The sequence below is a fragment of the Rutidosis leptorrhynchoides genome, chromosome 5, assembly GCF_046630445.1.
Source record: "Rutidosis leptorrhynchoides isolate AG116_Rl617_1_P2 chromosome 5, CSIRO_AGI_Rlap_v1, whole genome shotgun sequence".
NCBI classification, from domain to species: Eukaryota; Viridiplantae; Streptophyta; class Magnoliopsida; order Asterales; family Asteraceae; genus Rutidosis; species Rutidosis leptorrhynchoides.
In genome coordinates, this window is record NC_092337.1 from 458632301 (window position 1) to 458704389 (window position 72089).

The following is a 72089-nucleotide window of genomic DNA, read 5'->3' on the forward strand; positions in this document are numbered from 1 at the left end:
CCATTTCCATTTCGGAATTTCTAACGGTTGTAACATACCATACGGCTTTTGGTGCTCGGCCTTAACTTGCAAACACGTGACACATTGTTCAACATACTTAACAACATCACGTTTCATGCCCGGCCACCAATACTCCTTCCTCAAATCAAGATACATTTTTGTCGCGCCCGGATGAATGGAATACTTCGACTTATGTTCTTCATCAAGTAGCACTCATCGATAATCACCCCTTTTAGGCACCCACACCCTTCCTTGAAAAGATAACAAACCATGCGGACCCAAGGTAATAAACTCCGTTTGTCCCACGATTCGTTCCTCATGCTTATTGTTAACAAAAGCTTCGATTTGAGTCTCGCCAAGCTTTACAAGAAAATCGTTAGTAATAATCATACGTAACAATCCCAATCGTAACGCCAGGTGATGACTCTTTCGACTTAACGCATCTGCGACCACATTTGCCTTGCCCGGATGATAAAGTATTTCACAATCATAATCTTTTACCACATCCATCCACCTACGTTGGCGATAATTCAAATCTTGTTGGTTAAAGAGATGTTTCAAACTCTTGTGATCCGAATAAATCGTACACTTGACACCATACAAGTAGTGGGGCCAAATTTTCAACGCATGCACAACCGCCGCCAACTCAAGATCATGAGTCGGATATCTCGTTTCGTGTTTCTTTAATTGTCGAGAGGCATAAGCGATGACTTTACCCCTTTGCATTAGAACACACCTGAGCCCATTTAAAGAAGCATCACAATAAACCGACATGTCTTCCACCCCTTCCGGCAATACTAACACCGGAGCTCGACACAACTTCTCTTTTAGCAATTGAAAAGCAATTTCTTGCTCGTTCTCCCAATTAAATCTCGTGTTCTTTCTCGTCAACTTCGTCAATGGAGAAGCGATCTTAGAAAAGTCTTGGATAAACCGACGATAATAACCGGCCAATCCGAGAAAACTTCGGATTTCCGTAGGCGTAGTCGGTCGTCCCCAACTCTTCACCGTCTCTATTTTCCCCGAATCTACTTGAATACCGTCTTTGTTCACAATATGACCAAGGAATTGAACTTTCCTTAGCCAAAATTCACATTTGAAGAATTTTGCATACAACTTCTCCTTCCGCAACGTCTTCAATACACCACGCAAATGATGTTCGTGTTCCTTCATACTCTTCGAATAAACAAGTATGTCATCAATGAACACAATTACCGACTTGTCCAACATAGGTTGGCACACTCAGTTCATAGGATCCATGAATGCTGCCGGTGCATTCGTAAGACCAAAAGGCATTACTACGAATTCAAAATGCCCATAGCGCGTTCGAAAAGCCGTTTTCTCGATATCTTCCTCACGGACCCGCATTTGGTGATAGCCGGACCGTAGGTTAATTTTAGAGAAATATGTTGCACCTTGGAGTTGGTCAAACAAATCGTCAATCCTAGGCAATGGATAATGATTCTTGATCGTCACTTTGTTCAACTCCCGATAATCGATGCACATCCGCATACTACCATCCATCTTCTTCACGAATAAAACCGGAGCACCCCATGGCGAGGCACTCGGCCGAATGAAACCCTTTTCAAGCAACTCTTGGGTTTGATTTAACAACTCTTGCATTTCCGTTGGCGCTAAACGATAAGGAGTTTTAGCAATGGGGGTAGCCCCCGGAACCAACTCAATGTGAAATTCAACTTGTCTTTCCGCCGAAACACCCGGTAACTCATCCAGAAAAACGTCTTCAAATTCACTCACCACCGGAATTTCACGAATGGGTGGTGGCTCATCACGAGTATCAACAACATGGGCAAGAAAATCCATGCCACCACTAACAAGGAAACGACGTGTCCGTGCAAAAGTGCATATCGGCACAAGTATTCTTCACTTATCGCCATGAATAATTAACTCTCCCCCACTTGGGGTTTTCACACGAATAGATTTTTCATGGCATGCAATATCGGCTCTATTATGATCGAGCCAATCCATACCAACCACGATATCAAAATCACCCAAAGTCATCGGGATGAAATCAATTTTAAATTTTTCGGCACCAAACACAACATTACAATTTTTACACACATCAACCACTAGCACCGTCTTGCCATCCGCTATTTCAACTTCTACAGGACGACTTAACTTAGCTAACGGTTTATTAAGTTTCGGCACAAATTTTGGTGACACAAACGAGAAGTTAGCACCACTATCAAAAAGTATCCTTGCCGGATTAGAATTAACCATGAAAGTACCTGAGACAACTTCGTTAGATTGCTTGGCTTCATCATTGGTCATCAAATAATTGCGACCCCTAGCTGTACCCGCCGCCTTCTCTAGCCGCTTAACATTATCGTTGCGCAAATCGGGACACTCCGGCCTCTTGTGCCCTTCTTTACCACAATTAAAACAAGTAAGCTTGGTTGTAGATGATGGTTTCGGACATTCACGTGCCATATGGCCCTTTTGTCCACAATTGTAGCACGCATAAGAAAAATCTCCGGAAGCACCCTTCTTCACACTACCAACACTCTCGGAACCCTTCTTGTTCTTTTTGTTTGAAAAGTTCGAATGGCTCGAACCTTCTATCTTTCTTTTGCCAAAAGTAAAGCCACTCTTCCTCAACACGAGCGCCTCAAAACCTTTGGCCATATTGAACAACTCATCAAAACTTTTCAACACATTCACACTTATCTTCTCTTGATAACTATCATTTAAGATTCGATAGAAGTCTTCCTTCAACATTTTATCATTTCCGACATACTCCGGGCAAAATTGAGTCTTGGACTGAAACACGGATTTGAGAGTGTTCAAATCCATCGACCCTTGCCTCAAGGAACGCAACTCGTCCTTAAGCCTTGTAAGATCGGCCAAAGTTCGGTACTCATCGAAAAATTCCGCCTTGAATTAATCCCAAGTAAATTCCATGCATTGTTCTTCACCATAAACTTGGATCTTTGCGTCCCACCACAACTTAGCATCGCCCCTCAACATACTACACCCGTACCTTGTCTTCTTATCGAGGGGACATTCACAAGTACGGAAGGCCCCCTCCATATCGTAGATCTAACGGGCACTCTTGAGAGGGTCTCGTTCACCTTCAAAGGTGGGAGGTTGAGAATCCGTGAAATTCTTATAGAAAAAGTCCCGTCTTCCCACATTATCTTCGTGAAGAACGGCCTTAACTTGCTCCTTTACCACATTGACTAGTTGCTCGTCAATCGTATCTAGGAACATCTTCTTAACATCTTCGAGAAACTCCGCCTTTTGGCGTTTAAAGATGGCCTCAACTTTGGCCGTAAACTCGGAGTCCTCGCTCGTACCTCCATCATTGGTGTCGTGTCCATTTCTCATCTTCATTCTATAAAACGGAAATAGGTTAAACAACGAATGAAAAGACATGACACATATACATATTCACCTCACCGTCCCATCTTGCTCAACAATCGTCGTACATCGCTTGTTTGACACGATTTGGACCCGTAACAATGGTAGCTAATCATTGTTACGTGAGCACGTTACATTAACTCGCTAGTACAACGTCTATCTCGCTTGATGATTGCAAAAAAAAACACAACAAAAAACCATTAGCGCATAGTTAGCTCACCTAAATCTAGGCACTAACCAATTCCCGGTCCGACCCATCTCTTACAAGTCCCGCATAAAGCGCATACACAAATAAGTCTAAGTCTAGGTACCTATCTCAAGTCGCCTAAATCCCTTAGACCATGCTCTGATACCACCTGTAACAACCCAAACCAATAACCAACCGAATCCGCTAAATAAATTTTTCTTTTTTTTATACAGTATGGGTGCACCACGCGCACCACCTCAGGGTGGCCCAATTCAGTTCTGTCCGGTTTTGTCAATTTTTAAATAAAGATCTCTCATTTCCCGACATATTTAGACGAAACGCTTTTCACATCATGATATAATAGTTAAAACTCACACGATTCAATAATAAAATAAGTTTTACGAAACCGGGCCCACATATGCCGTAATACGAGTTTCGTACAAAATTATAAGTTTCAACCGAATTAATTTAATTTTCAAACGACACTAGAGCATGATGTTTGGGGGTTAAACTACCCAATTCTCGGTCAAACTTCGAAAGCTAATACATCCAAAAGCGTCCCCTAACAAACAAAGCGGGATCTCTAATCCAATCGAATGCCCTTACCCTTGTCAATGCCCGAGCCTATAAAAAGGTAAACAATGAGAGGGTAAGCAAAGCTTAGTGAATGAAATAATTATACTCATACATATATAATATACCTACTTGCATACACTTACACACATACCGCATACATGCTAGCAACACAATTAGCTTATCATCTCAACTACAAGCTATTAACCTCCAATACTACAAGCTAGCAATACAATAGCATATATACAAATCGTACAATATAATATGCTTACGCTACAACACAATAATCATGGTTAACCAAAAGCACAAGGAATGGTACTCAAATTTCCCATCGGTGTTCATAACAACCATTAGAGTACTTAACACGTCGTACACTAATCCCACGGGTGGCATCTTAACACGTCGATACTTCACCCCGAGTGGTGTCTTAACACATCGACACTTCACTCTTCATATTACTTGAGATGGCATCTTAACACGTCGATACTTCACCTCGAGTGGTGTCTTAACACATCGACACTTCACTCATTACCTTTCATGGAGTGGTGTCTTAGCACATCGACACTTCACTCGTCACGTTAACGTGGTGTCTTAGCACATCGACACTTCACATCTCACACTACACAAATAAATACATTATATACCTACGCATATAATTATTCCACTCACCTTAACTATTTGGTGACGGTTTTATACTTCCGCAAGCTTCAAAGCAAAGTACATAATATAATAAGTACTTCAATCAACACACAAACTAGTTGGACTAAATACCAACAATTCACCTAGGTGCATTTAATGACTTAAATGCATTAAATGCCCCATTATCGCCAAAACCGTCCCATTAAGGTCAAGACCATCATAAATCACTCAAAGCTAGTGATTAAGATCCAACAACACTAACTAATACACAATAAGGGTATTTCATACCCATCTTTCCCAACTAGGTCAATTATTGCCCATTTGACCATTTTAAGGTCAACACACCCATTTCGGGTCATCCACTAACCCAATCAACACTCATTTGCTTACCAACTAGGTGTGCTAGTAATTAACTAACCAATTATGACTCATAAGTCCATTTATCATTTCAAAACTTTAGGTTAGTCAACTTTGAGTCCTCATGACTCAATCTTACCCAAGAACACCCAAAGTCACCAAATATGGGTTTTATGTTCTTCATTTACCCAAACCCTAACCCTTACACAAAATCAAAGTAAGGAAATCAAAGTTAGAACATACCACTACAACCAAAACGTAGCTAGAGAGGAGATGAACAACTTTAGAACTCGAGCTAAGACCCAAAACTAGCTCCTCCTTCCTTTGCTTGAGCTTTCTCACACAAGAATCTCACTCTCTCTCTCTAAAATTGAAGTGGAAAGGATAAGGTTGTTGGAATTGGAGTGAATGCTACCCCAATATCTGATCTACTGGCCTTAAACTCGTCCACAAGTGAAATTACCAAAGAGCCCTTCAAAATATCTCAATAAATGAAACAGAATCCGGCTACAGTAAAGGGTGCGCGGCGCGCTCCCTTAGGTGTGCGCGGCGCGCACAAGGTGCTGGACAGTTTCTGCCTTCTGTTTAATTATACAACAATACCCACACTCTATGTACCATATTTACACTGCTGTACAATGATGATTAGGGTCTTACAATGGCTTGAGGGTTTGAGGGTTTTACCCTCACCCATTTGACCGATTGGTATGATTTATCAAAAAGATTAGAAATCGAAGTACCTCTATTTGATGATTGCAAGGTGTTGTTGCCGGTAACCTTATGGTGGCCGCAGGCTTACACTGCTTTCATCTTCACTTTCCTGCCATGTTTTTCTTTGTTCCGCCATTTGGGATATCCTGTGAGCTTGAAACACTGAATTATTGTGTGTTTAAACAAACCACAATATACACACCTTGGTTCTTCTTGTGTTTGATGGTGGTTTGCAACCGGTTGCCTGTAACCAGATGATGGTTGTTCGATATTGATTAAAGAACGTGGTTTTTGTTCAGATGGTTGACACAAGACATTCAGGTAAGTGTTTCTTAACTTGCTACCGTCATTATTTGACATGGCAGCTATATTTGTGAAACACTTTTCCTGTATTTCTGAGCTACCGTCGGTAATGGACATGGCAGCTTGAAATTTTCTTGGTAAATGATTTAAGCAAGATATGTAATGATCCTTGGATCTACACTTGCTCTGATACCATGTTAAACTGATACTTCGATAATGATAATTGATAATCTGATCTTGTATTAAGTAATGATTTTATTTGATACAATTGAATTAGTTTCAATGCTTACAAGATGAGGTGTTTTATACAAAATTGGTTCTAACCGCTAATTCTAAATGTGGGAAGGCTCCAATATCACTTTTGGAACCCCCATATACAAGAAGGGAAACTGCTGATTTGGTTGTCCTTTTGACCCGTTTTGTTGTCTGCTAGTAGACCCATGTGATATACCAAAGAGGGAAGTGATGAGAATAAATTCTGATCCCAATAAATCAAATAACCAAAAAATGGTTATTTGACTTTGATGTCCTTTGTTGTAATGTCTGCACTTTAACAGTTGTATGCTTGCTGTTTACGGCAAGTTTTGTTCATATGTTTGCTAGTTTTTATTGGTGTTGTATTATAATAGTCTAAGTTTCTAATAATGTATCTTTGCCTCTCTTTTTTTTTTGTTGTTGTTGTAATAAAGGTTTATTTTAAAGAATTACTGGTTTTCTGAATATCTGTCTTTTCAAAATTTTGTGAGATTTGTCGATTGCAAGATTGTGAAATTGTTTAGGTCTGTACATAAATGAATTAAGTATTTAAGTGGTACATAGGTAACATTCAGTTGCTAGATATCATTAGAATACAACAATACAAGTGTTACATACATAAATTTAAGGACTATAATTCAAAAAATTACTGTAATAAACTATATTTTCTTTATTTATTCAAAGGTCAAAATTATACGGAGTACTAAATTATACTCTACTGAATAGGCTACGTGTATTCAATAGATTAGGCTCACGTTTCACTTTCGGTATTCGAGATTATTTATTGCTTTAAATTTGAGTAAACGTTGACATGGTTTACAATTTTATATGTTGCACTTACATTAGAAATAATTGTATGTACTTAAATTTATAAACATATATACAGAGTAAACGATTAATCAGTTAATCTAATTAAAAAGCATATATAATATGGCATATGAACTTACATATACTAGTATATATGAACTTAAGTTATAAACTGAAGTTACTAGTGATAATCTTTCATAACTCAAGTTATGCGCTGACGTAGTGACGTTTGAAAAGAAATTGTACGACGTTTGTGATTGGTCTAACAGTAATTCAATCTAGTCGGTGTGATTTATTTATATCAGTATTATTGCGGATATATAGTAATACAAGTGGACATATAGTGCCAAGTAAGATTGTGAGGGGAGATGCATATAGATAAAAAAAAAAAAAAATGTAAGGTTAGATTGTAAGCCAACCTATAAAAATTTACTGGTATTATAGTGTGCGAATCATGTATTGAATTAGTCAAATAACCAATTAGTTACAAGGGTTATAGTCGTAACAATATATGGAGATGGGTGCAACTTGGATTTTGTTAGTTTGATACCATCAATTGCGGACAAAGATAGTCATTGAAGGAAACAAAACTTATAAAATATGTGCATCATCTATGTTGGGCACATGGGGTCTGTCCGTATGCATGTGTTTGACCCTTTGTTTGTGATCATTTAAATATCCAAACTTGGATGTATCTATAAAATCTTGAACTAAACCACATAATAATAAAACAACTTATATAACAAACTCTATAAGCAGTAAACATAGACACGAGCACTACATTATGCATCAGATTTTACTGTATTAATCAATAATCGATAATTCTAAATATAAAACAAGATATATACTGCGTAAATTATACTACCAGTACAATATACGTAGTATTATACATGGGAAGCTTTCATCCATATGCTTTTTACACTGATCATGACAACAATATTTCATTAACTTATACAGATCATCAGATGTCACAAGATAACTATAGAACACTACTTTACATATCGATCATAGTAGGCGTATCAGGTGCTGCACGGTAATATTTGAAACTTATCAAAGATGGAAACTTCGGTGTCTTATATTCGTGCAAAGATCCTATTCAAGCCGAACAATCTGCCCTTATTCCAAGATGTTGCACCAGATTTTTCATGTTTGCGGTCTCCTTTGGGTGATCTACTACTACTGATTGTAGCTTGAGAAGATAGATAAGATAAAGACTGTACCCAAGATACGAGCGCTGGTTTTCGAGTAACGTCATCTGAGTCAGCCACTTGAGCATATAAATCATTTAAGACCATGTTTTGACCATCTTCAGGTAGTTGCACAACCAGCTGTGCTAACAGCTTCATCAAACTTGGCAACACCTGATAATATTAGTAACGTAATACAGTGTCTTAGACTTTAGCCCAAAATACACTTTACCCTATTTGCCTAAGAAGGATCATACTATACCATTTAAATATTTAACATTCAAAAAACTATAAACAACTGTACAAATATTTTGATTGGAATTCATAACTATATTAACCCCCATAGATAAAGTACATATGAAAACTTCTTTGTTTGTATGGAACTAGAAGTGGAAAAAGTGAGGCGGGTGACGAGTAAAATGGGCTAGAGTTAAAACAGGTATGTTATCATATAGGTCAGATTAGGTTGACTCATACACATTTTTGTCCATTTACTCCAATTTTTACTACTTAATGAGTTAAGTACGTTGAAAACGTATGTTATGAAAACAATAAGCTAATACTTTAGATTAAAACAGTTTAGGAAGAGCTGTAAGCATTAAAGCTACACTTTTGGGGGACTTCTAACTTGTTTGTCACGTTCAACTTCAGCTTAATTTTTGGGTTTGACAAGCATCACTAGGGAAGTTGAAAAAGGAGTTAATTTGAAGACAGATGTCAAATTCGAAAATATAGTTATTTGTAGATAGGTACCTGTATATCGACGAGAGAGAGAAGTCGAAGTAGTAAATCCAGGAGTTTCTTACATGGCTCTAACTCGTCATGTAGATCGTGCCACGAACCGAGCTCGGTGGGGACTTCACTGCATAGGCTATTAGCTTTCTCGATGAGAGAATGAACACAATAAAATATAGATGGACTTCCGGCAGGAAGATACCGAACCAATGCAGCAACTCCTGAAGCCATAGCTTCAAACGGGGTTACGCCAGGGTATCCCTACATTTTTCATTATATTTATAATAATGAGGAAAAAAAAAAGAGAGAAAAATAACAACAGTAGTGGTATGAGGTTTTAGTGGTGCATGCATGTGCGTTAAAGATATTATATGATCTAATCAGAATCAGAATCAGAATCAGATAATCAATTGTAATTCTGTAAGGATATCATGTGGAGGTACTTCTGCTGTTTGATATTGTAGCTAATGATACGCTATTCGGTTAGCATACAGGAAACGCATTTTAAAGAATAACCGAACACCATAAACGTGATCAAAAGCATTAAAAAACAATCTAGTATAAAAACATTAGCGACCAGCGGATAGAGATGGCGGATAGCGAATAGAGATAAAATTCATATTCCAAAAAATAAAGGTTGACTGGTCAAAATTCCGAAGAATAAGGTGCTTGGAATGTTATGAAAATTATATAATCGAATGAAATATTAGAAAAATAAAGCACAACTGTAAAAACATACAGAGGTTATGTTAAATGGGAACATAACTATTTAGATTAGATTTTCTGGATAAATAGGTAATTATATTCGAAACACTACAAAGAAAATGCTCATTTTTTGACCCTTACGTGTGTATAAAAATACTTGAGATATTTTTGACACTTGTTAGTGTCAAAGAGACGTCAAACGCTTTAAACAGTCAGAAACCTTTTGTAGAACTTGACCATTAAACAGAAATATCTTTATTTGTTATACAATTTTAACTAAAAGGTACTTGATGCGATTGAAGTCATACGTTCGCAATAAGGCTCAGCCTGAGTGATCAATTGCAGAAGGGTATATTTAAGAGGAATGAAAACACTGATCGTATAAAAGAGGAAGCTCTTAGGCATTTCCAGAATAGGTTTCGAGAGTCTAATGTGAGACGTTTCAGATTCAGTGGGCCACTTGAAAAAAGATTATCAAATCAAGATGCCACGGTTCTAGAGGCACCTTTTAACCTGTCCAAAATTCATAATGCAATACGTGAATGTGGTGGAGAAAAAGCCCGGGCCCTGATGGTTTTAATATGAAATTCTTCGTAAAATACTGGGATCTCGTTAAGGATAATCTTCTCATGGCGTTCAACATGTTTTGGAAATCATGGGAAATTTCTAAAGGCTGCAACTCTTCTTTCATCGTTTTGATACCGAAAAAGACGGACCCTCAAAATTTTTGTGATTACCTACCAATTAGTCTAATCGGTTGTTTTATAAAGTCTTATCTAAAGTGAAGACAAGGAGACTTCAAATGGTGATATCCTCAGCTATAGGTATCGAGCAAAGTGCATACATTAAAAACCGTTATATTATGGATGGCATCCTGATTGCCAATGAAGAACTACATGACACTAAAGCATACAAACGCAAAGGTTTCTTGTTTAAAGTTGATTTTGAGAAAGCTTTTGACAGTATAAACTGGGATTTTCTAATGGAAATAATGGATCTAATGGGTTTTGGATCTCGTTGGAGGAAGTGGATTAGTGCATGTTTACACTCGGCCTCAGTTTCTATTTTAGTGAATGGTTCTCCCACAAAGAAATTTAATCTACAAAGGGGAGTGAGACAATGAGATCCACTGTCTCCGTATCTTTTCATTATAGCGGCTGAGGGACTGAATCACCAAACCAAAGTGGCGGTTTCAAATAACAAATTTATGGGAATTCCAATTGGTCGTGAAAATGTGCTTCTTACTCATCTCCAATATGCTGATGACACCTTATTTTTCCGGGATTAGAACAAGCGTAATGCAATAAATCTAATAAAAATCCTTAATTGTTTTGAAGCAGTCTCGGGACTTAAAATAAACTTACACAAAAGTTGTGTCTACGGGGTAGGGGTTAAGACAGAAAATACAAATGAGATGGCCCGGTGGCTCGGATGTATGGCGGGTTCATTACCAATTACATATTTAGGCTTGCCAATCGGGTCTTCCATGAGAAAATCAAATGATTGGAAGACGGTATTTGGTAAATTCGAGAAAAAGTTGGCGAATTGGAAAGCAAAAGCTCTATCTTTTAGAGGGAGGCTCACACTAATAAAATCGGTATTATCTAGTCTTTCTCTTTATTTCTTCTCACTTTTTAAAGCCCCCACTTGTGTTATTAATAAACTAGAGGCCTTGAGACGTCGTTTCTTTTGGGGTGGGTCGAGCGAAGTCTCAAAAATGGCATGGAAAATGGGAGACTTGTCTCTTGCCCAAGGTTGGAGAACTAAAATCTCGGGGAGATCTCTCTCCCCGTTTGGACATTTTAGGGGAGATCTCGGCATCTCGGAAAAATCTCGGGGAGATCTCGGACTGACTTACGTTGACTTTTTAGTGTTTTTAGTATAAATTTATATATATAAATAAATATGTATATTTATATACATTATACATTTTACAAGATTTTAAAAAAAAATCCGAGAAATGAGTGCAAAAAACTGAGAAATTACGAGATCTTAAGAGAAAATTCGAGAGATGAGCAAAAAATCCGAGAAATCGTGGCTTTGACAATATTTTTTTTTTTAATAGCCGAGGAACCCCTACTACGAACGTGGCTTTGACAAAGTTTTGCCCCGTTGACGGGGAAATTTCGGGAGATGGCCATCTCGTCTCGGTTGCCTTCCAAAAACGAGATCTCGGAGAGAAATAAGGAGATTTACAACACTGATCTTGCCATACAAGAAAGAGGGACTAAATATTGGCTCATTAGACATTAAAAATCGTACCCAACTTGGTAAATGGTGGTGGAAATTTTTAACGGAAAATAATTCCCTATGGGCTATCGTAATTAAAAACATTTATGGTACTAATGGGGGCTATTAAAAATATTTCCCCCCAAATCTTAATCTTACCGAGGCTTTTCTTGGGAAAGGACACTCGTTTTCTTCTTCCATCGTTAAACTCCTTTAGCAGGCAACCGAATGGATCGCCTGCTACTTGATTTGGAAGAATAGAAATGCGGCTATTTTCACTAAATCGAAACAAACAAGCTCCCTCGTTTTCAACGAAATATAAATTAAAAGCTTTGAATGGTGTTCGAATCGATGCAAAAAGCTAAATCTCGAATGGTCCCATTGGGTCTCTCATCCACTTTCGTACGATCGGGATATTACTACAAGGACGGGGATAGGTTAATTTCCCCTGGACAATTTCATTTCGTTTCTTTTACACCGCTGCTGCACACAGGTACATTGCAATGTTTGCTGCTCCTGTTTTTTCTCCTGCCGTGATGTCATTCTTGTGGGCGAAATGGGTCATGTTTGGGTTGCTTTGCCACTGGAATTGTCAGTACTGTGGCCTGAATTCTGACCCTACTTGCTGCTATTTGCAAGTCTGCTTCCATTTATGGTGTCTCGACTCGAGGCCTGCAACCGAGGGCTGCAACGTAGTTGCTCGTTTTATTGGTCGCTTTCTCCTTGTATTTTCACGGTTTCTTTTTTCTGTTTTTATTTCTGTTTCCTGTTAATAGATGTACTGCCGGTTGTGTTTCGATTATTTTGTAATTCACTTGTACATTTTTTATTAATAAAATCTTCACTTTCCTGCTGTTAAAAAAATAAATAAATAAAAAAATAAAAATAAAAATAGAGGAATGCTTAGATATTTGTTCGAGATATTTTGATGGTGTGGACAGTCAATTTAATCGCCCACCTAGAAACGAGGAAAATATTCTTCGTAAAGAGAAGTACTGGGTTATTCATGTAGTGGTATGATTGGTAAAGTTGAAATTATTGAGCTTGATACCAAAGTCGTTAGGCCAAGCACATTGCTATGTGTTACTAACTCATAGTAAAATGCTACCTTTTCTTGACCACGTATCTTTTTTAACCTATTTGTATATTACCTGTTATATGATGCACTATAGAGTATTTATTTCTTGTAGTCAATTTTTGAACGAAAAAATAATTTGGAATGAGTAAACAAATAGATTTAAAGATGATGGGGAACTTGCTTGTTAGGAATTTCGTTTCGTCTTAAACATCAGGTTAAAAATATATTAACTTTTAAAAGTTTTACAATTTAGAAGCATAAAGCTAACTACATTATTAAATGACGGTAGGTTCCTATATTAGAAAAAAACAATTTTGATGAAGAAGCGATATCCCTTTCTATGGGTCGAGCATTATTGTTAGACAATATAGTGAACTATTACAAAATGGTTTTAGATTTCTTACGAGCTGACGTGAAAGGTGGGTTAAAGAAGACCCAAAATTCAGGAATTTGTGTTGAAGTTTATGATATGATCGATAGCCCAACAACATGTCCTACAATATAAGCCTAAGGCCCAGTTTGACTCACGGAATTCAATGGGATTCCGGCGGAATTGGAATTGAATTTAGACACGCGTTGTGCTTCTACATCGGGGATTATGTTCTATACAATACCTCGTGCAACACAAGGAGAAATATCGAAACAAGAGTTATGTCTTATGCCTTTAAAAGTGTATTTTTAATGATAAATCATGTTTTTACTCGAATTAGCAAGTTTTTTCAGCTCGTCTGAAGCGTGAGAACTGTCCACATTGATTGTATGTTTGAGGAGAGCAACCTTTATTTTTCTGGAGCCTGGTAAATATTTATTATTTATCATCAAACTTTGAAACGACTTTATATTTGGTAAACAATTTGTATAACACCTAACTTTATGTCACCTATTTGATGCATGTCGTGGTGAATAAAGATGTGGTTAAGAGTGTTTTAATAATGTAGTTAGATTATATAGTTCTAGAACTATATATTTAGTTTTTTGGATAGCTTGTGGTTACTTTGAATCTGTTGATTGACTTTTAGTTCTTTGGATCACTTATGGTTATGTGTTTTAGATGATATTTCTCATATTTGTTGAATGCATGGAGAATCATTATGGTTGGTTTATTTTCATCAGTTTTTTCGGATGACTCGATGTTTCGTATTTACTTCAGAAGTTGAATGAAACTCATAGTTGTAGCACCATAATGGGTATTGCCATTTAACTGGAACACATATACTTCAATTTACCAAGCATTCAGTTGAAAAAACACTATTTTGACAAATGGTAGTACCATCCTTTATTCCTTTTTTTGACACGTGAATCATTGTTTTGTTGACGCTTTGTTGAAATTTCACGTTTATAGTTGACAAAAACAAATAATTTTTTTTACACCCATTAGCATCACAACTAAAATGTTTTTACAGCATTAACAGTCAAAAACTAATAGATCTTCTACAATTAGAAGCGTCACAAAATAAAAGCTTTTTAACGCTTATTAGCGTCTTGACGGCAAATTTCTTATATGGTATGGAAGCAAAAGCGGATCTATTATGTACTGAAATACGCGATACAGTGAAAAAAAATTTGGACTTTTAACTAGTGATATCACTCTAAGGTGTAACATTTTTTTAGTGACACAATTGGATAGTGTAAAATTTTTAAGCTTTTAACTAGTGACACCCGTGACTACGATTCTTAGATCCGTCACTGATGGGAAGCATAAAAAAATTATAATAAGTAACGTCTTAAAGCGTGGAAAATTTATCTAAGATGCGTCAAAAACTAACGACTTAGTTGTAGTGAAACTAACCCATATATTATAATGATCTCTAGGGATCACTGCATGCGGTAGTAATCATAAATAGAAAATCAAGCTCAAGAATAAAAAAAAAAAAATCAGTTCCAAAACGCAAATACGAAATACCTCTAACGATCTCTGCATGTAGTAGTAAACGAGTTGCTCTTTCAGTGAATTTCTTTCCTTGTCATCATCTTTCCCAGAAGAGATGAAAGCAACAAATGTCGAATGTGATGCTCGAGTCACTTTCCCATTTGGATGTCCCATGTATCTACCATATGCTAAGTAGTAGGTCAACGTATGACTATAATTTATAATTTATTTTATTAAATACAAACTACAGAACGATATATGCAACTTATCATTTAATAGAAGTTAAATGTCAAGGATACAAAAATAGGATGGGAGCCACAGTCTTCCTGAAGACTGCAGCTGGTATGCGTTCTGCACAAGTCGGAATCACCCGCAAATAAAATAAAATCCTAGAAGTCTGCATTTCGTCTTTAGACCAGGTAAACTCCATTTTGTTAGAAGAGACTGCAAAAAAATAAATAAATAAATAAATAAATAAAATAATAAAAAATTATAAATTAAGTACTTAAGAATGATACGGCAAAATTATCTTGTATTCTAAAGGGCTAATTGCACAAACAAAAAACTTTGTTCAAGTTCCTGTTTCAGGCATCAAACTTTTTAAGGTCACGATAACCATATAAGGTTCGAAAATGTTAATCAAAGGCTTCTATTTTTAGATTTTAATTTTAGAGTAATCTGAGCCGGTTATCGGGTCAAGAAACTTCAACATTGTCAACTTATTCTGAGGGTGGCACCTGAATTTGGTAATCGAAGGTAAAATAGAATAGATGTTAAACTTTGGTCAAGTTCCTGTTTCAAGGATCAAACTTTTTAAGGTCACAATAACCATAAAAGGTTCAACAATGTAATCAATGACTTCTATCTGTTAATATTTATTTTTATTTTAAAGAATCTGAGCCGGTTGGTCATAAAACTTCAACAATGTCAACTTATTCTGAGGTGGCACCTGAAAACTGGTTATCAAAAGTAAAACAGGTTAAAAAAAAAAACCGCTAAACATTGATTATTGATTAGAAAGAAATGGTTACTTGAAACAGAATTTTTGACCAAAGTTAGGTACCTCTTTGTATGTAATTTGCTATTATACATATGTAGTACCATTAACTTTTGTCAAGTCACCATATGAAGGGATGGATTGAATAAAAGAGACACAAGCTGTCTCATCTTCTTGCACACTTCCTGCAACAGCCCTAATTGTATCCATATATTCCGACAACCGCATCCGCCGAAAATACTCCAAACATGAAAACGAAACTAATATCTTTACACATGTATCCAGCTGAATATCTCTACGGATAACAGGGACTAATTTCTGTTTAGTGACAGCCAAAGCAAAGAAGACAACCATAAGAAACGCAGATTCTGTAATTTTCTCTAGATCTTGAACCAACTCTTTATCGTTCCCTTGAAGCATCAACGCCACCTGGCGATGTAAATGGTAAACATCTTGACAAAAATCCCAAATAAGATTCTCCACTTTTGTCTTACTACCTTCATTGGCTTCCGCATATTGTTTGCAAAAAACACCCGTTATCACTCCTGCCTCCTTGAAAATTACACTACGCACGTGTTCTTTTATTTCACGAATTACACCGTTACTAGAATTAAAATAAACCCCGAGAGTTATTGCATAAAAACGCCTTAAAGGAAAGATTTCAGTCAATATGGCTGAAGCAAGGCATAGAAGAAGAGAATCCCTACAAAACACAGCACCGCTTCTAGCTAAAGCTAACGATATACATTGTAAAAGAACACTATGGTTACGCTCGTTCGGATCGGAAAAGTTTCCATTTTTAGAAACAATAAAGTTGCTAGCAACAATCTCGAGCCGTTTCTCAGCAGAACTTTTTAGTTGCATAAGACCCATAGATATTGACCTGTTCGAGGCCCTCAAGGCTCCTGCTGCACCCATGACGATTGCAAACGGTGCATAATCTGACTTCGGGGCTTCTAAAATCTCTCGTGAGAAGGTAGTAATTTTCTCGAATGACTGTGTTTGGATACAGTTGTAAAGAACCCATTCAACAAGATGAAGCACCATTAAGCCATGTAATAAATTAGTTGAAGGCCCCCCTTCTTTATTCCAAATTCCAAACAGTGAAGTAAGAATCCGAATAAAATGAATATGCCCGCAAGAAGATAACGCATACCCGATCCCAGCAAGTATACTAGGAACAAGATCGTCAAACAAAGAAACCAACTTGTATTCTTCCTCCAATAAGTTACAAAACAACTCCAAGCATTGTGTTCTTGTTTCTTCAGATATGGAGGGTACGAAAGTGAAAGCACCAAGGAGAAGAATCCCTTCGGTGAAGAACAAAGCGCTCTTATTGGTCACTTGTTGAGTCGAAAACAGTTGAAAGATGACATTTTTGGAAGAATTAATAAGTACAGGAGATGGTTTAGATGATTTTCTAACCCATATATATAAAAGCCTAAGAAAAAGAGGATATGATTCAGAAGGTAAAGAAAGGTTTGGTGCTGATAAGATAGAAATTACAAGCTTAACTTGTGGATCGGCAACATAAAGAGAGATTCCAGAACTTAACAGTGTTTGTAATGACTGAAAGTGCTTTTGAGTAAACGAATTTTGGTTGAGTGATTCCCTAAGATCGGCCCATGCTTGGATGATGGCTCGAGCTGATTGAGGAGTAGAGTTTGTAGAGTTAGTATTGCTGATACCATAGCTATTGGTTTCAAGCCATTTTTCAAGGAAGAATGTTTGTGCTTGCTTTGCCATTTTAGCTGCAATTGAAAAGTTGAAAAGGCAAGTCAGTTGAAAGCTAATGGTGGATTTTTTTTAGAAACTTTATGAGCCATTTGACCAATTAAAGAGTGTGAAACAACATTCGAAACAACCCAGCTGTACAGAAATGTTGATAAACAACTGAAAATTGCAGAAGGACATATATGTATTTGAAATTCATAACCTTTATTCTTAAAAAAGTTTTTGGAGAATTTCATCGAGCACTTGGTGTGCATTACAAAGAAAACTGACATGTCGGAATAGTAATTGAGAAATAGTTGAAATGAAATGAGACACGAAAATTACAAAACTTACCAGCTAAGAAATCGTTGAAATCGAACCCAATTCTGTTGAAGTCATGGTCCAATTAACATGGAAGCAGATGGAGATAGATGGTTACACAAAGAAATGAGTTTTCCACAAGATGTATGCAGCTCTAAATGCAGAAACAACAAGATTAATGACTCAACTATTAACAAATTACAACCCAGATCCAAAAATCGACACCCTAAACAACTCTCTAAAGATTAAACTGAAACTCTCAAACCCTAATTTTTCATCTGATAACGAACGAACACACTCTTTTTGTGATAAAAATATACTCTACTGAATAATACGGAGTATGAATGACTGTAACTAACGACTCCGAATATTAGATCCAAGCCCTTGAGCATATAAGAATAACAATTTTGGAACAAACCTTGATGGATTTTTTATTCTATTTTCCACCAAAGTTTCTTACTTCACAAAACTGCCCTACCAAAGTTTAACGAATTGCTTATTCTACTCTCCACCAAAGTTTCCTCGGATAACGAAACGCTCTTTTTTGTTTAGAAAAAAAAAAAAAAAAAACACTGAATATATAAATGATTCTGTAATAACTCCATAAATTACATCCAAGCTCCTACACTTATAAAAATAACAATTTTGGAACACACCTTAATGGATTTCTTATTCTACTCTCCACCAAAGTATCATACTTCACAAAACTGCCACAATTATTTTATTGGCGTAACTTCTATGATCTGCAAAACAAAGCCGTATAGAATGTTGTACAAAGAAAATAAGTAATGATAGTTCCATTAGAATTTGACCTTCTTAACAAAAACAATGATATAGGTTATAATATCCAAAAGTCCCAAAGGTACAATGATAAGAGAAATGATACTACAAAAATACAAACCATAAACAATCGAACATGTTTGCTTCAGTGGTACCCGTCGTTTATGATCCCAGGGCCCACAGGAGGGCCTTATTGAATACAGATAGGTGCAGGTTCGATTCTCGGCCTGCAACTTCCTGTTGGGTATTGTGGGGGAGGTGCTTTACACGGCTTACTTAGCCCTAGCAGGGTGGGCGGTATGGGTGACATAGTCACACGGAGTCAGGGTTTCTCCGCCAGAATAAACCTTTTGAATGTTTCACAGGAAATTAGAGTACCTTTTTAGTACATTTTTTATTTTTTATTTATAATATATTTATTTGGATTTTGTAGGGCTGTCGTTATTACACTTTGATTTATTGTAAATGGAACTTACTAGTCTCTTTTTTAATGTCATTTATCAAAATGTTGTTAGCAAAATTCTTTTTATTTTCATATAGCCAGTTCTATTATTAACATCCTTGCATTAATTGTACATAGAGGTTAGTTATTAATTTTATAGTTACATTTACTTGCTTGTACAATTATACTAGTGGACAATGCCCGTGCGTTGCACGGCTTGCTCCAAATTTTAATATTTTAAAATTTATATATATATATATATATATATATATATATATATATATATATATATATATATATATATATATATATATATATATAGAGATATTTATAGGCTAAAAAAATAACTTATGTTACTTAGAAAATGAAAGGTTTATATATTTATTGATTATTAATTACTTAAAATTTATTTATGACATTTATATTTAATATGATTTTTATTTTTATTTTTACTTTTTTACAATAATAATTTTAACCTTTTTTACTAGTCTATTAAATTACGTGGGTAAATTTTATTGAATTAAACGTATTTAATACACCATACTTATGATTCTAAGACTATATATATATATATATATATATATATATATATATATATATATATATATATATATATATATATATATATATATATATATATACCCGTTAATGACAGGCGATACCGTATCATGAGCTTTACCGGACTACCCAACAAATTATGTAGTTCGAATTGAAACGACTAATTTTTATTATAAGCAAAGATTGTTTTGGGTGGTGATCTATCTATATCTATACTATACATTAAAAGAAAAGACTAATTGAGATATATTAAAATATTAACTTCTAATCTAGACCATTGAATCCAATAAAAGACAACCATTACCCATACTTGATCACCATTAGATCTAATTATAAGCGTATAACTATTTTCAGCACTCACTTTTCCCTAAATACCCTTCAACAAACGCGGGCAAGAATTGTTTTTGCAACACCCATTCAGACACACACAAACTCAAAATTAGGGTTAAACTCTAACAAGTTTTCCCCTAATCAAGGTTTCGCCTATGTTAATTCATCAATTTCGCCTATGTTAATTCTCTATCAAAATTGCGGGTTGATTTTCAATGAACAAGATATTGTTAATTCATCAATTACTAAATCAGAATCGTAATCTGAGATTTTACGATGTTTTTCTTTTCTGAGATTTTGTCCAATGAACAAGGTATCGTTTTTTCTGAGATTCATCTAGGGTTCAGTTTAATTGTCTATATCTAAACTTTAAACTCTGAAACTTTACCATCGTTTTTTTTTTTTTTTTTGATTGTTTATGGTATATCTATCTATAGATGTTTGATGTCAATATCTATCTATCAAAAAATTGAATTTTGTTTCTGGTTGTCTATATCTATCCATCGTAATACCGATTTCATGGTTGTTTATGGTATATCTATCTATAGATGTTGTTAGTAAAGATTGGATATCATTCTTATACATTAACAAATAAGTTAAACGATTGGGTTTACTTGATACGGGTGTAATGGGTTGAAAGTGGTCAAACTGGATTAAGCTAAATGATATGGGTGTAAGATGTTGACAAACTGATATTGTTTGCAAATTTGGGCACAAGAACTTTACTTTGTGCTATGTCACCAAATCAATAACGTAACCCTGCATTTATTTAAAAATAGATCATTACGAGCTACGTAGTATATATTATTTATCATATCAAAGGTAAGCTGTAACGACTGTTTGGCGTGTTACAGTAATAAATAATTAAAGATCTATGGTTTTATCATAGCCTTTTCAATTTGCAACTGGAATAGATAACATTTCAAGACACAATACCTTTCCCACAAGCACCCAGGTTATCCGAATTTTAATATCCATAACACCATGGTCAGACTAGCACCCATATATTGAAATACTTCACTCATATTTACTTTTATTTCTTAATTTGTTTAGAACTTCCCCATGTTAAATGTAGACATAGATAAGAGATTTTTGTTACAATTTCTTTTACGAGTGATAAATATAGATGTACACAAGTCAATGCCATTCGGTCAAATGGTAAGAACTACATGTATCACACCGTAATAGATAGGTCACTTACATGGATCTCTATTATTGCGTCTAATTTTAATCACATGCATCATCAGTTGTGTGAAAGTACAATTATATCGAATTAGCATACTTCAACTTTTATCCTTAACATCCAGAAGCAAGAAAGAGAAATGGAGGCAGACCGGGTTAATTATGCACGAAAAATCTGTTAAAATGGGTCATTTTTGTAGTAGTCATAATTGGACGGGCTGTGTCAGGATGACCTACAAATGCTTATTATCCATGATTTAAATTTTAAAAGCAACATATCACAATATAGATTTTTAGATAAAAACGTATTTAAGCGGTGTATGGTATCAATGGAGATGGCTTTCACTTTTCAATCCATATAACATGTTCGACCCATCAGATTATACTCTAGATAAATCAGAACCCAAATAGACCCATTTATGATAAACATGTCATTAGTGTTACGTCTAGATTTAATGAATGAGATTGTTATTTTTTGTTTATTAGTTTGGCTATTTTCTCTTGTAGTGGATGGCGTTCGAGGAATACAAAGCTTAATCTTTCGTGCAAAAGCAAGATCTTCTCAACCAAGGTCTGCACGATCTTCTAAACAAAAGGGTGTGTGGCTAAGATTTTTAGGAGCTTGATAGCTTATTGCATTACCTTCAACTACATGTATACACAAAAGGTGGCTATTTGAAATCATTATTTTGTATATATAATTGCTTCTTTATCTATTCATGCTCTGAAAAAATCATTCAGCTTATTGCAATGAGACCGCAACAAGTACTTGCTGCTCTTCTTTGTAGTATAGTGGTAAGCATCGCTAAGCCTCTACTTTCATTATTCCTTCAATTTTTAAATATTACACTTTTAAACATATGCTGTTTCTAAATTCATACCTATGATGATAGTACTTGTGTGGTCGATTGATAGGGTAAATATCGATTTAGTGAAGATCGCTTTTGTGATCACATCAGCATTTGTTCTTGTATATAGCAACCCTTTAGAGAAGATCGATTTCAGCCGTCATTGAAGAAGACATCACATTTTTAACACCAATACGGATGGATTCTTAAATGTAAAGGTATGTCAATGTGTCTACAGCAGCTGATGTTCTTGCAGATTTGTTCGTGTTAGCAAAGGTTTATTTTACCCATCATTCGAGAAGACAACACGTTTCAGAGAACATTAACATTATATGGATGGATTTTTTGTTGCAAATGTATGTACACATATACCAACTACTCACATATATATGATGTAAAACATATGTTAGTATTACACAATCTATACATATATATGATGTAAAACATATGTTAGTATTACACAATCTATACTTAAATACATCCATACGGGTCAGATTAATTCATTTAAACTTTAGCATCACAATCAAAAACATGATTCTGTAGACAGTTGGCGAAGTCACTTTTTTTTAGCCCATTATATTTGTTATAGGTTGATGTAATTATTGGCAACCCTGGAAAGACTATAAAAATTTGTAGACTCTATAAGGAGTACACATTCAGGTAGTATGTGAGATGCTTTAGTGGGTACTTTAACTGTCCCAGGTGGCCAGGTTTTATTAGATGCAGTTATATAGCACAAGCAAAAACTGAATTAAATCCAAATCAAAAGTGGCAGGTAAATGGACTATGGAGCTCTTAGGTCGACAACTCAACTGAATAAAACGCGAATCTGCATGAATAAGAACGGTGATTTTTTCATCACTTCGTTGTCATCACTTCAACGATTTGAGCAAAAGAAAATGATTATTGGAAGAAGGTTTCAACAGAGGTATATAATAATATTGCATTTATTATATTGTCTAACATGGAAATTGTATAACTTCAAAAATTTGGTAAAGAAAATATCTTCATCTCACATCGATTACATTAATCGGCCGAAGTGTTTAACTTTTTAACTTATTTTGTTCCGAAATTGCAGATGGGTCCTTTCTTTATTGACCGAATAGACTACAACACTCCTCATCTGTTTCAAAACGAGGTAGATCTCTATCTTTATAACACATATTTACGTTAGGCTATAGTTGACTTATAGGTTCAGTCGGTGCTCAATTTAGGACATGAAGGTGAATAAAGACGTGGAAATTTTAAAAGCAATTTTGGTATGAAGCCCATCGTTGTTGTGACTGAAAAGGTTTTATATACAAAAAAAGCTTCTTTGTGGTAATAATCTACAAATCCTGAGAGATTGTGATTCAAATGGCTTTGTTTTTTTACGTAATCTTGAATAAGTTTATATGTTCACGGATTCTCTTTGTATATGTTCATTTGACAGCTTGGAAACCCATTTTTGTATGAGTGTTAGTTCTTTGCATACAACCTCAATTGTGCATTCTTTATGATCAAACTTTTATTGATGTTGACATTGCAAGTTGGGTGGGTTTTCACTGATTCATGTTGAAACGGGTCACAAAAAAATTAACGATTACAAAATATCAGAACATGTTACAAAACTGTATGAATAAGTGATACTTGATTCTATACTTGATCCAACTTTTTAGCCATATATTTACATCTTATTTTTAAAACAATTATTTGAAATGCAATTACACCTTTTATTTATATGCATTTTTTTTTTTACTAAAGGCATTCACATCTTATCTTCATGAAAGGTGAAAGGTCTGTTACATTCAGCTCTTGCAAAAAAGTTTTTAGTGAAACAATGAGGAAAACGTTCAGATATCATGGCTTAATAATACAGGACAATATTATTGTATTTATTTGCTAAGATAAGGTGACAAATTTATAATGGTTCACATAAAATAGAGAACGTGAACATTGAGGTTCAAAAACAAAAGCTATGTAGTTGTTTAATTTCATTTAAACTTTTCGTTAAACATGGTAGAGGTTGTCCTACGAAGGACTATGTAACTCGATCCTTCCTTTCTTCCATCTCGATGATCACAAGTTGTCGTTCTCTGTATCATTTTCATTTTTTCACTGAGGCGATACATTATATAGGTACTGTCATGGACGAAAAGGTGTTCATTAGGCATAAATGAAGATGATTGTTTGCGGGCAATTAGTAAGTATTGTGTTTGTGATTTATACAAATTATTGTTATAGTGGAATTAATAAGTGTTTTACATGTGAATGTATAGGTAGAATTTATCTTTTTACATCTAAATGGGTTAATTAATATGATCTGAAGTGAGATTGGTCGATTTTATTAGTTCAGAGTCATTAAAGGTCGCTTAAAGAAGTTAAAGCGTACCTTCAGTTTTAGAGGTGTCTTGCATTGGATATCGCTATAGGGATGTGGCAATTGTTTTTTTCAGAAAAGCAGTGGTCATAAGTCGATCACTTAGTACGGATTTTTACAAGTAGCATGATCATATTATTCATTATTTTCAATATAACTTCTATCAATTATTTATCATTCATTATTTTCTATATAACTTATCACGTTATTCTATCAACTATCTTTTCTTAGTAATAATTTTAACATTACTTTTATTCAGTATGTTTTTAATACTTTATTTATCACTACTATTTGGTTCTATTTCTCGATTTGCATACATTTGTATCTATAAATTTTTTCTGTAGAATAAATTTATGCAGTCATACATAATATATCACATTAGTAATTTTATTGCTGAAACCCGTAAATTTTACGGGTCTTAAGCTAGTAAAGTTGATAAACGGTATGTCAATTCCATGATAAAGGGTATATTTAAAGTATATGACTCAACGATTATGACTATTAGAGTGCAATAACAATAGCTTTAACTTACAAGCGTCACCGCTTTAAGATTTTATTTTGTCCTTGATAATCATGAGATTTCTATCTTATGTGCAACCAAATTAGTTGAGAATAAATGAAATTACGTAGGTAGTTGCTCCTAAAAAATGAATACGGACTATAATTTAATTTAACTTAACTATAAATAAGTTGATTCGGGTTACGTGATCATGTCAAATCAAAAAACGATAGCAAACGTGTACTCTAATTTGAATTTGTAGCATGAGACACATGACTCAATTTTAGTGATCACGAAGTTGCAAGTATATATTAGAAAAATAAGAACATATCATTGTTGTTTATCAATAAATAGGAAAATTACAAATTGAAAGAAATGAAAACTTTTGTGTTGATCGTACATTACATTACAAACTTTTGTATTAAATAAGAACCATCTAAAAGCTACCAATGATTAATGCAGTTATAAAACCGAAAGTTTTTGAGATCACCAAATTGGTTGATCCTGAAGTCGTGGAGGATGGGCTAGGGGCCGGAGACATGGACTCAACATTGATCACGAGCTTCATGTTTCTTAACTCACAATGCTTTCCAACACCACATATGTACCATTTCCTCCCGGGGGTTGCAAGGGTAATTACGTCATTTCCACTTGTCAAAACGACATTAGGGGACGACAAGATGCATTGTTGGAAATCTGTTCCGTTAACTTTCAACACATTGTGTTGTCCAACAGGGTAGTTAAACACTGCAATAAGATGATTGTGTTACAATTTATATATCGAGTCCATTTGTTGATTATTAAATCTTTTGTTTCTTAGTTTATCAACACTGGCTAGTAACCAAATACACAAATTTTAAAGTGTGTGCTATTTTATGAAATATTTGTAGCATAGCAAAATTTACTTAAGTGATTCAACATAACGTGTATTTAAACAAAATCACATATAAAATATATTAAAAATTTTCATACCGAGTTTATCTCCGACAAAGAACTGTTTACCATGAACCCAAGCTTGGTAATCGAAGTCGAGAGTCCAACCACTTCCATCCCCAACAATGTATTCGGTAGCGGATATTGAGGTTGCAAGAACAAGGACGGTTGCAATGAAGAGAATGCTTGTACGAGAAATGACCATTGTCAAAACTTTTTGTAGAACTTAACTTTTTAGACAATTTATAAATTTTGCTTCTTAAAATGGCTTTTGATTTTGTCGTGATGAAAACTTGAAACGAATGTTGATTATTTATACGATCTTTAAGCGAGCCTTGCAAATTTGCAAGATTGATAGCCGGCTATCGACGGCAACAACACTGCTGATTAAGTCCAATTTGTTAACAATTGACATGAAGTCTACCTCTCTATAGAAGATACAAAATATTGATTATTTAATCAAGGATCATAAGGCAAAAAAGTTATATATTTTGGATGTATTATAAGAACTTGTTGCCGTTTAAACCATACCAATTGGAAACCTTTGGGCTTTAGCCTAGCAAATGACACTAAGGGTGAGTTTGATAAAACTGAATGATTTAACGCTGAATAGTTCAGAATCTGAATAATTCAAAGCATCTGAATAAATTTTGTTCTGAATGAAAATAAGCTCTTTGATAATCATTTACGATGAACTATATAAATTAAGTAAAATTACCTTATCAAAGTTTAACATGAATAAAATATTCAATAGACTCGTTAGTTAAGTGTTCATGATAGAATTTGAGGAGAAAATTACAGAAAATTTAGGCTCTTGATGGTTAAGAGAGTGTTTCATCTCTGAATGGTTCAACACTGAATTCTGAACCATTTAGCCCCATATGTCATTCAGAGGTCAGAAACAAACGCACTGAATGCTGAATGGTTCAGCATTCAGCACTGAACCATTCCATTAAGAGGCAAACAAACGCACCCTAAATATTACTCTATTCCTCTGAATTATATTGTCCCCAACAAAAAAATTTAAATAAATAACAAAAAATACACCGTTTGTAAAAAACAATTGTAACAGTCTATTCTTATATTTTTTTTAATTTTACCCGTTACATTTACCTATTTATTATATTTTACATGCGTAATGTTATGAAAATAACTTTACCTGAATATAATCATAAGAATGGTAAAACAATCTCCATTTAGTTGAGCGGTTACCGCCTTTCTGGATGTCCGAGAGGTCTTGAGTTTGATTCTTACTTCTTTGAGAATTTTATAATACAATTTATTTTACAATCGGTTATGGAGTTCTTAAAGTTTCATCCTAACAAGTGTAGAAAATGAGCATGACCCGATATGATCGAGTGGGTAGGTAATGCCCCGTATCCAATTTAATTTTTCTTTAATCACAAAACGTGTAAATAACACATAATTATTAACACCTATTTTATTCATAATGACATTCTCTTTTTAACGCAAATATTACATAATAACGAACTCTCTATTAACAAATTGGAAGAGAAATACAAAAGGCTCAAGTGCCATAAGTTCCAACTAGAAGCATACTTACCTTCATATCTAGGACAAATAAATGGATTAAATCTAATAGAATAAAAAACACTACATTTCTTCAAAGATCTGTCGCTAAACAATGAACAATTTATGTAAAACAAAAGCATCAAAATAATCGTTACAATGATAGCAAAAATACGAGACTTCGAACCCATTGATCTGTTTCCTTCCTCGACCAACTCAACATTTCTGCCCATGACAAAAACACTGGGAGCCGCATATCCATCCATGTAAATGTGATATGCTCCTCATACATACGATAAGATTATCTGAGTTTTATGCATGTTTATTACGAAGTAATTAGATTGATGTTTTGTTATATGTTCAGTCACTCATACATACAATATGGTTACAACAATCACACAAAACACAAATCGTTCTAAGTACAAAGAAAATTGTCAAAGGAAGTAATCGCCATTGATGGATCAGAGAAAATTATTGCAAGAAAGTGAGTAGTTGACAACCGACACCAAATGAATCTCATACTGTACAAAGAAAACAAGCCAAGGCTTGTTAATAACATACGAGTGAACAGTGTTTCCGTAGCAAAATCATCCAATACGAAGCAATGAATGAGTCCCGAAGCTAGTCTCGTGCCACCTCTTATTACTGATATATATATACCGACAATTTAAGAAAATGAAAGAAATAAAACATTAAGAAACTCTCACAATGTGACTTGCTAGGCATTTTTTGGGGCGTGCGGGATGAAAATACAGGACAAATCCAATGTGTGTTTGATTATTTTATAGTTATTTTCTACGTATTACGACCAATTTTTATTGAATAGTGAAACTCGTGGGTATCCTTTATTATTGATTCAGTATTTATAGTGATTACAAGAACATTCTAGAAACCCTAACACAAATCTAATGGACCGAGCCCGTCTATACAATTGAGTCGGACCATATTTACATTCTAATACTCCCCCGCAGTTTGAGCGGGAGGAAATTACAAACGCTTAAACTGGTAAATACATAATATAACATAAAAATAATGCACATAATTAATTAATCTAAAAATATAGCTTATGGTCTTCATGCTCGAGCTTGTAGTCTTGATAATGGAGCTTGCTTCTCGGTTGAAAGTCTTCTACTCTTTTTTTTTTTTTTTTTTTTTTGTCTATTTAAGGAAAAGATTTTGAGAAATTAAAACAAATAAGGAGATCGAGCTAGTATATGGAAATAAGAATTTTTTTTTTAAATAACTGAATAAGAAGCATGAAAGAAAGAGATGATTTTCATTAATGGGAAAGATTTGAAGGAAGAGAGGTGATTTTCATTAATGGGAAAGATTTGAAGAAATCAAGAGGAAAAGAATTTAATAAGGAATAGATAGTAATTTGAAAAGGAAAGAGTAAGTGAAAAAAGAAAGAATAAAAGATCATCTTCTTATTTCTTTTAGGAAGAATATGATTTTTTTTTTTTTTTTTTGATAAAAGATATTATAAAATAAGAGGATAGATGAAGAATTGCAAACGGATTATGCAAAATAATATTGATGAAAATCACGGCTAACTTGTTTTCTTGTTTTTTTTAGAAGTTCAGAACATGAAAAAAATTCAATACAATTACCAAAAACTTAACGGTTGAGAAAAGAACGAAGAAAATTAACTGGTAGACTTGAAGATATTGAACGGAGGAGTTTATACTAACAGAAGATATGTGTGTATTAGTGTATATCTACTTTTGAAGTGAAGGAGATTAGCTTTCTTTGTGAATAAATGGAATAAATAGGATCAAGGTTAATACAAAGAATTTCATCCACTAGCCACAAGTTAGTGGCGTGAACTCATGAAAAGAGAATAATCAAATAATGAAGCCAATTTGGGTCATTCAATTATCAAAAGAAATTATTAAAATTAATATGAGACCGAAAGTAATCGAAGAGAAGATAGAAAATCGTAGACGGGTAACGAGTCTACGTATTGAGAATTAAGAAGAGAAATAAAAAAACTTATTTGAATCAGAAATTATAAGATTTGAAGATAAATGATTCGCGGACGGGGAGCGCGAAAAGAAAGTAAGAAAAACAACGGCAAACCAGTACTCGATGGCAACGGAAGACAAATTTTTGATGGCGGTACACCGGTTTTCGGTGACTGGAAGAGAACGGTTGAAAACCTAAGCATCTGATACCATGTTATAGAATGAAACCCGTGGGTATCCTTTATTATTGATTCAGTATTTATAGTGATTACAAGAACATTCTAGAAACCCTAACACAAATCTAATGGACCGAGCCCGTCTATACAATTGAGTCGGACCATATTTACATTCTAATAATTTTCAATCGTAAGTCGACACTCTTTACAACGCCCTTCCAAGCACATTCCTCATTAGATCATTTCATTCAAAAACCTTTTATCACGTCATCGTCACTCAAAAAAACCTCCAAACATCTTGCCACGTCACCATTTTCATTACAAATATTCTTATAATTACATCGTGTTTTATGTACAACTAAATAGGAAGATAAATGACAAAATTACTCCCGTCGTCCTTGAACTTATATCAAAATTGCTGACGTCGTCCTTAAACTTTTTTTTTTGCTCGCGTCGTCACTGAACTTGTAAAAAATAACGTTCGTCGTCCTTCTGTTAAGTTGCCGTCTCTTTTCTCTGTTAACTAAAAGCATGTGCTAGTCATGTGAGGGTAAAATGGTCTTTTCATTATTTGTTCCTTTTAAATACCTTTAAATAAAAAGCAAATTCATTAATTATTAATTTTATATTAATTAATTAACTATATCAAAATTAAATTAAAATCAAAAAACTATTTGTACTTGTTTGCTTGTCACCGATCGTATAAATACAAACAAACAAGAAATTCTATTCCAACTATCATTTTCATTTTCATACACAGCAATATTTTCAAACACACTCATTGATTTTTACATACATATACATCGATCAGTTGCAGAATACGGAATATTTTTTTGAACACCATCGTCTTCACCATGGTTCTGATTGCACCATCGTTTATTTCTCAGATCCACACCTTCGATTGCACCTTCGATTGCACCTTCGATTCACACAAACCCGATCTTTGAGCACCTTCGATTGCACCATCATTCATCCTTCAACCTTTCGATTAAAGAAGTGGGTTTAACCGGAGTTCATGGGTCAAATTTGAATCAGATCTGGGACAGATTTGGGTCTGATTTGGATCAAATCTAAGAAATGTGTTAATGGTGAAGTCTTTGATGGTGAAGCTGTTGATGATGATGATGATGTTGTTGATGACAATGATGTTGTTGATGAGCATGATGTTGCCAATCTATATGTCGATTTATAGTTTTGTATATATTATTGCTATATGCAATTTTGAGTGTTTGAAATGGAAGTAGAACATGGTTTCTGTTTAAGAAAGTGAGTTTTGTTCCCCTTAATCTTCTTCTTTTTGTTAAAATTTTGATAATCCTTCTTTAGCTACTGTTGTTGGGTTTAAGTTGATATATTTGCTAAAATAGTTGTTGTATTGAAATTTAGATTAATTTTATTGTTTAATTGAGATTTATTTTTAATTTTTAAAGTTTGGATTTGGATTTAGATGTGTTAATATACTACGAGTAGCATTTATAATTTTGTAATGGAAAAAATAGAAGGTTAGGTGAAGAAAAAACTAGGGTTTGTGCAATATTGGGGATGAAGATGAAAATGATGGAAGAAAGTAAGAAAGATAAAATTACGTTGGTAGTCCTTGAAATGTAAAAGAGATAAAATAACCGAATTGCCCTCACATGTTTGGCACATGCTTTAGGTTAACAGAGGAAAGAGACGGCAATTAAACAGAAGGACGACGAGCGTTATTTTTTACAAGTTCAGTGACGACGTGAGCAAAAAAAAAAGTTTAAGGACGACGTCAGTAATTTTGATATATGTTTAAGGACGACGAGAGTAATTTTGTCAAGATAAATATATTAAAAAAAAATTGAAAAAGATACAGAAGAAGAAAGTACGTGTTGATGGGCACTTGTAAGTTGTATCACGAGATACCCTTTCAAAAAGCCCAATCTTTCCATTAAAACAAATTCAAACACTAACCACAAGAATAAGCAAATCTCGTGACACCCCCCAACAACATATAACAGCCAAACGTACAAAATTAATGCATGTGAAAGCACACGAAAATGATATCTACGCATTCCACATTTGTACGTTACATATGATACGACTTGTGTTAATTGATACATTGTATGGTATAAGTTACAGTATAAAACAAGTAAATAGCCTAAAGAACAAATACTGCTTGATTAATTTCTAAGAGAAAGAAAACCCGCATTCCTATTAAAGCGGTCTTAATTTGAACAAAATAAATTTTTAGCATCAAGAAATGGTGAAAGAACGAAATTCACAAAATCCGACAAATAATATCCATTTTGTCGATATCCATGAAGCGGTTCCTGAAGAAGAGGAAGAAGAAGACGACGAAGAAAAACAAACTAATACTAAGATGGCTGAAAAACCACATGAAAAACGGTTACACCGGCCACATGTAATGAAGTTTCGAGATGTCAAAAGAAGCAACAACAATCATAACAATAACACTCACAGAAGTTTTAGCAGGCAAGTTTCGTTAGAAACAGGCGTGTCGAAACTTAACAAAGCTCAAAATAATGAGATAAAAGTGTTACCGCGAAGTGGAAAGAGTTTCAGTGGGTTTGGTTCGTCTCATGGAGTAGCTGAGACGAATTACAAGAAAGGTGATTATAACATGTTTAGAACGAAATCAACTTTAGGAAAGCAGAATTCTTTCATGTTACCATTGAGAAAAGAAAGTGGGGTTGATCAGTTACACAAAAATGGTGATGAAGGTGTTGGACTTCTTGATGAATCTCTTAATAAAAGTGTTCCTGCTGGTAGATACTTTGCTGCTCTTACTGGACCTGAACTTGATCAAGTCAAGGTATTAACTATGATTTTGCTCTAATTTAATCATGTTTTCTTATAGGGGGATGATTCTAACACACCTTTTTTTGATTCTCACACACATATTTTAACCTTTTACTCTTCTAATAATACTCCATTTCTTTAAATTGGTGTGTGAGGATCAAAAATGTGTGTGTGAGAATCATCCCCCTTTCTTATATTCACCGGTCATAGTATTACACACCCATTTAGGCATGTGTATCAAGTTTCATCCAAGCCATCACGAGATAGCCTGGTGGTTTGGCCTTGACATCTTTGCAAGGGGTGTCAGGTTCGAATTTTGGATTTTTTTTTTAAAATAGTAATTTTTTTTAAGTCATTTTAAAAAATGGAAATTTATCAAAAATCGTTGCAAAAATGGTAAAACCGAAGTTTGAAACTTCGGTTTTGCCAAATCCGAAGTTTCAAACTTCGGGTTTTTTATTTTTTTTACAAAAAAATAATAATAATAATAATAAAAGCAAAACCGAAGTTTGAAACTTCGGTTTTGTTTTTTTTTTTTTTTTTTTTTTTTTTTTGCATTGCAGTTGATACAAGTGCATATAACCCAAGCCCCACAGCAGCTTTTATTGCTAAATAAAAAAAAAATGCAGTCGTCTAGTTTCGAACGCGTGACCACTCGGATAAACACCCACCTCCTTAACCACTCCTCCATTTCTTCTATTCTGTTTAAGTTACTAACTTGTATCCTCTTATGAATCCTCTTATTTATTGAAATGACATTTTTAGTCCTTAACAATTTTATATGCACTTGTAACAACTGCAATGCAAAAAAAAATAATAATAAAAAAGCAAAACCGAAGTTTCAAACTTCGGTTTTGCTTTTTTTATTATTATTTTTTTTTCTGTAAAAAAAAATGAAAAAAATAAAAAATCCGAAGTTTGAAACTTCGGATTTGGCAAAACCGAAGTTTCAAACTTCAGTTTTACCATTTTTGCAACAATTTTTGATAAATTTTCATTTTTTAAAATGACTTAAAAAAATTACTATTTAAAAAAAAAAATCTCGAATTTTGTGGTGGCTGGTGATGGGTTGGAAAATGCCACATAATAATCCGGCTGGGCCGCGCACATTAGAGTACATGGTCAGAATACTCGTCCTTCCGGATAACCTGAACAGGGAAAAACCTTATAATGTCACTTTTTTATCATGTTTCAACCTAATAACTTTGAGTTTGCAGGATACCGAGGACATTCTTTTGCCGAAAGACAAACAATGGCCATTTCTACTTCGATTCCCGATTGGGTGTTTTGGTATGTGCTTAGGTTTAAGCAGCCAAGCAATACTATGGCATAATCTCGCAATAAGTCCATCAACCAAGTTTCTACACATTTCACCATACATCAATCTTGTTCTTTGGATCATAGCGTTAACCGTGCTTGTATGTGTCACCACTACGTACCTATTCAAGTGTATATTCTACTTTGAAGCCATACGAAGAGAATACTTTCACCCTGTTCGTATAAACTTCTTTTTCGCACCATGGGTCGTGTGCATGTTCTTAGCCATCGGTGCTCCACCCATGATAGCTCACAAGCAACTTCACCCAGCCTTATGGTGTGCATTCATGATCCCTTATTTTCTACTCGAGCTCAAAATTTACGGTCAGTGGCTTTCGGGAGGTAAAAGAAGGCTTTGCAAAGTGGCTAACCCTTCTTCTCATTTATCGGTTGTGGGAAACTTTGTTGGCGCGGTTTTGGCTGCAAAAGTTGGGTGGAATGAAGCCGGAAAGTTTCTTTGGGCTGTTGGGTTTGCACATTATCTTGTACTATTTGTGACGTTGTATCAACGATTGCCGACTAGTGTTGCGTTACCTATAGAGCTGCATCCTGTTTATTCTATGTTTATTGCAGCCCCATCAGCGGCTAGTATTGCTTGGGAAGCTATTTACGGTGAATTTGATGGATCCGCACGGACTTGTTACTTCATTGCACTCTTTCTTTATATTTCTCTCGTTGTACGCCTCAATTTCTTCACAGGATTCAGGTAAAAAAAATCCTATATTGGACCTTTTTCTGAAAGACAAACTCACACACACCACTATCACGAATTAATCCACGAAATATATACAAGAGCGTCCATAGCAGGACTGCAGGACTCGAACCCTCAACTTCCTGGTTTTAAGGGCCACCTCTATACTGGCCAAATGGCCTTTGGTAATCTTATATTGGACTTAAGAATTCTAATTTGGTATGAATTGAGTTGGAACAATTGATTTATGCAGGTTTTCGGTAGCATGGTGGTCTTACACGTTCCCAATGACAACGATTTCGATTGCAGCGATTAAATACTCAGAATATATGCCGAGTTTCCAAAGCAAGGGGATTGCGCTGACTCTGTCGTTTCTGTCATCGACTATGGTGTTTGTTTTGTTTGTTTCTACGCTTCTACACGCATTTGTTTGGCAGACGTTGTTCCCTAATGATCTCGCTATTGCAATCACTAAGACAAAACACATGAAAGAGAAGAAACCGATGAATCTCAAGCGTTGGGCAAAACAGTCATTTATCAAAAAGAATGGTTCAGCTGATAAACAAACACTCGAGGACCATTAGAAAACTAAATCAATATAAACTATAAGATTTTTAAATGATGTAATGAACAATTCCCCTTTATCATCAAATGCAGATATATTCCTATTGTGATGGTGTACTAGGTAGTAACTTTCTGTTTTGTGAATCGATTATTGATACAACAGTTTTTATAAACTATAATATGATACAACCGCAACTATTAGATTGATACGACTGTTTATATTGGATTTTGCTTAGACTTAAGATCTAAAAGTATCAAAATTAGCAAGAAATTTATAGTTTCATTCTACATCAAGAATATGACCTTTATATAGTTACTTCATTTATATACAGTGTCTTCAAAGTATGTTCATGTCAAACGCAGTTCTTGGATTCTTACTATAATTTATTTTTTAACAGATATATTAACAAAAAAAAAAGAATAAAAATGTAATCTTAGCTACTGCATATTGTGTTTCCATTTCACAAGCATAATTTTCGTTGTATATATGTTCATGATGGGATGAATAATTACTTACTGCACCAATGGTTGTTTGTCCCTCTGCAACTCACTCGTCCATTTTTATGCATAAACTGACTCCTATAGTTGTTGTCACCGTTAAAAGAACCCAACCACCATGCATACGACCTGTAGTGCAATAGTTACAAAGACTACTGAAAATATAGGTGAAAAGGCTACTACTTTTGAAAATATAGCGGACCACCTAAGGAGTAAAATCTTTGACAGCGTTAAAAATCTATTCCGAGACCAATGTCCAAATGAAAACAAATTGCAATCTATCGCGGAAAATTTGCATGATGATGAGAACAACACTGATTTTCTAATAGCAGTATCACTACCAAAGACAACAATTCCTACATTCTCATTCTCAAGATTTAAGGCTATTCCTTTCACACCGCTGGCAAATTCAACCATTTCCCCAGCTTGAATCTCGTTCAACCCATAAACACGTGCAATCCCATCTCCAACTGAGACCACTCGACCAATCTCATCCACTTGAAAATTCGTGTAAAAGTTGCTAATTCTACTTTCTAGTAGAGTCGTTAGTTCAGCAGCTCTCGGAGAGAATTCCATGATTCTACTTAGCGTCCACAAATGTTTTTATCATCTGAAAATCAACGCAATTCAAACCACATAATAAGTTCATGCACACACTCCTCAAAACATTAATCACAAGGGTACAATTTCGAAAACATAAGACGATATATGGAAATTGTGAAAGCCTTGACAAAACTACAGGGTTTTACTAGGGTTTTACTGATTAAACCAATTCCCGCTGCCTGCTAAACTCAAAATTGAAGCTTTCTTTCGAAATCCTTCTAACCACTCCTCAGTTATTGAAACACTGTAAAAACATTTCAGCCTATTGTCATCCATAAAAAATAAACGTTAAAATTTCACCTCAATTTTGTGGTGAAATAAGGAACCAATGGAATAACCGAGTAAGTAAGAGATGTGCTGATAATTACATAACCAACGACAAATAAAAATCCAAAACCATAGCCAAAAGTCATTCCTGCTACCTTCATAGAAGGTGCAGATGGTAAAAGGATACTCGGTTAATTACATACATAAACAAATAAGAGTCGAAGATATATAAATAATAAATCGACGTAATGTCATTAATAACTAATACGAGTAAGTATATAATTAAATGCTATGTCCCAAATTTTTCAGTGACTTAACGGGTGTGGGTTTGGCACTTTCTAACACGTTTACATGTTTACCCAAAAAAGGTCTTTAGAGTTATTGACAGTAGCGGAAATTGGGGTGGGGTGGGGGGCAGACAGTCAATTTTAAATTTCTAGGCTATTTCAGGTTTGAAATTTCGAATTTTTTGATTTTGACTTTAGTGGATTTGAAATTTTCATGCTTATAATTTGATTTTGCCCCCAAAATCCTTCATATCTTCCCCAAGAGCTCCCAGATTTTGCCCCCAACCTAAAAGCCCATGATCTATAAAATTTTTTGCTCCCGGTGAAAATAATTTATGTTTTTACCACTTGTTACTGATACAAACTTAACCAACGAAACTTTCCAAGAACATGAACCATAACACCGAAAAGTATGTAATTGTAATGCTATAATAAATAAATGGAAAATGCTAACGAGAGTCGTTAAGACTGTCATTAAGGTACATAAAAAGCTTGTAGAATTAAATAACCGCCACATTAAATTCAAATATAACCATCGTGTACAAGTTTTTTTCATCTTAACGACAACCTTAAGGTTTTCGTTAGCAAATTCCTAAATAAATACTCCGTAAATAAATAAAAATGTAAACTACCTTATTCTTGGTGTTCTCCCAATACTTCATAATCACGGTGGGATTACAATTTATAACTCCAATCTTGAACCGGGATAAGTCCATCGATATATTTCCTATTATTACTATCACGATTAAAGATCGAATAAGGAAAATAACCCTGGTAGGAAACATATATATCCGTTCAGGTGCAATTAAGGGATTTTGATGAAAATGCATGATTAATACAGTAATTAAATAGCTAACAATTTAGTAACAGGGGAATAGATTGAAATCAGACTCACGATTTATAGGCAACGGTATATATGATCCATTAATGACACAACGAATCTCGTACGGATATGTAGAATGAACGTTTAAGATTGGTTTCGTTTGCAAAACAACAAAAATACAAACTAACAAATATGGAGAAAATAAAAGTCTATTGCTTTCTCTCTTTAATTACATACAAATAATTAAAGGCATAAAACCCCTTTCGTTTCTCTAGTTCACATATATATGAGAATATGAACTAGTCACGTCTTTTGTTTTCTCTCTACCTTACAATTATATAAAATGTAAAAATAGAGGTTTTCCTTCTTCCTAATTAAAATCTATATAATGAAAGTAAAAAGGAGCCAATTCTCTCTTTAATTTACATATAACTTGAGATAGTAAATTAAAGGCTATTTTCTCTCTAGTAAGTATCCGTAGATTACCAATCTAGAGGCTACCGTTGATCTCTTTCATCTAATTGTATTTATAGTAATACAATACTTGTGAAAGGCTTGATTCTTTTTTTTCTCTCCATGACCCCACGTAAAATGTGAGAACATGGGTCATGACTTAATTGGTTTAATAACCACTCTTTCATGTATAACATGAAGTAGGTTTGGTTACATGGTGTTGACCACTTGCTAACAACCCACGTAATAGTGTTGTTAAGTATATCATAGGAAGATTATTTACGACTGAATCTTCACCATGTGCACCTCACATTTTATTGTTTCTCGGATTCGGGCCGGGTAATATCCACCTGGATCAATATAAGAGCAGGTGTTGGTGCATAATCCCGAGTTCTATAATTGTAATATGTTCTATTCGTATTGTCGTTAATGTTTCAGTCGTGTATGAATATTGTCATTGATACTTTGTGGTGGAATTGATTATGAAATGACATTGAATAGGTTAGAGCTGATTGGTTGGCAGCTCAGACCATCGACCGATGGTAGGGACCATCGGTCGAGGGATAAACACCACCGGCCGAAGGTCAGAGACCACCGGCCGATGGTCACTGTAATCATATATATATATATGGATGTCGGGTGTCATTGTTAGGTTACACACCTATGCCCTATTTGCCGTCATTTTTGCTATTGCAGTCGTCCTAGACCATACTCCAACCGAATACACTCTCTAAGGAGTCAATTATATCAACATATTGTTGGTTAGATTGATCCTAAGGTGATATAGTATTCGATTCATCCTAGATTAGTGTTTTCCGCCTCTAATCTAGTCATAACGTTTGATCTAAGGTCCTATATTCGTCTACAAAGTGGTATCAGAGCCATTAGCTTGTTGATTTAAACGTTTTTGAGTCGAATTCATAGTTTTTGATATTAGGGTTTTGGTCAAAACGGGTCTTTAATTCAAAGTTGTAATCTTTATGTGTTAATCTTGCGTTTTTGTGGTTATTAGTGTTTCTGGGTGAGTTTTCTAAGTTTCTATCAATTCAGTTTGGGTTTTGAACGTCAAAATTCTATCAAAATCGAAGTTTTTGGTGAAAACCCTAGCTTTTTCTGCCCTGTTTTCGTAAGAACTACCCTCGGCCGATAGTCACTGACCATCGACCGTTCGTCTCGACCCACGACCGTTAGTCAATCTTGGTACAACCTATCGTCTCATATAGAATCGGAGGACAGTTTGTCGTATCTTAGAGCCGTTTGTCTTTACCATCGGCCGTTAGTCATTAGACAATCGACCGATCGTCTCTTAGCATCGACCGATAGTAACTTCCTTCGACCGAAGGACTTAATACTTACAATCTGCTACTTAAGCTTACAATCTGTAACATCCCGCGTTTTTCCGTTAAATTTATTTTAACACCGTTTTTTTTAGATAATGTCTTTCGTTATCTAAATTCGTATCTTTTGTTAACTAACGTTCTTAATATTTCCGTGATTCGATTATAACATCTCCCGTTTATTCTCGCATATTTAAAATAATTCGTTTGATAATTCACGCACCCGCTTTCAAACTCGAGGGACCAAAGTTGCCAAGGGGCCAAACTAGTGACTAGGTCAACTAGTCAAACTCCATCTCATCTCTACTCATTCACCTCTACCTCCCCACCACATCTTTTCTCTCTAGTTACAAGAACACTCATCTCACCCAATTCATTAAATCATCATCTATTTCAATTCAAGCAAGCAAACATCAAAACAAATTACATATTCGTGATCCTCTCTTCATCCTCTTCAATTTGGTACCAATTTCATAGCTCGGGGTAAGCTTTTCAAAATCACTAATTTTTCATAAATTAGACCTTTATACTTGAAATGGTGTTAGTTAGTGTCTATGGCTCGAGTCTAGCATGAATATGTGATTTATTTGCTCGATCTTGTTGTTTTTCATAAACTAGCATGAACACTTGAAATGGGTTGGTTAAATCTTTGATTTTAGTTGATTAAATGTTGTTAGATGTTAAACCTTGCGTGTTAAAGGTGTTACTAGCATCATTAGCTTCGTTTTGGTATGTTGGATGACATGAAAACTTTACATTAACTTGATTATTGATTTTGTGATTCTTGGTTAGGGTTTGATAGATCTTAAAATGAACATTTGATGCATTAAATGCTTTGCAATGTTATTTGTAAGTGTTTAGTTGTATTGTATGCGTAATTAGCTACAAAACGGCATATTGTATGTGTAAATTGAGCTCCCGAATCATGAAATGCGTTTTACGAACTTGAAACTTGAATGATGAACTTTTAACGATCATTCGATGAGGTTTTTGTTGTTGTAGATGATTAAATTGATTGATGATATGTGTTTAGTTGTATTTCTTGTCAAAATACCTTTCCAACGATGTATGTCATGCGTTTTGAATGTTTTCGGTTCATGTATTGTGTTTAATTGAAGTTTGGTCCGAGACTTAACAAAATTAAGCAAACAGCACTTTTCATGTAGTAATGCGCGCCGCGCATCCTTGCGCGCGCCGTGCAAATGTGAGGGTGCAAATGCTTATCCCCTTTAGACAATACCTGACCTGGTTCCACGCTATAATGCGCGCGGCGCATATCTGCGCGCACCGCGCATATCCCCAGGCTAAATTTCTTTGTTGTTTTATTTTTCACAAACTTTTTCCCGCTTAACCGCAACTCCGATTAACATGAATTTTGGCTAACATGCTCATATATAAGTTCTCATCATGGGAAAATTGTCGGATACCCGACCCCGTTGACTTAGACTTTGACTTTGACCAAGTTTGACTTTTAGTCAATGTAACGACCCGGATTTTTCCGATCGTTTTACACTTATAAGATTAATATTTACATAAATTAAACCTTACCAACATGATAAGCAATCTAAATTATTGAGACTTATGTTTTTGAAAAGAGTTTTACACAACGTTTGACCGTCCAATTTGACCGATGATATCACGAACTATATAACATACGATAATTATACATTTGTGTATATATATGTATTTTTATATATTTAACATGATCTAAGAATGTTTTAACATCTCATTGTGTACTAATAACAATGAGTTATAAGTATATTTTGAGACTACTAACTTAAGTTTTCAAAACGATAACTATATGTGACGTTCTTCGACTTAAATACTTAAAACTTATAATGCTTATACATGTATCGTATAGATATGTATTTTATCACTTTTAAAGGATTTATATACATAAAAAAATATAAGTATATTTACAAAAGATAGCTATATTTGAATCCTCGTTCCGTTTTCTCAATATTTTTATACGTATATCTAGGGTATATGTACCTGTATCATACACAGCTTCTATACTGTGACGACCCGAAAATTTCCGACCAAATTTAAACTTAACCTTTATATGTTTCCGACACGATAAGCAGAATTTGTAATGTTGAATCTCAAAAAGTTTGGAACTACATTCATGTAATCAATTACCCTTTGACCGTGTTCGACGATTCACGAACAATTATGAGTATATAGATATGTATATATAATATATAATATTAACTGAAAACATTAACAAAGTATTAGATATATGATACTTTACATGAACGTATTTGTTTCGATATATTTATCGAGAGAATTAAGAGATAATATCAAATGATTGAATTATCAGATACATTATGATATGATTACGGGCCTATGTTATGAGGTCCACTGTGATTTAAGAAATCTATTCTTTTTGATAACATTCGGAAAATGGTAAAGTGATTTATAAATAAGAACAAATGTGTCAATTAACGGGAACTAGACAAGGGTTAGTGGAAATTCCTGTTTAATTTCCAAGGCATGTTTTATAATATTTTCCTCGTGACCTTGATAAGATAACTATGTTAACTTTCATTTTATTTAATATGAAAATAAGAACGTGGAGTGTAAATAACTTAGATGTTGGATATCGACAAGTTAAGTAACTCGACATTTTTCATTAAGATGATTTCATACGTTTATTTAACCTTTGGACTTTATCCCATGCTTCACCATCAGACTGTAATTTAAAAACTTGAAACCTATTATGAATATATATAATTCTACTTTTCTAAAATGTTTTGTGGTATAACGATTTCCATTATTTTAATCTTTTAACAAAATGAATCTTAAATATATTTAGTTTTGGAAAACAAAATTATCATATTTATTTGATTTAGTTTCAAAAGTACAAAAAACGTTTTCAGTTTAAAAAGAACTTTATTATTAAAACGTATATATCTTTTATAAATATCTAGAACCACTTTTGACAACTCATTACTTAACCAGTATGATAAAGATAACGATATTTATATTTTATTTTATTAAATATATATAACGATTTAAATTAATATTATATATATTTATACGCGTATTATACGTATATAGTTTTATACTTTTACTATACTTTAACTTTACCTTTACTTTATTTTTATTTTACTTTGACTTTAATAATTCATACTTTAATAATTCATTTTAATAATTCATACTTTAATAATTCACTTTAATAATTCATACTTTAATAATTCACTTTAATAATTCATACTTTAATAATTCACTTTAATAATTCACTTTAATAATTCATACTTTAATAATTCACTTTAATAATTCACTTTAATAATTCATACTTTAATAATTCACTTTAATAATTCATACTTTAATAATTCACTTTAATAATTCATACTTTAATAATTCACTTTAATAATTCAAAAATCTATTATAAATAGAATTCAATAGGTTTCATTATTTCATAGAAACTTGAAAATATATTTCTCTAAACTCTCTCAATCGAATTATATATATATATATATATATATATATATATATATATATATATATATATATATATATATATTGTATTATTTCAAGATATTATTAGTATACATAAAATACTACGACGAAGTTATACTCTGACAATTTCAAAATAAGTTTTCAAATGGGATAGAGCTAAGGAAATTATGGGTTATAGCTATGGAGGTTATGGGTATTGATCGAGGGTATTGCTCGTGAGGTCAACCTAACGTTTATCATTTTCAGTGCCTTCATATACATAATTGCTACGAAATACAGTATTGTGAGTTTCATTTGCTCCCTTTTTAATTGCTTTTGCAATATATATTTTTGGGCTGAGAATACATGCGCTGTTTTATAAATGTTTTACGAAGTAGGCACAAGTACTAAAACTAATTCTATGTGGGTTTAAACCAGAAATATACCCTTAGCTTGGTAACATTAAACTACTTGTCTATGTACGGTAGGCGCGAATCCTAAAGATAGATCTATTGGGCCTGACAAACCCCATCCTGACTATGGGATGCTTTAGTACTTAGAGGTTATTTTAAACACACCTGATCTGGTGTACTTCAGAGGGTAAAACATGAACGTTAAGGCTTGTTACCGGGTGCCTACAACTTATAGAATACTTTTAAACACTTGCGAGTGTACGGATATTTATGGAAACTGAAATCTTGTGGTCTATTACTATTACGGAAATGATTGATTATGATAAACTAATGAACTCACCAACCTTTTGGTTGACACTTTAAAGCATGTTTATTCTCAGGTATTAAAGAAATCTTCCGCTGTGCATTAGCTCATTTTAAGGATATTACCTGGAGTCATTCATGACATACTTTGAAAGACGTTGCATTCGAGTCGTTGAGTTCATCAAGATTAATATTAAGTCAATTATAGTTGGATGTAATATGAAATGGTATGCATGCCGTCAATTTTTGATGTAAAGAAAGTTTGTCTTTTAAAAACGAATGCAATGTTTGTAAAACGTATCATATAGAGGTCAAATAACTCGCGATGTAATCAACTATTGTGAATCGTTTATAATGTATATGAACGGTTCCTTTCAGTTGGTATCAGAGCGGTGGTCTTAGCGAACCAGGTCTTGCATTAGTGTGTCTAACTGATAGTTGTTAAGATGCATTAGTGAGTCTGGACTTCGACCGTGTCTGCATGTCAAAAGTCTTGTTTATCATTTTTAGTCGGAAATCATCTACTTGCCATCCTTAGGAATTTACCTGCTTATCATTCTTAGTCTAGACACGTCTTGCTGCATTGATTGCATGAATAGTGTATAGACAAAATTCATATCTTAGCGTATCTGCTAAATCATATCTTATCGTATCTATTACCATAAACTTTGCCTGACATATTCCGTAAATTCCTCCGTAATCTATGAAATCTTTTGATCTATATATATAGATATTCTATGTAGTTAGAATACCACCCGATAGCCGGAAAATCATTTCGTATCGAAAAATCCTTTATCAAATCGTCCGAAATGGAATTCGTCATCAGTTCAAGTTCCTCAGATTCCGAAATGGAATCCCACTCAAGCTCCGAAAGCAGTGTGACTGGAATGGATCAACCAATCAGCCATCATCTATTCTGGATGAATTGGGGATGGGTTCGTAGCCTCCTTAATCATTGGAGACAAGAAGAAGGCGATCCTTTCCATCCACCACATTACCCTCTTGGCAATGAACCTGAAGCACTTACCGGTGAACCTGTTCGAAACACCATTTTCTCTCTCATTTCCAGAGTATCTCGTCATGATTATATACTACACCAAATTCTAGATCTTATTTATCCGCTCGTCCGAACCGACAATCACCCCAGTGTAATAGAAGAAGTCAACGAGCTTCGCGATCGGGTAGTGGCTTTGGAGAATATGGTGCAAAGGTTACAAACACCAGCAGCAGCACCAGCAGCATAACCAGTACCACCATCAACAACATCAACAATACCATTACCACCACCAACAACAACCGCATCGCAAACCTCAACTTCACAATCTGTCCCATGAGCATCGACGTCATACGCCCTGTAGATACTAAGGAATACCACAACGATGAAGTATTGATTCATAACTTCATTGGGAAAACATTCTACGACGATTATGTAATTTCTAAAGTTTATAAATTATCTATCCTAGCCTTAACCATAAATCAAATGAGTTTAATTTAATATTAACTCATTAAATCTATATTACATCTGAAGAAATATACACATATATATTTCCATAAAGACTGTAATAAAATTTTTTTGTACAAAATATTAATTGTGAATTTTTTTTTAACGGGTAGGTAATACCCGAGAGATATATAAATTCACAATTAATATGTTACAATCTTCGAATCTGATTCAGCAAGTCATCCATTATACTCCCTACTTTCACAACAATATACATTCTTTTATAGAAATCAAAACAACCATACTCATTCAAAAATCTAATTACATATTCTGATTTTGAAATCGCCGAATTCAATTCAAGTTATAACCGGTATCATCACTCTTAGATTCTTACATCTTTCAAAACTATACTTTGACTTCAAAACTGTCCTAGAACCTCATTTCTATTCATGGAACTCACAAAAATATTTGTATCATTCAAAATCTTAGAACATCATATGTATATTAACAATTACAATATGTGTTCAAACACTTTGAAATTCCTAAAGACATGCGAGATGATTATCCAACCACACATTACCCACTGTCATGCACCTGAAAAGCTCTCGAAACCAAAGTTATAGTTTAACATGTATCCATGTCAGATCCTTTGATATTTATTACCAAATATAATTTTTCAATCTCTTTCCAAAATAGACAGTTTTGTCACAGCTCCAGCAAATCACCTTCATTTGTTTATATGAATAAACCCTTCATCATGGTTACCGGGGAACCTTTCATATCTCGTCACATTAGCAGTAAACTTATTAACAACTTCATTAACCTTCGACTTAAGCCTCTCCGAAAATCTACTATACTTATTCATTAAAACCCCATCATGTACTCATCTACATCCTGTAACAATAATTGTCACACCAACTACTGGGAATTAGCAATCAGTATTTTGAATTTCGCGACAATTTTACGTTAAAAGTTATATGTATACATATAACGTCTATCTCCTAGACTTACATACTTCGAATGTGAATTTTCTGAAAAACATCCCAAACTATGAACTAGTTCTCCGAAATTGGAAAAATGCTGATGAAGCAGCAAAAACTGTAAACGACTTTAACAGTCAAAAGTTTGATGATAAAGAATAGTATGGTGGTAAAGCTGAGAAAAAGAGAAGGTTTGAAACTGGAAAATGGATTGAGCAGACCATGAAGGAGGCTGTGGACAAATCACAAAGACTAAACCTGCCTTCAAAGGATCCAAATGTTTCAGTGTCTACTGAAATCGTTAGCAAACACCTTACTTGTTATTCTAAACCTTCACAGACAAATCTTCTTCATCATCCATCTATGTTAAGAATTCTAAGATATTATCGTATCTTTTATTATAAATATCTTCGATATTCCTGAAGATATTTTCACAACTATTCTTATCTGAAATCTTTTATCTCTTCGCAATATCTGCGTTACAACATAAAAAGAAACTGTGTTAGTTTCTAAATTCTGAAGAAAAAAAAATTTGAATTTAAAATAGGAATGTTTTTAAAACAGTGTTGGGAACTGAAACATGAGTTAGTATAATATAATGACACTTGATCAACGTGATTATATTACAGTAAGTCATGCTGAGTTTCTAATGGAACGTGATGATTCATAGAACATACCGTCATCATGTACTATTTACACGACTCTTACATTCTACCCAATTTCCAAACATATTAAGAACATATCATCTTGATAGCTCTATATTTTCAGATATTCTGGTAAGTTGCCAAATTAAGATCGTGCCATTACGATTTTCTTCTTGGAACATTAACTATGTTCATCCAAAAATTCATATCTACGAATTCTGGACCATTATCCGCTTGACTTAAGGCTGGGAAGAGAAAATGAAAGCATGAAGCTCCGAAATATAATGGAGAATATAAAGCCCGATAACAACCTCGAAATTACAAACCGTGTATATCAATGCGTATAGCAATATAAAGACACGGGAGAATGAAAAACACAATAACCCCAAGGTAATGGTAGAAGAAAATAACTTCCTCCGGTGGTAGATGAAAAAGAAGAATGACAGATATGAAAGTTAAGAGTATATCAAGAATCAATACTGGATGAAGCATATTAACGAATGCTTTAAAGTATGAATTGGGGAGAAAGACTAGAAGGTGTGAGCTGTGGAAATAAAGAAACGAAGGGGGTGGATTTATAGTAAAATATCAGACAGAGAAATCGAGACATATTATCGCATTTAATCAAAGAAGGTCATGATTTTCTTAATCGCCGAAGAACCAAATCTTATTGCAAAGATTTTCTTTAAATCCAATGAATTCTGGAAATCAATCATAACTACGTCATCGGTAAAAATAAATATACGGTTACTCATTTCACTCTCTTGCGATAGCTTCACTTATACTCTTCGCGTAATCAAATTGTTTTATCTATATTACTCAATGATGATAAAAATCTATTTATCAACTCATATTCGTCATGAAAACATTTTTATAGTTAGCCATGACGACCTCGATCAAATTTCGGGACGAAATTTCTTTAACGGGTAGGTACTGTGACGACCCGAAAATTTCCGACCAAATTTAAACTTAACCTTTATATGTTTCCGACACGATAAGCAGAATTTGTAATGTTGAATCTCAAAAAGTTTGGAACTACATTCATGTAATCAATTACCCTTTGACCGTGTTCGACGATTCACGAACAATTATGAGTATATAGATATGTATATATAATATATAATATTAACTGAAAACATTAACAAAGTATTAGATATATGATACTTTACATGAACGTATTTGTTTCGATATATTTATCGAGAGAATTAAGAGATAATATCAAATGATTGAATTATCAGATACATTATGATATGATTACGGGCCTATGTTATGAGGTCCACTGTGATTTAAGAAATCTATTCTTTTTGACAACATTCGGAAAATGGTAAAGTGATTTATAAATAAGAACAAATGTGTCAATTAACGGGAACTAGACAAGGGTTAGTGGAAATTCCTGTTTAATTTCCAAGGCATGTTTTATAATATTTTCCTCGTGACCTTGATAAGATAACTATGTTAACTTTCATTTTATTTAATATGAAAATAAGAACGTAGAGTGTAAATAACTTAGATGTTGGATATCGACAAGTTAAGTAACTCGACATTTTTCATTAAGATGATTTCATACGTTTATTTAACCTTTGGACTTTATCCCATGCTTCACCATCAGAATGTAATTTAAAAACTTGAAACCTATTATGAATATATATAATTCTACTTTTCTAAAATGTTTTGCGGTATAACGATTTCCATTATTTTAATCTTTTAACAAAATGATTCTTAAATATATTTAGTTTTGGAAAACAAAATTATCATATTTATTTGATTTAGTTTCAAAAGTACAAAAAACGTTTTCAGTTTAAAAAGAACTTTATTATTAAAACGTATATATCTTTTATAAATATCTAGAACCACTTTTGACAACTCATTACTTAACCAGTATGATAAAGATAACGATATTTATATTTTATTTTATTAAATATATATAATGATTTAAATTAATATTATATATATTTATACGCGTATTATACGTATATAGTTTTATACTTTTACTATACTTTAACTTTACCTTTACTTTATTTTTATTTTACTTTGACTTTAATAATTCATACTTTAATAATTCACTTTAATAATTCATACTTTAATAATTCACTTTAATAATTCATACTTTAATAATTCACTTTAATAATTCACTTTAATAATTCATACTTTAATAATTCACTTTAATAATTCACTTTAATAATTCATACTTTAATAATTCACTTTAATAATTCATACTTTAATAATTCACTTTAATAATTCATACTTTAATAATTCACTTTAATAATTCAAAAATCTATTATAAATAGAATTCAATAGGTTTCATTATTTCATAGAAACTTGAAAATATATTTCTCTAAACTCTCTCAATCGAATTACATATATATATATATATATATATATATATATATATATATATATATATATATATATATATATATATTTTGTATTATTTCAAGATATTATTAGTATACATAAAATACTATGACGGAGTTATACTCGGACAATTTCAAAATAAGTTTTCAAATGGGATAGAGCTAAGGAAATTATGGGTTATAGCTATGGAGGTTATGGGTATTGATCGAGGGTATTGCTCGTGAGGTCAACCTAACGTTTATCATTTTCAGTGCCTTCATATACATAATTGCTACGAAATACAGTATTGTGAGTTTCATTTGCTCCCTTTTTAATTGCTTTTGCAATATATATTTTTGGGCTGAGAATACATGCGCTATTTTATAAATGTTTTACGAAGTAGGCACAAGTACTAAAACTAATTCTATGTGGGTTTAAACCAGAAATATACCCTTAGCTTGGTAACATTAAACTACTTGTCTATGTACGGTAGGCGCGAATCCTAAAGATAGATCTATTGGGCCTGACAAACCCCATCCTGACTATGGGATGCTTTAGTACTTCGAGGTTATTTTAAACACACCTGATCTGGTGTACTTCAGAGGGTAAAACATGAACGTTAAGGCTTGTTACCGGGTGCCTACAACTTATAGAATACTTTTAAACACTTGCGAGTGTACGGATATTTATGGAAACTGAAATCTTGTGGTCTATTACTATTACGGAAATGATTGATTATGATAAACTAATGAACTCACCAACCTTTTGGTTGACACTTTAAAGCATGTTTATTCTCAGGTATTAAAGAAATCTTCCGCTGTGCATTAGCTCATTTTAAGGATATTACCTGGAGTCATTCATGACATACTTTGAAAGACGTTGCATTCGAGTCGTTGAGTTCATCAAGATTAATATTAAGTCAATTATAGTTGGATGTAATATGAAATGGTATGCATGCCGTCAATTTTTGATGTAAAGAAAGTTTGTCTTTTAAAAACGAATGCAATGTTTGTAAAACGTATCATATAGAGGTCAAATAACTCGCGATGTAATCAACTATTGTGAATCGTTTATAATGTATATGAACGGGTCCTTTCATATACGTATTACAATTTGGCATATTACAAGACTTTTGCACAATATTACAAATTTATATATCTTTTCACCACCATTTATACTCCATTCCATTTTCATTTTTACTACACATTTTCTCTAACTAAAAACACACTCTTAGGAACCTTAAGTGTTCTTCACAATCTCAGCAAATAACCATGAAGATCTAGCTTCAAAAATAACCCTTAATCATCATAAGAAAATCCAATCAAGAACACTTCAAAAATCCTTTCAAGTAAACAAGTTTACTTCCAACCTTTCAATCCAACTCTACCACTCTTTTGATTCTAGGATTTTTCTCATCTCTTACAGTAACTTTGTCCAAGTAACTTGAGGTAGTAACCTTATTCATAATCTTATTCAATTCATATTCATATAGCTATCTTATTTTGTGGTATAAAATTTTAACAACAAGAACATAGTTTGAATGATTTCAAACTTGTTCGCAAACTAAATAGATCCTTCTAACTTGATTTTTAAAACACTTCAAGACCTGTAATATATCATAATGATATGCTAACTTAACAAGATATAACTTGGTTTTACAAAGAACACCTTAAAAACTGAATCTACGTCGTCGGAGTGCAACCGGGGGCTGTTTTGGGTTGGATAAATAAAAACTATCTTGAACTTTGAATTGGAAGTTTATGTTCTGGAAAAATGATATTTCTTATGAATATGTTAACACATAAAAATTTCATGGTTTAACTCAAAGTGTAAGTATTTTTAGAAAAATGATCATTAAATGTTGTTTTTATGATGGAAAATGATCACTTTTATAAGTTTCACCAAAGTTTGACCTATAACCTATGATTTCGAATACAAACTTAGGTATTATCAGTTCATATTCTTAAAATTTGACTCGATCCAAGGAAGTGGCAAGTTGAACCAACAAAAACGGAGTTGTAATGAAGAAACTACGACTAAAACAAGATCGGGTATCCGAAGCTAGTTTAGCTACGAAAATATTTGGAGAAAAATTAAATTAATCATATATTTCTAATTAATATGATATTTCATATATATTTACTTATGATTTGATTTTATATATTTCAGGACCACCCGTAAACAACACGAGAAGATTAATCATAAGACCTCATGATTGTACGCAACACGTCATTTGACAACATGGTACTTTATGTACGCAACACGTCATTTGACAACATGGTACCATGGGTCAAGATTAATTCTGATCAATACGAATACGATGCGGTCTTTATTTATTTTATTGAGCAACTAAATGTGGACCACTAACATCGGACTGCTAACTACGGACTAAGAAAATATTAAAAGTATATATATAAATATAAATATATATATATATATATATATATATATATATATATATATATATATATATATATATATATATATATATATATATATATATATATATATATATATGTAACGATTACTTAAAAAGAAAATATGTTGATATATTATATATATGGTTAGGTTCGTGATATCTATCGGAGACCAAGTCGTGATAAATACCTTCAAGGCAAAAGTGAGTATATAGTCCCACTTTTAAACTCTAAATATTTCGGGATGAGAATACATGCATTTTATGATTTACGTTATGGACACAAGTGATTAAAAATATATATTCTACGTTGAGTTGTACCACTGGCATACTTCCCTGTAACTTGGTAACTACTATTTACATGAGGTATTGTAAACGCGAATCCTGTTGATAGATCTATCGGGCCTGACAACCCCAACCGGACTGGACGACCAGTATTCAACGGTTGCACAGTACTTCGTTTCGGTGACTACACTTGGTACGGTGTAGTAAGATTTCATAATAAAGGGAATATGCGACGTTGATTAAATGTTAAGTATGGTTATCAAGTGCTCAACAACTTAGAATATCTTTATTAAAACGTTTATATATGAAATCTTGTGGTCTATATTTATAACACTGCCGGCATTAAACCTATATCTCACCAACTTTATGTTGACGTTTTAAGCATGTTTATTCTCAGGTGATAACTAAAAGCTTCCGCTGCAACATGTTGAATTTAAGCAAGATCTTGAGTATGCATATTTGTGTCAAAAATAAAACTGCATATCGGAGGATTTGTAATGTAAAATATGTTAGAGGTCGTATTGTTATTATCACATGTAAAGTTTGTAAGTCTAAGATTATCGCTAAACGATAATCATTATTAAGTTGTTTAAACCTTGTATTTGTAATAAAAGCTATGGTTTGTATTGTAAAAATGAATGCAGTTTTTGAAAAATGTCGCATATAGAGGTCAATACCTCGCGATGAAATCATATGTTATTGTATTCATCCTTATGGTTAAGGTCGGGTTATGACATGTGGTATCAGAGCGTTGGTCTTAGAGAACCAGAAAATTTGCATTAGTGTGTCTTATCGAGTTTGTTAGGATGCATTAGTGAGTCTGGACTTTGACCGTGTTTGATTTCGAAAACTATTGCTTATCCTTGTTGGTTAAAAAAAATTAATTAATATGTAAATATTATGTGGTACTAACGTGCTAGTTGTTATGTGATAGATGTCTGGCTTAGAACTTGTTATCACATTCAGCGACTCCGAACCAGAATCTTCAGATGGTGTTCCAGTCATTAACCTGTCCGATGATAAAAACGATACCTTTGGGGAAGACTCAAAATTTTCGGATGAATCAATTGAAGAGGAACCGGAAAGTGATCCTGAGGAGGAAGAAATACAGGAAATTACGAAAGACAAGTTTGAAAGAGGAAAGAAACGAAAGGCTACTGAATTGGAAAATCCAAATCCCAAGTTTAGTGAGGATGTTGTGGCACCAACTCCAACAGACACTTCCACCCCTATTCCCGCTATTCCTATTAGTTCTATCCCGGCATCCAGTTCTTCAGCCCCTCCGCCAAAACGCAGGGAGACAGTCAAGATAACCTATAAGTGATTTCTTTGAACACAAACGTTCTGGGTTAAATGATGCGCTGTTGTTTTAAACCATGGGATCATATAACGTTTTGTATAATATTACTAGTGTGGTTTGCTTAATGTTTGATGTAAGATAAGCATATGTAAAATAGTGAAGTGTGAAATGCAATAATTTTCCATGGTTGAGTATTATTTGGGTGATAGTAATTGATTTCTGTACTAAGCTATTAAGTATGAACTTTAACGGGTAGGTACTACCCTAGATATAATTATAAAACGCTAATAAGAAGAAAAGGCTTTTATAATATTAACTGGTTCATATTATTAATAAGCTACGATGTACTGTAAATACATACTACATCTATAATATTCCATGTGAATAATTATTTTTTTTCATTCTTATTGAAGATTATGGCGCGATTGAACCGAATGACGGAACAAGAAATCGAGGAACTCATCAATCAGCGAGTGGACGACAGAATGTTATGGGTCGAGGCTGTGAGAGGTACTGCAGTTAACCCAAATCCTCGTGTGAGATGTACTTACAAAACTTTTCAAGGTTGCAAGCCCTCATCATTTAGTGGAATAGAAGGACCAGTCGGTTTAACCCGGTGGATCGAAAAGATTGAGTCTGTGTTTAAAATCAGTGGTTGTATTGAGAAGGACATGACCAAGTATGCATCGTGCACCTTACAAGATAGTGCACTCACATGGTGGAAAAACTATGTGAAGGCCGTAGGAGGAGATGTAGCTTATGATACTCCCTGGGAAGAATTCAAAACAATGCTAATCAACGAGTATTGTCCAAGGAACGAGGTTAGGAAGTTGGAAGCTGAATTACGAAGCCTGAAAGTTGTTGGTACTGAACTCACCAACTACAATCAGCGATTCATGGAATTAGCTTTGCTATGTCCCGAATTGGTACCAACCGAAGAACGGAAGATAGAACTGTACAAAGATGGTTTGCCTAAAAATGTCAAAGCAAATGTTACAGCATCGAAACCCAAGACTATTCACGAAGCCATCACCATGGTGAACGAGTTGATGGACCAGATTATTCTGGATAAGAACACCGATGTCAAGACATCGGGAAACAAAAGAAAGTGGGAAGGTAATCATCAACAATCCAACAAGAAACAAGAAACCACGCAAGGTGCGGGTAGCGGTTCGAACTCAGGTTACAAAGGACGAAATCCTTTATGTAACAGATGCCACAAACATCACTCTGGTTATTTTAATGTGGTGTGCGAAAATTGTAATCGAAGGGGTCATCTTGCTGAAGATTGTCGGATTCCTGTTACAAATACAAATGGCACCAAGACTCCTGCCACTAATGCAAATAGAACTACCTTGGCCACTGTTACCTGTTATGGGTGTGGAAAACAGGGTCATTATAAGAGCCAGTGTCCGAATCCAGAGAAGAATAATGGATCTGCACGTGGAAGAGCATTTGTTATTAATGCTAGAGAGGCGTGTGAAGACCCGGAGCTTGTTACGGGTACGTTTACCATTAATAACTTATCCGCATCTATTATATTTGATACTGGTGCCGATAGAAGTTACGTGTGTAGAGACTTTTACGCTAAATTGAATTGTTCATCATTACCTCTAGATGCTAAGTACATGATTGAGTTAGCCAATGGTAAACTAATTAAAGCCGATAAAATTTGCCGTGATTGTAAAATAAATTTAGCCGGAGAAACATTTAAGATTGATTTGATACCCGTAGAATTAGGAAATTTTGATGTAATAGTCAGCATGGACTGGATGTCCAAAATAGGAGCTGAAGTTGTGTGCGCCAAGAAGGCAATTCGCATTCCTCGTAAGGATAAAACGCCAGTAATGATTTATGGAGAGAAGGGTAACTCAAAGCTAAAACTCATTAGTTATTTGAAAGCTCAAAAGTTCTTGAAGAAAGGGTGCTATTCTATCTTAGCACATGTTAATAAAGTCGAAACGAAGGAAAAAGTGAGGAGCATCAACGACGTGCCTGTGGCAAGAGATTTTCCCGATGTTTTTCCGGAAGAATTACCGGGATTACCTCCATTTAGATCTGTAGAATTTCAAATAGATCTAGTACCAGGAGCTGCACCAGTGGCTCGTGCTCCATATAGACTTGCACCGTCCGAGTTAAAAGAACTTCAGAGTCAGTTAAAAGAATTACTGGACCGTGGATTCATACGACCAAGTACTTCACCGTGGGGAGCTCCAATTTTATTTGTTAAGAAGAAAGATGGATCTTTTAGGATGTGTATAGATTATCGTGAATTAAATAAGTTAACTATTAAGAATTGGTATCCACTACCGAGAATTGACGACTTATTTGATCAACTGCAAGGATCATGTGTGTACTCAAAAATTGACTTAAGATCGGGCTATCATCAATTACGTGTCAAAGAAGAAGATATTCCAAAAACTGCTTTTCAGACACGTTATGGTCATTACGAATTTTTGGTTATGCCGTTTGGGTTGACTAATGCGCCAGCTGTATTCATGGACCTCATGAATCGAGTTTGTAGTCCGTATTTAGATAAGTTTGTTATCGTTTTCATTGACGATATTGTTATCTATTCCAAGAGTGAGCAAGAGCATGAGCAGCATTTAAGGTTGGTATTAGAATTGTTAAGAAAAGAACAGTTATACGCCAAATTTTCTAAGTGTGCATTTTGGTTGAAAGAAGTGCAATTTCTTGGCCATGTTGTTAGTAGCAAAGGAATTCAGGTTGATCCAGCTAAAATTGAGGCCATTGAAAAATGGGAGACTCCTAAGACACCAACGCAGATACGCCAATTTTTGGGTTTAGCCGGTTATTATAGAAGGTTTATTCAAGATTTTTCCCGAATAGCTAAACCATTAACAGCGTTAACGCAAAAAGGGAAGAAGTACGAATGGACCTCTGAGCAGGAGAGTGCATTTCAATTACTGAAGAAGAAGTTGACTACGGTGCCTATTTTATCGTTACCTAAAGGGAACGATGATTTTGAGATATATTGTGACGCTTCGCGACAAGGTTTTGGTTGCGTCCTTATGCAACGAAAGAAAGTTATTGCATACGCATCTCGACAATTGAAGATTCACGAGCGAAATTATACGGCGCATGATCTAGAACTGGGAGCAGTAGTGTTTGCATTGAAGATATGGAGACACTACTTATATGGGGTTAAATGCACTGTGTTTACCGATCATAAAAGCCTTCAACATATTTTTGATCAGAAACAGTTGAACATGAGGCAACGTAGGTGGGTCGAGCTGATAAACGACTATGATTGTGAGATTCGCTATCATCCCGGGAAAGCGAATGTAGTGGCCGACGCTCTAAGCAGAAAGGAACGGGAACCAATTCGAGTACGAGCGATGAACATAAAAATTCGCATGAATCTCAACTCACAAATCAAAGAGGCTCAACGAGAAGCTCTTACTAAAGAAAACATAGGAAATGAAATAATGAAGAAGTATGAGAAACAACTCGTTATACGGGAAGACGGAATTCGATATTTTGCAAACCGTATTTGGGCACCAAAGTTGGGTGGATTAAGGAAGTTGATATTAAACGAGGCACATAAGACAAGATACTCGATACATCCTGGAGTTGGAAAGATGTATCAAGATCTTAAGATGCATTATTGGTGGCCTAATTTAAAGACAGATGTTGCAACATATGTTGGGGAATGTTTAACTTGTTCCAAAGTCAAAGCAGAACACCAGAAGCCGTCAGGGTTACTTCAACAACCAGAAATCCCAGAATGGAAATGGGATGGTATTACCATGGATTTCATCACAAAGTTACCTAAGACTGCCTGGGGTTATGACACCATTTGGGTAATAGTTGATCGTCTCACCAAATCTGCACATTTCTTGCTTATAAAGGAAACAGATAGAATGGAGAAACTATTACGGTTATACATAAAGGAAATTGTTTCAAGGCATGGAATACCTATTTCCATTATATCCGATCATGATAGTAGATTTACATCAAAGTTTTGGCAATCACTACAGGAGGCCCTGGGAACTCTTTTGGATATGAGCACCGCATATCATCCACAAACTGACGGGCAGAGTGAAAGAAAAATTCAGACTCTTGAAGACATGCTCAGGGCATGTGTGATTGATTTTGGAAACGGATGGGATAAATATCTACCATTAGCAGAATTCTCGTATAATAACAGTTATCATGCGAGCATTAAAGCTGCACCATTCGAAGCATTGTATGGAAGGAAGTGTAGATCCCCTATCTGTTGGAATGAAGTAGGAGATCGACAATTAACTGGTCCCGAGATCATACACGAAACGACTGAGAAGATAGTACAAATCAAGGAGAGATTGAAAACAGCCCGTAATCGCCAAAAGAGCTACGCCGATGTCCGAAGGAAACCATTAGAGTTTCAGATCGGTGACATGGTTATGTTAAAGGTGTCACCTTGGAAAGGTGTAATACATTTCGGTAAAAGGGGTAAACTGAACCCAAGGTATGTAGGCCCGTTCAAGATCATCAAACGCATTGGACCGGTAGCTTATCGACTCGAGTTACCGCAACAACTCGCTGGAGTTCATAATTCATTTCACGTCTCAAACCTCAAGAAATGTCTTGCAAAGGAAGATCTCACCATTCCTCTTGAAGAAATCCAAGTCGATGAGAAACTACAATTCATAGAAGAACCAGTCGAAATCATGGACCGTGAAGTTAAACGGCTCAAGCAGAGCAACATACCAATTGTTAAGGTTCGTTGGAATACTCGAAGAGGTCCCGAGTTTACTTGGGAACGAGAGGATCAGATGAAACAAAAGTACCCACATTTGTTTCCCGAGAACGCAAAATAGGTACAACTTTAAAATTTCGGGACGAAATTTATTTAACGGGTAGGTACTGTAACGACCCGAATTTTTCCGATCGTTTTACACTTATAAGATTAATATTTACATAAATTAAACCTTACCAATATGATAAGCAATCTAAATTGTTGAGACTTATGTTTTTGAAAAGAGTTTTACACAACGTTTGACCGTCCAATTTGACCGATGATATCACGAACTATATAACATACGATAATTATACGTTTGTGTATATATATGTATTTTTATATATTTAACATGATCTAAGAATGTTTTAACATCTCATTGTGTACTAATAACAATGAGTTATAAGTATATTTTGAGACTACTAACTTAAGTTTTCAAAACGATAACTATATGTGACGTTCTTCGACTTAAATACTTAAAACTTATAATGCTTATACATGTATCGTATAGATATGTATTTTATCACTTTTAAAGGATTTATATACATAAAACAATATAAGTATATTTACAAAAGATAGCTATATTTGAATCCTCGTTCTGTTTTCTCAAGATTTTTATACGTATATCTAGGGTATATGTACCTGTATCATACCCAGCTTCTATACGTATTTACTATTGGTATATACACATCACAATCACTTTATTAGCAGCCATGAGTCAGCCAATTTTGGATCTTAGCATGCATGATTAATCAATTTGGCATATTACAAGACTTTTGCACAATATTACAAATTTATACATCTTTTCACCACCATTTATACTCCATTCCATTTTCATTTTTACTACACATTTTCTCTAACTAAAAACACACTCTTAGGAACCTTAAGTGTTCTTCACAATCTCAGCAAATAACCATGAAGATCTAGCTTCAAAAACAACCCTTAATCATCATAAGAAAATCCAATCAAGAACACTTCAAAAATCCTTTCAAGTAAACAAGTTTACTTCCAACCTTTCAATCCAACTCTACCACTCTTTTGATTCTAGGATTTTTCTCATCTCTTACAGTAACTTTGTCCAAGTAACTTGAGGTAGTAACCTTATTCATAATCTTATTCAATTCATATTCATATAGCTATCTTATTTTGTGGTATAAAATTTTAACAACAAGAACATAGTTTGAATGATTTCAAACTTGTTCGCAAACTAAATAGATCCTTCTAACTTGACTTTTAAAACACTTCAAGACCTGTAATATATCGTAATGATATGCTAACTTAATAAGATATAACTTGGTTTTACAAAGAACACCTTAAAAATTGAATCTACGTCGTCGGAGTGCAACCGGGGGCTGTTTTGGGTTGGATAAATAAAAACTATCTTGAACTTTGAATTGGAAGTTTATGTTCTGGAAAAATGATATTTCTTATGAATATGTTAACACATAAAAATTTCATGGTTTAACTCAAAGTGTAAGTATTTTTAGAAAAATGATCATTAAATGTTGTTTTTATGATGGAAAATGATCACTTTCATAAGTTTCACCAAAGTTTGACCTATAACCTATGATTTCGAATACAAACTAAGGTATTATCAGTTCATATTCTTAAAATTTGACTCGATCCAAGGAAGTGGCAAGTTGAACCAATAAAAACGGAGTTGTAATGAAGAAACTACGACTAAAACAAGATCGGGTATCCGAAGCTAGTTTAGCTACGAAAATATTTGGAGAAAAATTAAATTAATCATATATTTCTAATTAATATGATATTTCATATATATTTACTTATGATTTGATTTTATATATTTCAGGACCACCCGTAAACAACACGAGAAGATTAATCATAAGACCTCATGATTGTACGCAACACGTCATTTGACAACACGGTACTTTATGTACGCAACACGTCATTTGACAACATGGTACCATGGGTCAAGATTAATTCTGATCAATACGAATACGATGGGGTCTTTATTTATTTTATTGAGCAACTAATTGTGGACCACTAACATCGGACTGCTAACTACGGACTAAGAAAATATTAAAAGTATATATATATATATATATATATATATATATATAACGATTACTTAAAAAGAAAATATGTTGATATATTATATATATGGTTAGGTTCGTGATATCTATCGGAGACCAAGTCGTGATAAATACCTTCAAGGCAAAAGTGAGTATATAGTCCCACTTTTAAACTCTAAATATTTCGGGATGAGAATACATGCATTTTATGATTTACGTTATGGACACAAGTGATTAAAAATATATATTCTACGTTGAGTTGTACCACTGGCATACTTCCCTGTAACTTGGTAACTACTATTTACATGAGGTATTGTAAACGCGAATCCTGTTGATAGATCTATCGGGCCTGACAACCCCAACCGGACTGGACGACCAGTATTCAACGGTTGCACAGTACTTCGTTTCGGTGACTACACTTGGTACGGTGTAGTAATATTTCATAATAAAGGGAATATGCGACGTTGATTAAATGTTAAGTATGGTTATCAAGTGCTCAACAACTTAGAATATCTTTATTAAAACGTTTATATATGAAATCTTGTGGTCTATATTTATAACGCTGCCGGCATTAAACCTATATCTCACCAACTTTATGTTGACATTTTAAGCATGTTTATTCTCAGGTGATAACTAAAAGCTTCCGCTGCAACATGTTGAATTTAAGCAAGATCTTGAGTATGCATATTTGTGTCAAAAATAAAACTGCATATCGGAGGATTTGTAATGTAAAATATGTTGGAGGTCGTATTGTTATTATCACATGTAAAGTTTGTAAGTCTAAGATTATCGCTAAATGATAATCATTATTAAGTTGTTTAAACCTTGTATTTGTAATAAAAGCTATGGTTTGTATTGTAAAAACGAATGCAGTTTTTGAAAAATGTCGCATATAGAGGTCAATACCTCGCGATGAAATCATATGTTATTGTATTCGTCCTTATGGTTAAGGTCGGGTTATGACATGTGGTATCAGAGCGTTGGTCTTAGAGAACCAGAAAATTTGCATTAGTGTGTCTTATCGAGTTTGTTAGGATGCATTAGTGAGTCTGGACTTTGACCGTGTTTGATTTCGAAAACTATTGCTTATCCTTGTTGGTTAAAAAAAATTAATTAATATGTAAATATTATGTGGTACTAACGTGCTAGTTGTTATGTGATAGATGTCTGGCTTAGAACTTGTTATCACATTCAGCGACTCCGAACCAGAATCTTCAGATGGTGTTCCAGTCATTAACCTGTCCGATGATAAAAACGATACCTTTGGGGAAGACTCAAAATTTTCGGATGAATCAATTGAAGAGGAACCGGAAAGTGATCCCGAGGAGGAAGAAATACAGGAAATTACGAAAGACAAGTTTGAAAGAGGCAAGAAACGAAAGGCTACTGAATTGGAAAATCCAAATCCCAAGTTTAGTGAGGATGTTGTGGCACCAACTCCACCAGACACTTCCACCCCTATTCCCGCTATTCCTATTAGTTCTATCCCGGAATCCAGTTCTTCAGCCCCTCCGCCAAAACGCAGGGAGACAGCCAAGATAACCTATAAACGATTTCTTTGAACACAAACGTTCTGGGTTAAATGATGCGCTGTTGTTTTAAACCATGGGATCATATAACGTTTTGTATAATATTACTAGTGTGGTTTGCTTAATGTTTGATGTAAGATAAGCATATGTAAAATAGTGAAGTGTGAAATGCAATAATTTTCCATGGTTGAGTATTATTTGGGTGATAGTAATTGATTTCTGTACTAAGCTATTAAGTATGAACTTTAACGGGTAGGTACTACCCTAGATATAATTATAAAATGCTAATAAGAAGAAAAGGCTTTTATAATAATAACTGGTTCATATTATTAATAAGCTACGATGTACTGTAAATACATACTACATCTATAATATTCCATGTGAATAATTATTTTTTTTCATTCTTATTGAAGATTATGGCGCGATTGAACCGAATGACGGAACAAGAAATCGAGGAACTCATCAATCAGCGAGTGGACGACAGAATGTTATGGGTCGAGGCTGTGAGAGGTGCTGCAGTTAACCCAAATCCTCGTGTGGGATGTACTTACAAAACTTTTCAAGGTTGCAAGCCCTCATCATTCAGTGGAACAGAAGGACGAGTCGGTTTAACCCGGTGGATCGAAAAGATTGAGTCTGTGTTTAAAATCAGTGGTTGTATTGAGAAGGACATGACCAAGTATGCATCGTGCACCTTACAAGATAGTGCACTCACATGGTGGAAAACCTATGTGAAGGCCGTAGGAGGAGATGTAGCTTATGATACTCTCTGGGAAGAATTCAAAACAATGCTAATCAACGAGTATTGTCCAAGGAACGAGGTTAGAAAGTTGGAAGCTGAATTACGAAGCCTGTAAGTTGTTGGTACTGAACTCACCAACTACAATCAGCGATTCATGGAATTAGCTTTGCTATTGTAATGACCCGGACTTTTTCGATCGATCTATACTTATAAGATTAATATTTACATAAATTAAACCTTACTAACATGATAAGCAACCCAAATTGTTGAGACTTATGTTTTTGAAAAGAGATTTACACAACGTTTGACCGTCTAGTTTGACCGATGATATCACGAACTATATAACATATGATAATTATACGTTTGTGTATATATATGTATATATACATATTTAACATGATCTAAGGATGTTTTAATATCTCATTTTGTATTAATAACAATAAGTTATAAGTATATTTTGAAACTAATAACTTAAGTTTTCAAAACGATAACTTTAAGTAACGTTTTTTGATATAAATACTTATAACCTATAATGTTTATACATATATCGTATATGTAATGTATTTAATCACTTTTTAAGGACTTAAATACATAAAACAATATAAGTATATTCACAAAAGATAACTATATTTGAATCCTCGTTCCGTTTTCACAAGATTTCTATACGTATATCTAGAGTATATGTACTCGTATCATACCTAACTTCTATACGTATTTACTATTGGTATATACACATCAAATCACCACCTAACTAGCCCTTGTTACTGCCCTAAGGTAGAGGTAATTACTTTTGTAAGATAGTATGACTAATTACACAAGATTACAAGCTTGGAAATTTGTCCATGTCCCCCCCATTCACGTTTTTAATGGGGGTATTCTCACCTCATTTTGGTTCAACTTCTATCATCATTTATCTAGCTAAACACACACACTTACTAGCCTCATGTCTCTCTAAGAACTCCAGCAAAAATCCTCTCAAGAATCACCTTAAACACCACCATAACAAGATCAAACAAAAACACTACAAAAATACAACTTTCATTTCAAGTTTATGTCTTAAGTTGCTTCCAATCTTTCATCCAACACCATCACTCTTTTGGTTCTAGGTTTTTACTCCTCTTTTACAGCAACCTTGTCCAAGTAACTTGAGGTAGTAACTTTGTTCATAACCTTATTCGATTCATATATATATAGTTATCTTATTTTATGGTATACAATTTTAACAACAAGAACATAGTTTGAATGATTTCAAACTTGTTTGCAAACTAAATAGATCCTTCTAACTTAACTTTTAAAATACTTCAATACCTGTAATATATCATAAATATATTCTAATTTAACAAGGTATAACTTGGTTTTTCAAAGAACACCTTAAAAACTGTTTTTACGACGTCGGAGTGCAACCGGGGGCGGTTTTGGGTTGGATAATTAAAAACCATCTTAAACTTTGAATTGGAGGTTTATTTTCTGGAAAAATGATTTTTACTATAAATATGATAACACATAAAAATTTCATGATTTAACTCAAAGTATAAGTATTTTTAGAAAAATAATCATTTAAGGTTGTTTACATGATGGAAAATGATTAACTTCATAAGTTTCACTAAAGTTTGACCTATGACCTGTGATTTCGAATACAAACTAAGGTATTTACAGTTCATAGTCTTAAAGAGGGACTCGATCCAAGGAAGTGGCAAGTTGAATCAACGAAAACGGAGTTGTAACGAAGAAACTATGACCAAAACGAGATCGGATATCTAAGACTAGTTTAGCTACGAAAATAATTGGAGAAAATTAAATAAATCACATCTTTTTAAAATAACATGATATTTTATATATATGTACTCATAATTTAATTTTATATGGTTCAGGATCACCCGTAAACAATACGAGAAGATTAATCATAAGATCCCATGATTGTACGCAACACGTCATTTGACAACACCGGTACTTTATGTACGCAACACGTCATTTGACAACACCGGTACCGTGGGTCAAGATTAATCTCGACCAATACATATACGATGGGGGTTTTTATTTATTTCATTGGGGGTTTATTAAACACCTAAAAATGAACCATTAAAATTGAATTACTAACATCGGACTGCTAACTACGGACTAAGGAATTATTAAAAGTATTAAAAGTATTATAAGTATATATATGTGACGTTTGTTTAAAAAGAAAAGGTATTGATATATTATATATGGATAGGTTCGTGATATCAATCGGAGACCAAGTCAAAATTACATATCTTCAAGACGAAAGTGAGTATATAGTCCCACTTTTAAACTCTAAATATTTCGGGATGAGAATACATGTATTTTATGTTTTACGACATGGACACAAGTAACTGAAAAATATATTCTACGTTGAGTTGTACCACTGGCATACTTCCCTGTAGCTTGGTAACTATTATTTACAGCGGTATTGTAAACGCGAATCCTGTTGATAGATCTATCGGGCCTGACAACCCCAACCGGACTGGACGACCAGTATTCAACGGTTGCACAGTACTTCGTTTCGTGACTATACTTGGTACGGTGTAGTAAGATTTCATAATAAAGGGAATATGCGACGTGATTAAATGTTAAGTATGGTTACCAAGTGCTCAACCACTTAGAATATTTTTATTAAAATGTTTATATATGAAATCTTGTGGTCTATATATATATATTGCTGCCGGCATTAAACCTATATCTCACCAACTTTATGTTGACGTTTTAAGCATTTTTATTCTCAGGTGATAACTAAAAGCTTCCGCTGCAACATGTTGAATTTAAACAAGATCTTGAGTATGCATATTTGTGTCAAAAATAAAACTGCATATCCGAGGAATTGTAATGTAAAATATGCTAGAAATCGTATTGTTATCATCACATGTAAAGTTTGTAAGTCTAAGATTATCGCTAAACGATAATCATCTTTATATTGTCTAAAGCTTGTATTAAAATAAGAGTTATGGTTTGTAATGTAAAATAAATGCAGTTGTTCTTTTAAAAATGTCGCATATAGAGGTCAATACCTCGCAATGAAATCATACGTTATCTAACTCGTTCTTATGGTTAAGGACGGGTTATGACATGTGGTATCAGAGCGGTGGTCTTAGCGAACCAGGTTTGCATTAGTGTGTCTAACTGATAAGTCGTTAGGATACATTAGTAAGTCTGGACTTTGACCGGATCTGATTTAACAAACATTGCTTATCATTGTTGGTTAAAATTTATATGTAAATATTATGTAGTACTAATGGGTTAGTTGTTGTGTGATAGATGTCGGGCTCAAAACTTATTATCACATTCAGCGACTCCGAATCAGAATCTTCAGATGGTGTTTCAGTCATTAACCTATCCGATGACAAAAATAATATCTTTGGGGAAGACTCACAAATTCCGGATGAACCAACAATAAAGAACCCGGAAAGTGAACCCGAGGAGGAAAGTGAACCCGAGGAGGAAAGTGAACCCGAGGAAGAAAGTGAACCCGAGGAAGAAATACAAGAAATTACGAAAGACAAGTTCGAACTAGGAAGGAAACGAAAGGCTAATGAATTAGAAAATTCAAATCCCGAGTTTAGTGAGAATGATGTGGCACCAACTCCACTAGACACTACCACCCCTATTCCCGCTATTCCTATTCGTTCTATTCCGACATCCAGTTCTTCAGCCCCACAGCCAAAATATAGGCAGACAGCTAGGATAAGCGTTAGGCCATTCCTTGAACCTAAACGTCCTAGAAAATAGACCAAACGATGCGCTGCCGTATTAAACCATGGGATCATATAATGTTTTGTATAATATTATTAGTGTGGTTTGCTTAATGTTCGATGTAAGATAAGCATATGTAAAATAGTGAAGTATGAAATGCAATAATTTTCCATGGTTAAGTATTATTTAGATTGTAGTAATTGGTTCTGTACTAAGCTATTAAGTATGAACATTAACGGGTAGGTACTACCCTAGATATAATTATAAAATGCTAATAAGAAGAAAAGGCTTTTATAATAATACCTGGTTCATGTTATTAACAAGCTATAATGTACTATAAATACACACTACATCTATAATATTCCATGTGAATAATTATTTTCTTTCATTAGGAAATGGCGCGATTGAATCGAATGACGGAACAAGAAGTCGAGGAATTCATCAACCAGCGAGTGAACGACAGAATGTTATGGGTCGAAGCTGCAAGAGCTGCTGCAGTTAACCCAAATCCTTGTGTAGGATGTACCTACAAGACTTTTCAAGCTTGCAAGCCCTCATCATTCAGTGGAACAGAAGGACCGATTGGTTTAACCCGGTGGATAGAAAAGATGGAGACTGTGTTTAAAATCAGTGGTTGTGTTGAAAAGGACATGACCAAGTATGCATCGTGCACTTTACAAGATAGTGCACTCACGTGGTGGAAAAATTTTGTGAAGGCTGTAGGAGGAGATGTAGCTTATGATACTCCATGGGAAGAATTCAAAACAATGTTAATCAACGAGTATTGTCCAAGGAACGAGGTTAGGAAGTTGGAAGATGAATTACGAAGCCTGAAGGTTGTTGGTACTGAAATCACCAACTACAATCAGCGATTTATGGAATTAGTTTTGCTATGTCCTGAATTGGTTCCAACCGAAGAACGGAAGATTGAAATGTACAAAGATGGTTTGCCCAAAAAGGTTAAGGCAAATGTTACAGCATCGAAACCTAAGATAATTCATGAAGCTATAACCATGGCAAACGAGCTAATGGATCAGGTCATCATGGATAAGAAAGTATCCAATACTGATGTGAAGGTATCAGGTAACAAAAGAAAGTGGAATGGAAGTTATGATCGAGGTAATCAACAACAATCTTTTAAGAAACAAGAAACCACACAAGGTGCGGGTAGTGGTTCAGGCTTTGGTTACAAAGGACAAAGTCCTTTATGCAACCGATGCCACAAACATCACTTTGGTTACTGTAGTGTGGTATGCAACAAATGTAATCGAAAGGGTCATCTTGCTGAAGATTGTAGGGCTCTCGTTACAAATACAAATGGTACCAAGACTCCTGCCACCAATGCAAATAGAACTGCTTTGGCTACCATTACTTGTTATGGGTGTGGAAAACAAGGTCACTATAAGAGCCAGTGTCCGAATCCAGAGAAGAATAATGGATCTGCACGTGGAAGAGCGTTTGTTATTAATGCTAGAGAGGCGTGTGAAGACCCGGAGCTTGTTACGGGTACGTTTACCATTAATAACTTATCCGCATCTATTATATTTGATACTGGTGCCGATAGAAGTTACGTGAGTAGAGGCTTTTACGCTAAATTGAATTGTTCATCATTACCTCTAGATGCTAAGTACATGATTGAGTTAGCTAATGGTAAACTAATTAAAGCCGATAAAATTTGTCGTGATTGTAAAATAAATTTAGCCGGAGAAACGTTTAAAATTGACTTAATACCCGTAGAATTAGGAAGTTTTGATGTAATAGTTGGCATAGACTGGATGTCCAAAGTAGGAGCTGAAGTTGTGTGTGCCAAGACGGCAATTCGCATTCCTGGTAAGGATAAAATGCCGGTGATGATTTATGGAGAGAAGGGTAATTCAAAGCTAAAACTTATTAGCTGTTTGAAAGCCAAGAAGTGTTTAGAAAAGGGATGTTATGCTATTCTAGCACATGTTAATAAAGTCGAAAAGAAAGAAAAAGAGAAGTGCATCAACGACGTGCCTGTGGCAAGAGATTTTCCTGAAGTTTTTCCGGAAGAGTTGCCGGGATTACCTCCATTTAGATCTGTAGAATTTCAAATAGATTTAGTACCAGGAGTTGCACCAGTTGCCCGTGCTCCATATAGACTTGCACCGTCCGAGTTAAAAGAACTTCAGAGTCAGTTAAAAGAATTACTGGATCGTGGATTCATACGACCAAGTACTTCACCATGGGGAGCTCCGATTCTATTTGTTAAAAAGAAAGATGGATCTTTTAGGATGTGTATAGATTATCGTGAATTAAATAAGTTAACTATCAAAAATCGGTATCCACTACCGAGAATTGACGACTTATTTGATCAACTCCAAGGATCATGTGTGTACTCAAAAATTGACCTAAGGTTGGGCTATCATCAATTACGTGTCAAAGAAGAGGACATTCCGAAAACTGCTTTTCGGACACGTTATGGTCATTACGAATTTTTGGTCATGTCGTTTGGATTGACGAATGCGCCAGCTGTATTCATGGACCTCATGAATCGAGTTTGTAGTCCATATTTAGATAAGTTTGTTATCGTTTTCATTGATGATATTCTTATCTATTCCAAGAGTGAGCAAGAGCATGAGCAGCATTTAAGGTTGATATTAGAGTTGTTGAGAAAAGAACAGCTATATGCTAAATTTTCTAAATGTGCTTTCTGGTTGAAAGAAGTGCAATTTCTTGGTCACGTTGTTAGTAGCAAAGGAATTCAGGTTGATCCAGCTAAAATTGAGGCCATTGAAAAATGGGAGACTCCTAAAACACCAATGCAGATACGCCAATTTTTGGGTTTAGCCGGTTATTATAGAAGGTTTATTCAAGATTTTTCCCGAATAGCTAAGCCGTTGACAGCATTAACGCAAAAAGGGAAGAAATACGAATGGACCTCGGAACAGGAGAACGCAATTCAATTACTGAAGAAGAAGTTAACTACGGCGCCTATTTTATCGTTACCTGAAGGGAACGATGATTTTGAAATATATTGTGACGCTTCGCGACAAGGTTTTGGTTGTGTTCTTATGCAACGAAAGAAAGTTATTGCATACGCATCCCGACAATTGAAGATTCACGAGCGGAATTATACGACGCATGATCTAGAACTGGGAGCAGTCGTGTTTGCGTTGAAGATATGGAGACACTACTTATATGGGGTTAGATGCACTGTGTTTACTGATCATAAAAGTCTTCAACATATTTTCGATCAGAAACAGCTGAACATGAGGCAACGTAGGTGGGTCGAGCTGATAAACGACTACGATTGTGAGATTCGCTATCATCCCGGGAAAGCGAATGTAGTGGCCGACGCTTTAAGCAGAAAGGAACGAGAACCAATTCGAGTACGAGCAATGAACATAAAAATTCGCATGAATCTCAACTCACAAATCAAAGAGGCTCAACGAGAAGCTCTTACTAAAGAAAACATAATAAATGAAATAATGAAGAAGTATGGGAAACAACTCATTATGCGGGAAGATGGAATTCGATATTTTGCAAACCGTATTTGGGTACCAAAGTTGGGTGGATTAAGGAAGTTAATATTGAATGAGGCACATAAGACAAGATACTCGATACATCCTGGAGTTGGAAAGATGTACCAAGATCTTAAGATACGTTATTGGTGGCCTAATTTAAAGACAGACGTTGCAACATATGTTGGGGAGTGTTTAACTTGTTCTAAGGTCAAAGCAGAACACCAGAAGCCGTCAGGGTTACTTCAACAACCAGAAATCCCAGAATGGAAATGGGATGGTATTACCATGGATTTCATCACGAAGTTACCAAAGACTGCCTGGGGATACGACACCATTTGGGTGATTGTTGATCGTCTCACCAAGTCTGCACATTTCTTGCCTATAAAGGAAACGGATAGAATGGAGAAACTATTACGATTGTATATAAAGGAAATTGTTTCAAGGCATGGAATACCTATTTCCATTATATCCGATCGTGATAGTAGATTTACATCAAAGTTCTGGCAATCACTACAGGAGGCACTAGGAACTCGTTTGGATATGAGTACCGCATATCATCCGCAAACTGACGGGCAGAGTGAAAGAACAATTCAGACTCTTGAAGACATGCTTAGGGCATGTGTGATCGATTTTGGAAACGGATGGGATAAATATTTACCATTAGCAGAATTCTCGTATAATAATAGTTATCATGCGAGCATTAAAGCTGCACCATTCGAAGCACTGTATGGAAGGAAGTGTAGATCCCCTATCTGTTGGAATGAAGTAGGAGATCGACAATTAACTGGACCCGAGATCATCCATGAAACTACTGAGAAGATAGTGCAAATCAAGGAGAAATTGAAAACAGCCCGTAGTCGCCAAAAGAGCTACGCCGATGTCCGAAGGAAACCATTAGAGTTTCAGATCGGTGACATGGTTATGTTAAAGGTGTCACCTTGGAAAGGTGTAATACGTTTTGGAAAAAGGGGTAAACTAAACCCAAGGTATGTAGGCCCGTTCAAAATTATCGAACGCATTGGACCGGTAGCTTATCGACTCGAGTTACCGCAACAACTCGCCGGAGTACATAATACATTTCACGTCTCGAACCTTAAAAAGTGTCTTGCAAAGGAAGACCTCACCATTCCTCTTGAAGAAATTCAAGTTGACGAGAAACTACAATTCATAGAAGAACCAATCGAGATCATGGACCGTGAAGTTAAACGGCTCAAGCAGAGCAACATACCGATCGTTAAAGTTCGTTGGAATGCACGAAGAGGTCCCGAGTTTACTTGGGAGTGAGAGGATCAAATGAAACAAAAATACCCGCATTTGTTTCCCGATGACGCAAAATAGGTACGATTTTAAAATTTCGGGACGAAATTTATTTAACGGGTAGGTACTGTAATGACCCGGACTTTTTCGATCGATCTATACTTATAAGATTAATATTTACATAAATTAAACCTTACCAACATGATAATCAACCCAAATTGTTGAGACTTATGTTTTTGAAAAGAGATTTACACAACGTTTGACCGTCTAGTTTGACCGATGATATCACGAACTATATAACATATGATAATTATACGTTTGTGTATATATATGTATATATACATATTTAACATGATCTAAGGATGTTTTAATATCTCATTTTGTATTAATAACAATAAGTTATAAGTATATTTTGAAACTAATAACTTAAGTTTTCAAAACGATAACTTTAAGTAACGTTTTTTGATATAAATACTTATAACCTATAATGTTTATACATATATCGTATATGTAATGTATTTAATCACTTTTTAAGGACTTAAATACATAAAACAATATAAGTATATTCACAAAAGATAACTATATTTGAATCCTCGTTCCGTTTTCATAAGATTTCTATACGTATATCTAGAGTATATGTACTCGTATCATACCTAACTTCTATACGTATTTACTATTGGTATATACACATCAAATCACCACCTAACTAGCCCTTGTTACTGCCCTAAGGTAGAGGTAATTACTTTTGTAAGATAGTATGACTAATTACACAAGATTACAAGCTTGGAAATTTGTCCATGTCCCCCCCATTCACGTTTTTAATGGGGGTATTCTCACCTCATTTTGGTTCAACTTCTATCATCATTTCTCTAGCTAAACACACACACTTACTAGCCTCATGTCTCTCTAAGAACTCCAGCAAAAATCCTCTCAAGAATCACCTTAAACACCACCATAACAAGATCAAACAAAAACACTACAAAAATACAACTTTCATTTCAAGTTTATGTCTTAAGTTGCTTCCAATCTTTCATCCAACTCCATCAATCTTTTGGTTCTAGGTTTTTACTCCTCTTTTACAGCAACCTTGTCCAAGTAACTTGAGGTAGTAACTTTGTTCATAACCTTATTCGATTCATATATATATAGTTATCTTATTTTATGGTATACAATTTTAACAACAAGAACATAGTTTGAATGATTTCAAACTTGTTTGAAAACTAAATAGATCCTTCTAACTTAACTTTTAAAATACTTCAATACTTGTAATATATCATAAATATATTCTAATTTAATAAGGTATAACTTGGTTTTTCAAAGAACACCTTAAAAACTGTTTTTACGACGTCGGAGTGCAACCGGGGGCGGTTTTGGGTTGGATAATTAAAAACCATCTTAAACTTTGAATTGGAGGTTTATTTTCTGGAAAAATGATTTTTACTATGAATATGATAACACATAAAAATTTCATGATTTAACTCAAAGTATAAGTATTTTTAGAAAAATAATCATTTAAGGTTGTTTACATGATGGAAAATGATTAACTTCATAAGTTTCACTAAAGTTTGACCTATGACCTGTGATTTTGAATACAAACTAAGGTATTTACAGTTCATAGTCTTAAAGAGGGACTCGATCCAAGGAAGTGGCAAGTTGAATCAACGAAAACGGAGTTGTAACGAAGAAACTATGACCAAAACGAGATCGGATATCTAAGACTAGTTTAGCTACGAAAATAATTGGAGAAAATTAAAT

At 34.3% G+C, this 72089-nt stretch overlaps 2 protein-coding genes and 1 pseudogene across 3 annotated transcripts; 1 reads left to right on the plus strand and 2 right to left on the minus strand.

The window, feature by feature from the left end:
• Positions 1-8030: 8030 nt before the first annotated feature.
• On the minus strand, positions 8031-18358 carry LOC139846938 (uncharacterized). 2 transcript variants are annotated; one of them, XM_071836515.1, is made up of 6 exons: positions 18082-18358; positions 16119-17765; positions 15317-15461; positions 15051-15195; positions 9154-9396; positions 8032-8574 (listed from the first exon to the last, which is right to left on the minus strand). In XM_071836515.1, the coding sequence occupies exons 2-6, from the start codon at positions 17758-17760 to the stop codon at positions 8287-8289; spliced, it is 2463 nt and encodes an 820-aa protein (XP_071692616.1). In that variant the 5' UTR covers positions 17761-17765; positions 18082-18358; the 3' UTR covers positions 8032-8286. The 2 variants fall into 2 exon arrangements, with proteins under 2 accessions (XP_071692617.1, XP_071692616.1); XM_071836516.1 differs by lacking the exon at positions 9154-9396 and having other exon boundaries at positions 8031-8574.
• A 7109-nt stretch (positions 18359-25467) lies between these two features.
• Positions 25468-26184, minus strand: LOC139850207 (blue copper protein 1b-like; annotated as a pseudogene).
• Positions 26185-31805: 5621 nt separating this feature from the next.
• On the plus strand, positions 31806-35116 carry LOC139847506 (guard cell S-type anion channel SLAC1). The gene is made up of 3 exons (XM_071837174.1): positions 31806-32452; positions 33657-34462; positions 34701-35116. Exons 1-3 carry the CDS (start codon positions 31880-31882, stop codon positions 35029-35031), a joined length of 1710 nt encoding a protein of 569 aa, XP_071693275.1. The 5' UTR covers positions 31806-31879; the 3' UTR covers positions 35032-35116.
• Positions 35117-72089: the final 36973 nt, after the last annotated feature.

Excerpts from the sequence above, each read along its gene's own strand:
- LOC139846938 (XM_071836515.1), bottom strand. The coding sequence starts at position 17,760 with ATGGCAAAGCAAGCACAAACATTCTTCCTTGAAAAATGGCTTGAAACC. Across the intron at positions 15,196-15,316 it reads GTGGCTCCCATCCTATTTTT|ATACATGGGACATCCAAATG; the intron begins GTATCCTTGACA and ends AGCATATGGTAG. Across the intron at positions 8,575-9,153 it reads TCTCTCTCGTCGATATACAG|GTGTTGCCAAGTTTGATGAA; the intron begins GTACCTATCTAC and ends TAATATTATCAG.
- LOC139847506 (XM_071837174.1), top strand. The coding sequence starts at position 31,880 with ATGGTGAAAGAACGAAATTCACAAAATCCGACAAATAATATCCATTTT. Across the intron at positions 32,453-33,656 it reads CTGAACTTGATCAAGTCAAG|GATACCGAGGACATTCTTTT; the intron begins GTATTAACTATG and ends TTGAGTTTGCAG. Across the intron at positions 34,463-34,700 it reads AATTTCTTCACAGGATTCAG|GTTTTCGGTAGCATGGTGGT; the intron begins GTAAAAAAAATC and ends TGATTTATGCAG.